This window comes from Hordeum vulgare, chromosome 2H, assembly GCF_904849725.1.
Source record: "Hordeum vulgare subsp. vulgare chromosome 2H, MorexV3_pseudomolecules_assembly, whole genome shotgun sequence".
Taxonomy (NCBI): Eukaryota; Viridiplantae; Streptophyta; class Magnoliopsida; order Poales; family Poaceae; genus Hordeum; species Hordeum vulgare.
The window spans coordinates 619,586,212-619,649,677 of NC_058519.1; the positions used below are offsets into that span (position 1 = coordinate 619,586,212).

General features: G+C 46.4%; 7 protein-coding genes and 1 long non-coding RNA gene across 11 annotated transcripts in view; 4 read left to right on the forward strand and 4 right to left on the reverse strand.

Moving 5' to 3' along the window:
• The window catches only part of LOC123427906 (homoserine kinase-like), a 5,753-nt gene extending 2,527 nt beyond the window's left edge, over positions 1–3,226 (reverse strand). For 2 of the 4 annotated variants that reach the window (XM_045112046.1, XM_045112045.1), the window contains exon 1: positions 1,992–3,226. In XM_045112046.1, the coding sequence (XP_044967981.1) occupies positions 1,996–3,129 (1,134 nt within the window). In that variant the 5' untranslated portion in view covers positions 3,130–3,226 and the 3' untranslated portion in view covers positions 1,992–1,995. Of the gene's footprint in view, positions 1–870 lie in introns of all 4 variants that reach the window. The other 2 variants (XR_006622453.1, XR_006622452.1) reach the window with 1 other exon arrangement.
• Positions 3,227–3,257: 31 nt separating this feature from the next.
• On the forward strand, positions 3,258–4,946 carry LOC123427907 (probable phospholipase A2 homolog 1). The gene is made up of 3 exons (XM_045112047.1): positions 3,258–3,410; positions 3,516–3,635; positions 4,504–4,946. Exons 1-3 carry the CDS (start codon positions 3,290–3,292, stop codon positions 4,680–4,682), a joined length of 420 nt encoding a protein of 139 aa, XP_044967982.1. The 5' UTR covers positions 3,258–3,289; the 3' UTR covers positions 4,683–4,946.
• Positions 4,947–9,470: 4,524 nt separating this feature from the next.
• Positions 9,471–10,607, forward strand: LOC123430876 (BTB/POZ and MATH domain-containing protein 2-like). Its single transcript, XM_045114710.1, has 2 exons — positions 9,471–9,673; positions 9,875–10,607. The coding sequence occupies exons 1-2, from the start codon at positions 9,471–9,473 to the stop codon at positions 10,605–10,607; spliced, it is 936 nt and encodes a 311-aa protein (XP_044970645.1).
• Positions 10,608–21,924: 11,317 nt separating this feature from the next.
• On the forward strand, positions 21,925–24,243 carry LOC123430878 (IMPACT family member in pol 5'region). The gene is made up of 6 exons (XM_045114711.1): positions 21,925–22,223; positions 22,561–22,602; positions 22,699–22,814; positions 23,042–23,147; positions 23,255–23,308; positions 23,664–24,243. Exons 1-6 carry the CDS (start codon positions 21,951–21,953, stop codon positions 23,817–23,819), a joined length of 747 nt encoding a protein of 248 aa, XP_044970646.1. The 5' UTR covers positions 21,925–21,950; the 3' UTR covers positions 23,820–24,243.
• A 576-nt stretch (positions 24,244–24,819) lies between these two features.
• On the reverse strand, positions 24,820–25,555 carry LOC123430879 (protein PELPK1). Its single transcript, XM_045114712.1, has one exon. The coding sequence runs from the start codon at positions 25,494–25,496 to the stop codon at positions 24,999–25,001; it is 498 nt and encodes a 165-aa protein (XP_044970647.1). The 5' UTR covers positions 25,497–25,555; the 3' UTR covers positions 24,820–24,998.
• A 2,592-nt stretch (positions 25,556–28,147) lies between these two features.
• Positions 28,148–29,502, reverse strand: LOC123430880 (transcription factor bHLH106-like). The gene is made up of 2 exons (XM_045114713.1): positions 29,305–29,502; positions 28,148–29,176 (listed from the first exon to the last, which is right to left on the reverse strand). Exons 1-2 carry the CDS (start codon positions 29,449–29,451, stop codon positions 28,664–28,666), a joined length of 660 nt encoding a protein of 219 aa, XP_044970648.1. The 5' UTR covers positions 29,452–29,502; the 3' UTR covers positions 28,148–28,663.
• Positions 29,503–44,706: 15,204 nt separating this feature from the next.
• LOC123430881 (TD and POZ domain-containing protein 5-like) lies at positions 44,707–46,141 on the forward strand. The gene is made up of 2 exons (XM_045114714.1): positions 44,707–45,438; positions 45,546–46,141. Exons 1-2 carry the CDS (start codon positions 44,797–44,799, stop codon positions 45,882–45,884), a joined length of 981 nt encoding a protein of 326 aa, XP_044970649.1. The 5' UTR covers positions 44,707–44,796; the 3' UTR covers positions 45,885–46,141.
• A 5,970-nt stretch (positions 46,142–52,111) lies between these two features.
• On the reverse strand, positions 52,112–53,371 carry LOC123430882. Its single transcript, XR_006622989.1, has 2 exons — positions 52,688–53,371; positions 52,112–52,403 (listed from the first exon to the last, which is right to left on the reverse strand). It is a non-coding gene; the product is annotated as an uncharacterized LOC123430882 (long non-coding RNA).
• Positions 53,372–63,466: the final 10,095 nt, after the last annotated feature.

Genomic DNA, 63,466 nt, shown 5'->3' on the forward strand with positions numbered 1-63,466 from the left:
GAATGTATCTAGTCACGCTTTAGTATTTAGATACACTCATTTCTAGACAAAACTAAGACAAGAATTTTGGGACGGAGGGAGTATTTCTTAAAAAAGGAGAGCTATGGTTATTACACCAAGTAAAACAACCACCTGCAATCTCGACCTCCTTAAACTCACAATGCTCAATAATAGTAAAAACAAAAGATTGGACCATTTATTTAATCTCCTAGCCCGACTACCATCACTAATTTTCCTAATCAACTTAAAGTCTCCTCCAACTAACAGAGGGAGCTCATTACAAAAATATGGACTAGCTCAATCAAACAGGCTTCCTTGTCTTTACAATGCGCAGCCCCATACACAGTAGCAAAATTCCATTTGTTATTAGAGCTTCCCTCTCAAACTGTCATTCTAGCATGAAAATCACCCGATTCAGCTTCCATTACTTCAAAACAATCACTATCTACTCCTAACATAATACCACCACTCAGTCCTACTGATGGAACACATACCAAGGAAAAATTATTTCTACCACTAATATTATTTAACCAATCAGCACCATAACTAGTTGGCTTTGTTTCCTGCACACCTACAGATAAAATGGTATCCTCTACAGTAGTTTCTTTAAAAAACTTTACTTTATCAGCCTCCCCCATACCTCTAGCTACATTAAGACTTTTTTTTCTTAGAGCCACTACAAAACAAATCTTTACTGTTCTTACCAGAACTAGCTTCAAACAAATTGCGCCTAGCTTCTTCTAGTTTCTTTAAAACTTCTACAGATTCCTTAATTTCCACCTAATTTAACACCTGTAGTAGCAGCTACACTTACTAGTTTTTCATGTGCAGTATTTAAAACTGTAGGAAAATTGAAGGAAGTAGACTCACCAATTGGAACTTCCAAATTCTTCACCTTAGCCCTGTCCATTGCTTTCTCCATTACATGCTGGTCTGGCACATTCCTGCTAGTCCTCCTCCTATTCTCATCTACTATATTATCCTTTTCCTTGCTGACATTTCTAATACACCTCCAAGCTCCACTTTTTTTTGCTTGTAAGATCTGGTCTCTATTTGAATTTCCTCCCCCAAATCACCTCCAACCAGTTGTTATCCTATAGCCTCCTGCTCCTCATCAAGTCCTCTGTTTACCTCTGCAATCACCTGTGTACTAAGCCCCAGTCCTCTTGCAAAGCTGTCCGGACCATCCTGCATATCCTGAGAGAGCCCCTGGTTATTAGCACTATGAGGCACTACTTCCACTGTCAGTATCTGAGCATTCCACACCATCCAACATTCTGCACCTTTTGCAGATTGTTTATTTATTTCCTTGACTCCAGTTACCTGCTACTGTCCCAACATTTTTTGTCTTAAAATCCAATTCCACGGTGAATACAAAACAGGACAGTTTTACACCTATCTGACTGTGACAAAACAGGACAGTTTTACACTCTTTCACTACATTCCTGGGTTGAGCACAGCGAAAACATCCAGCCTTCTGCCCCTCTTCCTTACCAGTACCCCCTGATCCTTATGGTTCATACAGAACCTATCACCTAACTAGTGCATCCTTAGTTATTGCCTCCTTGGACTGACCACAGCTAGCAACAGAAATCTAAAATATCACTAATAAATATGTTGAAATGGTTACGGTAGACACAGGGGAACCAACAAATCGCACAGGTTTATAGATTCATAAAAGTTTAAACCATCCATGAAACAAAACAAAAATGTTAACAGAGGGAATGATACATCGCCATGTTGCTTTGAGGCTGCTGTCCAACAAGTTGAGCAACTCGGTCAGGGATGGATAATATGATTACAATTTCACATTAAATGATAAATCGATTCACAGATCTTACTTTCACTCATTCAGAATTTTTAACAAACAATTAGGACCAACAACTGAGTGGTAATAGACTAATTTGGGAGAACCTCCAAACATCTACCGCACCGAATCACGGACAAAAATGTTCAATCAGAGTAATAGACACACAAACAAGACAATGTACCTTCCTACTCAAAACTTGAGGTGGAGATAACCCTGGCGCCATCTCTATCAAGCTGTGCGATGGTGGCGGTGGCTTTCAGCTTCCCCGCTGAAAGGAAGGCCTCAACCATCCTCTGGGCGATCTCCTCCCCCTTCTCCTCTCCCTCGATTACAGCCACAGCGGTTGGGCCCGCTCCGCTGATGGTGCATCCCAGTGCTCCGGCTTCCAGAGCGGCGGCCTTCACCGCGGCCATGCCGGGAATCAGCGGTGCCCTGGTGGGCTCGACGATGAAGTCAGAGGACATTGCGGAACCGATGAGTGCGGCGTCACCCTGCAGCACGGCAGCGACGAGCGCAGCGGCCTGGCTGGAATTGCGGACATGGTGGCCGAGGGCGACATTCTTGGGCAGGGCAGCTCGCATCTTGCTGGTGGGCGCCTCGAACTCAGGGGTGACGAGGACGAAGCAGAGGTCGAGTGCGGGCGGGCAGGGGAGCTGGACAAGGCGGAAAGGCTCATAGCTCCGCACGAGGACGAAGCCCCCGAGGATGGCCGGGGAGATGTTGTCGGCGTGGAATCCGCTGACGGCCTTCTCGGACTCAAGACCGGCGAGGACGAGGTTGTCGCGGGGGAGCAGCGAGCCGAAGAGCGCGTCCACGGCCTTGGCTGCGGCGGCTGCGGAGGCGGCCGAGGAGCCGAGGCCGGAGCCGAGCGGCAAGCCCTTGGCGAGGCTGAGCGAGACGCCGTGCGAGCGGACGCCGAGAGCGCGGAGCGCGGCGACGGCGGCGATGCCCGCGCAGTTGCGGAGCGGGTCGCGGGAGAGGCGGTGGGCGAGGCGCGGGCGGGACGGGGAGGTGATGCCGGAGATGGCGACCGTGCCGGCGGGCAGCGTGGGGTCGAGCGTGGCGGTCACGGTGTCGCCGAGGGAGAGCGAGGCGTCGGAGACGGCGCAGCCCAGGAAGTCGAAGCCCGGGCCGAGGTTCGCCACCGTGGCCGGCGCGAACGTCGTGACGGACCTGAAGGCCGGGGGCGGGTCGGCCGATGCCGCCGCGGCGGAGGCTCTGAGCTTGCTCGGGACGCGAACGGAGAGCAGCGCTGCCTTGCGGGTGGAGGGGAAGGAGGACGGAGCGGTGGCCGGAGACGCCGCCGCCGCCGCCGCCATTGTGGGGGGTGGACTGGCCGGTGCGCGCGTGGGTGGGTGGGGTTCGGGGAAAAGGTCTGGGCTTGGGCTTTGGGAACAACCAGAAGTCTGAAGAGTGACCGACAGGCGTGGCCCGCCACCACCGTGGCTCCAAGAAAACAATCTCCACCACCAACCGGCGATGGCGATGGCGATGGCGATGGCCGTCCTGCTCGTCCTCCTCCTCCTGGCCGGGGGCTCCGCGGCCGCGTCGCCGCCGCCGCCGCCGTGCAGCCGGTCGTGCGCGACGCTCAATTGCGACTGTGAGCCTCCTCGTCCTCCCCTGATTCGGTCAATCGAGTGTAACGATTTCTTTCTGATCTGATCTGAGGATGCTCTGACCATGGATGGGATTGGATGGGTGGCAGCGGTGGGGATCCGGTACGGCAAGTTCTGCGGCGTGGGGTGGAGCGGGTGCGAGGGGGAAGAGCCCTGCGACGACCTCGACGCCTGCTGCCGCGACCACGACCACTGCGTCGACAAGAAAGGTACTACTATGCATACATACATACATCATCCTGCTTCAGAAAGAAACAATGGCATCTGGATTGCACAAACCCTGGCCGCCATGAACAACGATACGCTGTAATGTATTGTTTGGACATGTGAATTCGAATGGTACTGACAGTTGATAAGATGAGCAATGGCTACACAGTTTCAGAATTCAGACTTTCAATTGTTGCTGGCTCTACTCTGCTCTGTCATTTAGTAATGGCAAATGCAGCGGCAGTTTGGTTCACAATTGCATATATGAACTGATGTTTTCGCCCATCTGTCGCTCAGTGAAAAATTGTGTGTGGTTTAGGTAAACTGCACGGCTCTGTAGCATCCACACCCAGTGGATGTTCAACATTGCACCAGGTTGCCATGGGTCACACTACTTTACCTCCAAACGACGGACAGCACCCGCCATATCGATTAATGCCATCTCCACATTCCTATAATTATATGGCATTGGGACAAGTGACAAGTCACAGTTTTTAGTCAATCATTTTATTTTATACGGAGTATTTGCTGATCTGTGGCTGTGTCTTCACGGCTTTGCAGTTCCCTGTTAAATTACATGTGTCATAGTATTGTACAGATGGCACCTCTTTTTACCTTCAGGTGAAAGATGACACCCGCCAGATCAATCGGTGCATTCCTCACATTCATATAAATCTATAATTATGTTGCTTTCTTTTTCTTGCACCATGGATAACCAGTTTCTCTGTAACATGCATGCATGAAACACAATGGAAATATGATGCTTGTGATGCGAAAGAAAGTTTGCACTCAAGCTGTTTATCTGAAGATCTGTACTCTGAATCCGCAGTCTCATGGTTCTTTTTCTTTGCATAAATGCAAATTTATCAGGCCTGATGAGTATCAAATGCCATGAGAAGTTCAAAAACTGCATGAGGAAAGTGAAGAAGGCTGGCAAGGTCGGCTTCTCCAAGAAATGCCCGTATGAATTGGCTATGGCGACGATGACTCAGGGTATGGACATGGCGATCATGCTCAGCCAGTTGGGCAGCCAGAAGTTAGAACTGTAGCTTTGGCCTTGAAGAGGTACTCGGTGCATTGCTTGGTTGATTGAAGATTGACTTCCTTTGATGACTATACTGTAGTTTTACTTCTGTTAGTTATATCACATTGTTTTGGGCAGCCAGATATAATTTTAGGTTGCTGCGCTGTTTGCAGCATATAGTATCAGATCTTCTGCCTGGGCATTTTTGTATACAGAGTTGCCATATAATTGTCGAAATCTCATCACTCTCCAATTTGAGAATAACTCTTTCTTCATGGTATTCCTCTAACTGTGGTCTGCTTCGATTATTGTTCTTCTAGTTATCTTTGCTCCATGGGTCATTGAAATACTGGAGGAATGTATTGATAACATAAATACAAGAATTGCTAAAATAGCCAGGTTGGAGATACAATGATAAATTGATATCAAGGAGGTGTTCATAGATCATACATTTATTGTTAGTCCCCTAATTTGGAATGGACAGATAATTAAAAATGACAGACCCAATGCATAGAAGATTCCACACAAGGTGGGGTCTGGGAACGGAACGGGCAGATAAATATTGCATCAAAATAAGGCCCTGTTTGGAACCACAATAGATTATAATAAAAATAATCTAGGTGGGCATGTTTGGAGGCCAGATTATATAAACTGTAATCCAGATTTTACATTGCATAATGATCTGTCTGCCCTTTTTTTAAGAAAGAGGAGGGTGGCGGTGACAGGAATGTAATTATCTCCAACTTTACAAGGGTAATGGGTCATTAGCAATTCATAATCTGATTTTAGCTGGGGTAGAGTAGATTGTGAGTTTTTAATAATTTATCCATCTAATTTTATAATCTACACCATAATCTGTCTTGTTTGGAGACATGACAGATTATAAAAAATGAATTATATAATAGGTTTCAAACAGGGCCTAAATAGATAAAGGAGGCGCTAGTACTCTGAATTAAACTGCACGCATATGATGCCACCAAGAAATATACTACATTTCCCTTAAAAAAAGGAAATACACTAGATTTAGAGGGTAGAGTCTTTCTAGGTCTTTCAGTTGGGGAGGCTGCATGGCGGGAGGTGCCCGTCGAGCCCGACGACGCGATTACCAGGCCTGCCGCCGGTATCGTAAGCGTCGTCGACATGACATACTGGGTTAGGGTCACCGGAGGTGGCGGCGCAAAGATCATGTCGTTCGACCTCAAGGACGAACGCGTCGTCTCCACCACCATACCCTGCCAGTCCGGAGTGATCACTACCGCCTGAGGCCTTGTTCGGTTCCACAGGATTTCAAGGGGTTTGAAGGGGATTGAAAGGGATTAAATCCCCAGCAAGCCAAAATCCACCTCAAACCCCTTCAATCCCTTTGTGGTGGGGATTAACCGAACAAGCTCTGACGAAGGTGCATGGAAGGCTCGCATTTATCACCTGCCCTAATGTATGGGTTCTGGAGGAAGGGCAACGGTGGAGCGTGCGCTTCAACTTCGGGCAAGATATCCCCTGGTGGCACTTTGTATTCGGTGAGTACGTTCTGGCATGTGAAGGGCTTTCGTATTATAGGCACAGCATGCCGTCTTTTGGACGGACACCGACGAGCAATGAGGTGGTGCGTGTTGGCCATCGGGGTAAGGGGACACTCATTGCAAACATGGCACCGCGTGAAGACACCTCCTACAGATGCTATGAGACGTTTCCCTATGTGGTAATGTGGAGGCCATAGAACCACTTAGACTAGCCATAGTGGGAAGTAACTAAGGGCATCTCCAACAGTTTGTTGGTTAGCTTGTTGGTAAAATATGTCATGTCATCAGCCAACACCTTAACATACAACTACTCCAATGGGTTGTATCTAGTTTGCCCAATAAGATGTGAGGTAATAAATAAGGTGCTCTCTCATTCTACATTGGAGCTTGTGCAAGGGTGTTGGTTAATTTACATACAACCTTGTTCTCTTTCCTCATTTATTGCAATGACACATCATCAAAAATCCTATGTGTCAAAATTACCAACAACTATCTTACAACCATTGAAGATGCCCTAAGTAGTAACATCAACGTCACGTAGGTAAAAAATCTGACGTGGCAAGTAATTAATGCGGAGAGAGATGGTGGTAGTAACATAGCTAGTTACCATCACATCACATATTTCAATGCATTATGTGTCTATAACCTAATAAATGCTAGTTTGCATGACACCACATGTATGTTACTCCCCACTATGGAGGTAGTAACATAGAGTAGTAACAACATTATGTTACTACTCCTAGTTACTCCCCATTATGAGCAGCCTTAGGTGATGTTTCTTTTTAAGGGACTAGATTTTTTTTTAGTCCTAGGGTCTAAAAAAAAGACGCCGTTACGACCCTATTTGTTTGAGAAGTCCCGGGACTTTTTTTTAGTCCCAACTTAAAAGTCTTTTTTAAGACTTTTTTTAGTCCCTACACCAAAAAGTCCCTGGAAACAAACACCTTCCTACATAGGGCGCTTGCTGTGCAGCAGGATCTAGCGGCCACCCCATTTTAGAAAACTGCCTCACGTGCAGTCCCCCTTCCCAAAAAATAGGAAGTTTCATTCCCTCCATGATTACCAGTTTACCACGTCCTGCCCAAAAAAACACACAGCACCACCCGCACAGATCCTTGCAACTCTTCATCCCCCTCCCCTCACTATTTCTAACAGTCGCCGCTGCTGCACGCTATGGCCTAGGCAACAGGGAACTACTGCAGAGCAAAACACAAAAAATTCAGGCCAGCAACACGAATTTGCCCGCAACAATGTTTTGGATCAGGCAAAACTATGAAAAATATTATGCAATAAATTACCATGCATTAAACCATTCTCCCCATAAATACATCAGGCCAGATAAGGACCCTATTTTGGCAAAAAGAAAAGAGCATCATCTAGTTTCACACATTCAATTTGGAGTTTTGGAACTCTCCCTCTGTACTTCCTATGCGATATACTTCAATTTGCAAAAATTCTTCTGTAGCCCCACGTGTTTGCAACTGAATTTTGATCTTTGCAATATTTCTGTCTGTTCTTGGTCCCCCGTTGAACTTGAATGCTAGAGAAGTTTCTGAGTTCTTGTTTTGTATTGTTTATTGTCTTGAACCCTGCCTCTGCAAGGATAAAAGCATAGTAGTTGGTTACAAAAAATCTGCAGAAAACCTAAGAAAAGTAGTGCAGTTGCTCAGGGGAAATAGAACTGGGAAGAGTTGTTGAAAAAAATACCCTTATGCATATATCCTTGATGAGAAGTGATGAACTGAAAAAGTGACGAACTGAAAAAAGAAAAGTTCCATATAAAAATTTAAACAGAAGTTGCTCAAAATAATACTCTTGTAAAAGTTGAAAATGCCTCGCTCTCCTGTTTGCTAACTCGTCAGCTAGTTGGTTTGCGAAGTGGCGGGGCGACTATGTATTGGGGCTTAGGGGACCCCATCCTGGGATTTGGTGTGGGCGACTTTGTGTGTCGGATTGGTCGAGTTGTTCCTTGGGTCCAGTAACTATATGCTAGTCGGTGGGCGACTCCGTGCATTCGATAGCCATAGGCGACTTTGTTCACTCCCCCCCCCCCCTCCCCGGTTAGTTGGTCTGTGGGGCGGCGGGCGCATCAATGTATTTTGGTTTAGACGAGCCCGTCGAGGCATTAGGTGTGGGCAACTTTGTGTGTTTGATTGGTCGAGTTGTTGCTTTGGTCTGACGAATATATGTTGGGCGGTAGGGTGTAGCTGATGGCCGTAGGCGGCTTGGTTTCCCCCACCCTCGTTTAGTTGGTTTGCGGAGCGACAAGCGACTATGTATTGGGGCTTAGGGAAACCCTCATGGCGATTAGGTATGCGCGACTGTGTTTTTGATCGGTTGAGTTGTTGCTTGGGTCCACGACTATATGTTGGGCGATAGGCATGGGTGCACCTCCGGTCATGGGTGGAATGTCTTTCGATGTGCCTCACACACATACCCATGAAGATGTCGTTGAAAATCTTGCCAAGACCGTCGGAGCTACACGTGATGCGGTGCGTGATGAGGTTAGGGAGGAAGATTCATCTTCGAAGGCGGAAGAATCATCTTCGGAAGAAGAGGAAGAAGACGAGGAAGATGATTGATGTGTATATGTCTTGAACTTTGTTGGATGAACTTGTATTTTGAACTTGGTTTGCATTTTGAACTTGGTTGGATGAACTTGTGGGCATGACTTTTATTCATCAACTTGTTTGTGTTAAATTTCACATGTTCATTGCATTTTGATGAATGTTTCAAACTTATTTTGTGTCCAAATGCTATATATTTGCGCGCTGCTGGGGCCAGCGCTGCGCGACGCGCCAAACCAGGCGATGGACGCGCGGCAAATATGTTTTTTGGGCGCGGCGCGAAGCGCGGCTGTTGGAGATGCTCTTATTAGTTCTCATTGCTTCTATTTGTCTCAGCATGCACACGTCCCATGTCACCTCATATAAGGTCCACCACAACATATATTAGCCTGTTTTAACCAAAACACATTATAAATAAAGTTTTATAAACAGAGAAAAGGAAACGAAAAACAGAGGTTTTGCCACTGGGCCCGACCCATGTGAAGGCCCGTGTGGGTCTCCCCACTCAGACACAGCGCCCGTCTCCGTCAACAACAACAAAAAGCGTCCGTGTTCTTCTGCCGCTCTGTTCCGATTCGAGTTCGGTATGCCAGCAGCTATCGGATTCCTTATTACTTTGGGCACAACCGACGTGTGTGTATAAAGAACAACGACCAAGTCTCACACATACGATATACGAGGCCAACGACCCTGAGTTCGTGAGGCGTCGCGCTTGAGTCGACAAAAATGTCTAGCAGCTCGGCCTCGTCGGCTAATCACGACGACGACGAGCACCCGTCGGAGACGACGTCGTCGAGATCGCTGGCGGACACCGTCACCGTGGCACACAACTTCGAGATCACCAGTTACTCGCTGCTCGACGGCTTTCGTCCCGGCGAGTACATTTGCTCGAGAAGGTTCAACGCCGGCGGTTACGAATGGTGTATCAGGTTCTACCCCGACGGACAAACCGAGGACGATGCTTTCTACACCTCGGCCTACTTGTGTCTATGCACAGGAGAACCATGTCCGCCGGGCGTGAGAGCCAAATACACTTTGAGTTTACTGGATAAAAACGGGAACACAAGCATACAAAGAAGCGCCTTAAGACATATCTTTGTGTTGCCGGGTTGCTACTATGGCTACACCAGGTTCTTCTCCAAGAAGCATACCAACGATGACCGCTTCACGATCAGGTGCGTCTTGACCGTCATCACGCCCCGCACGGAGGAACGAAGCGCCGTCGTGGTGCCCCGGTCGAACCTGCACGGCCACTTGATCGAAATGCTGGAGGACGGGGAAGGCAAGGACGTGACGTTCAGCGTGGGCGGCCAGTTGTTCCACGCCCACAGATGCATGCTCGCGGCACGATCGCCGGTGTTCAAGGTGGAGCTCTTCAATGGAATGGAGGAGAAGGATGATACTCGGCACATCAAGGTCGACGACGACATGGAGCCCGCCATCTTCCAGGCGCTTCTTCACTTCATCTACACGGATGCCTTCCCATATCAGTACTGTGGCGTGGACAAGAATGTGCCGTTGCAACACTTGTTCGTTGCCGCCGATCGGTATCGGCTGGATAGGCTCAAGGCGATGTGTGAGCAGAAGCTATGCCAGAGCATCGACGTGCACACAGTTGCCACCACGCTTGCCCTAGCGGAGCAGCACCAGTGCGTGCAGCTCAAGAAAGCATGCCTTGGGTTCCTGTCCTCTCATGGTGTGCTCGGTGACATCCAGGAGACCGATGGATTCAAGCAACTCGTATCCAGCTGCCCTTCGGTTGTAGCGGACATCGTAAACCACGTTGCCATCGCTAGTGGTAGTGGTAGGGCTGCCAAAAGAGCTCGAGTCGAAGCCACTCACAGCGACTCGTCTTCTAGCTAGCTACACCGGAGATTGACTCCAAAACAAATTAGTACAACACGCTAGTCTGTTTAATTTGTAGCTCAGGTTCAAAATGAGCCGAGTTTGCACCAATGCTAGCACTCGCTTGATTTTGGTCGACATAGCAGCTAGCATACATTTACGTAGCGGAACATATACGACCTATGCTTTGCAATATATTGATATTTCGTTGTTGTTGAGAATTTCACTATATTGATGCAACTATTGTTCCATAATTTAATTTTATCAAGCTTATACATGTTTAGAACACACGCCGTAATTTGGTTACATAAATTATATCCTTTTAACTTGAGCCTTTGATTATAGTGATGTGACTTAATGCCCACTCCTCCCCCTGTCCCGGATCCGCCCTCGTGTCGCCTCCCCGGGAGGTGGCCGGGGCGACGCTAGAGTTCCTCCCCGCGGGCGTCCTCATCCTTCGTCTAGTCGCCGCCGGTGGGTGCCCCCAGCACAGGCCCGGGTGGTGTCGGCGGCTGTAGGTCGTCCTTTCCTTACGCGTGTGTTCCCACTTCCCGGGACGGGGGATGGTGGCGGTGTAGCTCAGCCTGGCTGCGGTCCAGTGACCCGGCGGCGGGTGAGGTGGCGGCGACGTTCCTTGGTGACAGAGCGGCGTCGTGGTGCGGGGTGGCCGACGACGCCCCTCGACCCAGATCTGGCCCCGCGGGCTCCATATGGATCCTAGCAGGTCGGCACCCGGCGTGGCTACGTTGTCTTCTGCGTGGTGGTGAGGAGGAGCAGCTTGGACGGGGGGCGGTGTCGCCGACGGCGTGCCTGTTGCAGCGCGATGGCGGGAGCTTTAAAGGGGGTGGTCCCGGCTGAGCCAATGGGCCCACGGGCATGGTATGCTCCTGCTATTTCGTCCGATCGACTACCGTCATTGACGGTGGAGGTTGAGCCCTCCCGCGTGCCGACGGTGCTGCTGCTCCTAGTCCCAGCTCATTTTCATCGCCGTGCAGGTCTCTCCTTACGGTGCCGTGGTGAGATGGCACAGGGGCCTCAAGACCGTGTTGGTGCAGGGTGTGGGTCGGTTTGGTGGCAGGCTTCGGAGCGTCAGAGGTGCGGGTTGGGATCGGGAAAACCCCTGTCGGCCCGGCCGACACTGATGCGGTGACGCCTATGGGTGTCGTCGAACCTTCTTGGAGGACGTCGGGGCTACCCTTCCTCGTGCCTCCCCGCGTACCGGGGGAAACCCTTGACAACAACGTCGTCATCGTCGCATTCCTTCTTGGAGGTGTTGATGGGTACCGATGCTTTGGAGACCTGGAGCATGGTGGGAGACTCTTGGTGGGCGCAGCGATCGCGAGTCTTTTGCGTTTTTTGTTGATCTGCCGGTGTCGGCATTTGTTTCTTTTGTATTTTCCTTTTCATTTCTTTTGGGCGTGACTGTGTTGTTTCTACCCCAACACCTATCGTCGGATGTAATGGTTGATTGCTTTGTAATACAAAGCGGGAGAAACTCTTTTTCGTCGCCATTATAGTGATGTAGGTCAAGCCTTTCTCGAAAGTGAATATGGTATTTTTATTTTCATTGGCCAAAAAATCACTCAAAACCCTTACGGTTATATATGAGCTAACTCGCATGACCTCTTATTCTAGTCAAATAGAACTTACTTGTTTTTTTACATGAAAACTTACTTTATTAATCAAAGGATAGATACATCGTCAGCCAATTGTATTACAATAAAATCAGGCGGAGCATCAACCCAACCCATCTATATGGACTATTAGCATGACCCCATCTAGCCAGCTCATGAGCTACAGAATTTGACTCCTTAATACAACGCTCAACAGTAAACTTCCTGAAATCTTCTAGGAAACTATGACATTCATCAAGGATTGGCGTTGCTACCATGGAATATCCTTCATTCCGCCTGATTGCATCCACCACAGTAATATTGTCTGATCTCACCACCAAGTTTTGGCATCCTGTATCTCTTGCTAGCTTCAGACCTTCAAGCAGAGCCGCCGCTTCTGCCGAGAAGACATCTGTGACATGTTCCAGTCTTGCCGTGTATGCCGACATTATAGATCGGCGATGACCACGCATGACAGCACCACAAGGCCCAGTATAATCTCCCAAGCCTCAGTCACAATTTGCATTACATTCTCCTTTTGAAGTCACCTGGACTCGAAGCATCTATAGTGGGTTTGTTGATGACCCCCTTGGTATCTCCCTCCGTATCCATGAAAATCGATCAATGATCAGACTTTGTATGTGTAGTGTTAGTGACTCTCACGTTAGAGAATAGCCCATGGAATTGACAATTACAAACCACTCTATCCAGGCGCTCTCTTAGCCTCCTTCTTCTCCAAGTATATAGATCTTCACTACACACATATCTTCGAACTCACAATCAACAAGAGTATCCTTGAAGTTTTGCATCATTTGCATCAGTCTAGCTGCACCACCCTCCTTCTCATGAGAGTATAAAATCTCATTAAAGTCCCCCGCTACCTGCTACCTCTTGAGCTTGCGTTGGTTTTTCCCTTGAAGAGAAAAGGATGATGCAGCACAGTAGCAGTAAGTATTTTCCTCAGTTTGAGAACCAAGGTATCAATCCAGTAGGTGTATCAAGGCAAGTCTCTAAAGTACCTGCGCAAAAACAGAAAACATGCACCCAACGCTACAAAGGGGTTGTCAATCCCTTCACGATTGATTGCAAGGTGAGATATGAAGGTGGAAAGTGCAACAAAGTAAGAGTGTAGAGCTGAAATATGATGTGAAGTAGACCCGAGGGCCATATGTTCACTAGAGGCTTCTCTCATGATAGCAAATATTACGGTGGGTGAACGAATTACTGTCGAGCAATTGATAGAACCGCGCAAAGTCATGACGATATCTAAGGCAATGATCATACATATAGGCATCACGTCCGAGACAAGTAGACCGATACTTTCTGCATCTACTACTATTACTCCACACATCGACTGCTATCCAGCATGCATCTAGTGTATTGAGTTCATAATCAACAGAGTAACGCCTTAAGCAAGATGACATGATGTAGAGGGATAAATTCATGCAATAGATATAAACCCCATCTTTTTACCCTTGATGGCAACAACACGATGCGTGCCGCACTACCTCTTCTATCACTCTGTGAGGTCACCGCACGGTATGAACCCAAAACCAAGCACTTCTCCCATTGCAAGAATTATAGATCCAGTTGGCCAAACGAAACCCACAACTCGAAGAGAATTACAAGGATATGAAATCATGCATATAAGAGATGAGAGGAAACCCAAATAAGATTCATACATAATCTGATCATAAATCCACAATTCATCGGATCTCGACAAACACACCGCAAAAGAAGATTACATCCGATAGATCTCCATGAAGATCATGGAGAACTTTGTATTGAAGATCCAAGAGAGAGAAGAAGCCATCTAGCTACTAGCTATGGACCCGAAGGTCTGTGGTGAACTACTCATGCATCATCGGAGAGGCAATGGTGTTGATGAAGAAGCCCTCCGTGTCCGAATCCCCCCTCCGGCAAGGCACCAGAACGTGCCTAGATGGGATCTTGCGGAGACAGAACCTTGCGGCGGCGGAAAAGTATATTCGTGGCTCCCCTCCGTGGTTTCAGAATTTTCGCGGATTTATAGGCGGAAGAAGTAGGGCAAAGGAGCCACGGGGGGCCCACAAGCCTGCTTGGCGCCCCCCAGGCCGCGGCTAGGGGGCTTGTGGCCTCCCCCGGGAGCCTTTGCCTTGGTTCTCAAGCTCCCTGCGTATCTTGTGTTCCGGAAAAAATCTTTCCGAAGGTTTTATTCCGTTTGGACTCCGTTTAATATTCTCCTCTTAAAAAGGTCAAAAACACGGAAAAAACAGGAACTGGCACTTGGCACTGAGTTAATAGATTAGTCCCAAAAAAGATATAAAATGCATACAAAACATCCAAAGTTGACAAGATAATAGCATGGAACCATAAAAAATTATAGATACGTTGGAGACGTATCAAGCATCCCCAAGCTTAAATCCTCCTCGTCCTCGAGTAGGGAAGTGATAAAGACTGAAATTTTGATGTGGAATGGTACCTACCATATTTGTCCTTTGCAACTTCTTTCATGTGACATGAATGCTCAGATCCGTAAGATTCAAAACAATAGTTTGCTATTGACATGAAAACAATAATACTTCAAGCAAACTAGCATGGTAATCATGAACTTTTGAAAAAACAAGGCCAAATAAAGTTATCCCTCCAAAATCATATAGTCTGGCTATGCTCCATCATCCCCACACAACGAATTTAAATCATGCACAACCCCGGTATTGGCCAAGTAATTGTTTTCGCACTCTTACTTTCTCAAACCTTTTTCAACTCCCACGCAATGTATGAGCATGAGCCATGGATATAGCACTATAGGTGGAATAGAGTGTGGTGGAGGTTGTGAGGCAAAAAGGAGGAGATGGTCACATGGACTCGGCGTATCAAAGGGCTATGGAGATGCCCATCAATAGATATAAATGTGAATGAGTAGGGATTACCATGCAACGGATGCACGTAGAGCTATAAGTGTGTGAAAGCTCAAAAGGAAAACTAGTGGGTGTGCACCCAACTTGCTTGCTCACGTAGACGTAGGGCAATTTTGAGGAAGCCCATCATTGGAATATACAAGCCAGGTTATATAATGATAATTCCCACTAGCATAAGGAAGTGTCAAAACAAGAGACTCTCTATCATGAAGAACATGGTGCTTATTGTTGAAGCACAAGTGTGGAAAAAGATAGTAGCATTGTCCCTTCTCTCTTTTTCTCTCTTTTTTTTGTTTGGGATCTTTGGTCTCTTTCCATTTTTTTTATTTCCTCACATGGGACAATGCTCTAATAATGATGATCATCACACTTTTATTTACTCGGAGCTCACTGCTTAGAGCAATGATGACTCTATAGGAAATGCCTCCGGCAGTGTACCGGGATGTGCAACGATCTAGCTTAGCGTATGACGTTGAAACATCTCGCTATCTATCTTACGATCATGCAATGGAAATATGAAAGTGACGGCACAAGTCATGAGACGGAACGGTGGGAGTTGCATGGCAATATATCTCGGAATGGCTATGAAAACGCCATAGTAGGTAGGTATGGTGACTGTTTTGAGGAAGGTATATGGTGGGTTTGTGCACCGGTAAAAGTTGCGCGGCACTAGAGAGGCTAGCAATGGTGGAAGGTGAAAGTGCATCTATACCATGGACTCACATTAGTCATGAAGAACTCATATACTTATTGCGAAAGTTTTAATTAGTAATCAAAACAAAGTGCTAAACACATACTCCTAGGGGAAGGGTTGGTAGGTATTAACCATCGCGCGATCCCAACTGGAACACAAAGGATGACAATCAATAAATCAATTATGCTCCGACTTCCTAACATAGCGGTTCATCATATGTGCATGTTACAGGAATCACTAACTTCAACACAAGTATTTCTAGATTCACAACACCCTACTAACATAACTCTAATATCACCAAATCCATGTCTCAAAACTAATTGAGAGGAATCAAACTTCTCTTTACTAATCAATGCACATAAATATGGAAGTTTTTATTATATCATCTTTGAATGCCTATCATCTTTAGGACTACTTTCATAGCACAAGCCAATTACCAAGTTTCTCATAGAGAGCACTCTCAAAAATATATAAGTGAAGATCGAGAGTTCTTATTTCTCCAAAATATGACACCGTTGTGCTCTAAAAAAGATCTAAGTGAAGCATTTAGAGCAAAGTTATCTAGCTCAAAAGATATAAGTGAAGCACATGCGAGCTAAATTGCCTAACTCAAAAGATATAAGCGAAGCTCAATGAGTATTCTAGAAAATTCACGATGAGTGCATGTCTATCTCAAAAGGTGTGCAGCAAGGATGCTTGTGACAAAACAAAAAGAAAAGACTCCTATAATACACGACGCTCCAAGCAAAACACATATCATGTGGTGAATAAAAATATAGCTTCAAGTAACGTTACCGATGGATTGAAGACGAAAGAGGGGATGCCTTCCCGGGGCATCCCCAAGCTTAGGCTTTTTGGTGTCCTTGAATTTGTCTTGGGATACCTTGGGCATCCCCAAGCTTGAGCTCTTTCCACTCTTCATCCCATTGTCCATGAGAACACCACCCAAAACTTGAAAACTTCACAACACAAAACTTAAACAGAAACTCGTGATATCATTAGCACAAGAAAACAAGCTACCAACTCTTTAGGTACTGTAGCAAACTTGATTTCTATTTATATTGGTGTTTTATTATTGTATTCTCACTTTTCCATGGCTAGTACCCCCGATACTATCCATAATTTCATCAAAATAAGCAATCAACACAACAAAAACAGAATCTGTCAAAAACAGACCAGTTTGTAGCAATCTGTATACTTCGTATACTTATGGTATCTCAAAAATTCTGAAAACTTACAACAATTTGGGAAATTGGCATATCAACCATCAGCAAAAAGAATCAACTCAAAAGCTCTTTCTGGATAAGAATGAAAAATAATTTCGTGAGCAAAACGTTTCTGTCTTTTTCAGCACGATCAAACAACCATCACCAAAACTTAGTCATAAAGGTTTTACTTGGCTCAAACACAAAAAACAATCATAACATAATTATGATGGTGTGGACGCAACAAAACAGAAAGCAAAAAAGCAAAGATAAATTCGTTGGGTTGCCTTCCAACAAGCGCTATTGTTTAACGCCCTTAGCTAGGCATAAGGCGATATAATCACGTATCGTCGTCTTTGGTGCTCAAACCATAAGTAGGGTGAACACTCATCATCTTAAGATCTTCATCTCTCTTACTAGATGGTTCACCATTATTTTTAGGAACAAAAACAGACTTTGTGGCCTTATTGTGGGCAAAATTTGGAGTGTTCTGCAGAGCAGCAAAAGCGGAACCCAAGTTGGTTATAATATCCTCTAGTTTGCCAATCCTAGCGGAATCATGACCTAGTTTTTCGTTAACTGTGGGTTCCCTCTCTTTTAAATTTTTCAAAGTCATTCCCACCTTGGATCCATACTGAGTGATTTGATTGTGGATCTTTTTATCCAAATTTTCAATGAGTTCAATCGTAGCAACTTTATTTTCAATGATATCCAGCCTACGCATCACATGATCCAAAGTTAAGGTAGTTCCATTAACCATGAGTGGGGGTGAGCCTACCAAATTTATTAAAGCACCGTAAGAATCAACGGTATGGCTACCCAAGAAATTTCCGCCTACGATGGTGTCAAGAACATACCTATTCCAAGGGGAAATACCCACATAAAAGTTGCGAAGTAGGACGGTAGTAGATTGCTTACGAGTAGATCTACTCTGAGCATTGCAAATCCTATACCAAGCATCCTTTAAGTTTTCTCCCTCATTTTGTTTGAAATTGAGAACTTCGCCCTCGGGAGTATCGTTCGAAGCGGTAGGTCTAGCCATGAGGACAGGTAGACTATTCCACACAGGCAAGCAGAAAGCAAGCGAAAGAAAAGGGCAAACGAAAAAGGCAAATATTTTTGTAAATTTTTGTTTTTCAGAAGTGGAGAGAGGAAAACGAGAGGCAAAAAAAATGCAAGAGATGAGTTTGCGACAGTTACTTGGATGAGCTTAACTTCGAACAGTCCCCGGTGCCAGAAATTGACACGTTGAAGGAAGACTATTCTTGACTTGATACTCCCCGGCAAGGGCGCCAGAAATTCTTCTTGCCACCTCTTGAGCTTGCGTTGGTTTTTCCCTTGAAAAGGAAAGGGTGATGCAACACAATAGCAATAAGTATTTCCCTCAGTTTGAGAACCAAGGTATCAATCCAGTAGGAGTATCAAGGCAAGTCTCCAAAGTACCTGCGCAAAAACAGCAAACTTGCACCCAACGCTACAAAGGGGTTGTAAATCCCTTCACAATTTATTGCAAGGTGAGATTTGAAGGTGGAAAGTGCAACAAAGTAAGAGTGTAGAGCTGAAATATGATGTGAAGTAGACCCGAGGACCATAGTGTTCACTAGAGGCTTCTCTCATGATAGCAAATATTACGGTGGGTGAACGAATTACTATCGAGCAATTGATAGAACGGGACGGGATATGATTGCTTTCTTAAACAAACCTTTTAGAGCGTTGTCATCTTACCAGCACACGACTCAATAGTAAGGACTGTCACTGCATTGATATCGCTCATGGATCGTGCGCAAAGTCATGACGATATCTAAGGCAATGATCATACATATAGGCATCACGTCCGAGACAAGTAGACCGATACTTTCTGCATCTACTACTATTACTCCACACATCGACCGCTATCCAGCATGCATCTAGTGTATTGAGTTCATAACAAACAGAGTAACGCCTTAAGCAAGATGACATGATGTAGAGGGATCAATTCATGCAATAGATATAAACCCCATCTTTTTACCCTTGATGGCAACAACACGATGCGTGCCTTGCTACCCCTTCTGTCACTGAGTGAGGTCACCGCACGGTATGAACCCAAAACCAAGCACTTCTCCCATTGCAAGAATTATAGATCAAGTTGGCCAAACGAAACCCACAACTCGAAGAGAATTACAAGGATATGAAATCATGCATATAAGAGATCAGAGGAAACTCAAATAAGATTCATAGATAATCTGACCATAAATCCACAATTCATCGGATCTCGACAAACACACCGTAAAAGAAGATTACATCGGATAGATCTCCATGAAGATCATGGAGAACTTTGTATTGAAGATCCAAGAGAGAGAAGAAGCCATCTAGCTACTAGCTATGGACCCGAAGGTCTGTGGTGAACTACTCACGCATCATCGGAGAGGCAATGGTGTTGATGAAGAAGCCCTTCGTGTCTGAATCCCCCCTCCGGCAGGGCAGCAAAACGTGCCCAGATGGGATCTTGCGAAGACAGAAGCTTGCGGCGGCGGAAAAGTATTTTTGTGGCTCCCCTCCGTGGTTTCAGAATTTTCAAGGATTTATAGGCGGAAGAAGTAGGGTAAAGGAGCCACGGGGGGCCCACCAGCCTGCTAGGCGCCCCCCCCCCCCCCGGCCGCGGCTAGGGGGCTTGTGGCCTCCCCCGGGAGCCTTTGCCTTGGTTCTCAAGCTCCCTGCGTATCTTCTGTTCCGAAAAAAATTCCGGAGGTTTTATTCCGTTTGGACTCCGTTTAATATTCTTGTCTCAAAAAGGTCAAAAACACGAAAAAAACAGGAACTGGCACTTGGCACTGAGTTAATAGATTAGTCCCAAAAAAGATATAAAATGCATACAAAATATCCAAAGTTGACAAGATAATAGCATGGAACCATAAAAAATTATAGATCCGTTAGAGACGTATCACTACCATCCAAGGGAGATTTATCCACTGATGCAGATCACGCAAACAAGAGCATGAGCAGTGCTTGTCCTCCCATTTCGATTCACCATAGAACCCTGTAAACCTTCAGGCCTCATCCATGTCGTCCCCAACAGTAACATCTATAAAGTTCTTGTCTTAGTCTCTCCGTTGTATTACCATCGGTGTGTGCCAATACAACAATAAGCGACCACTCGCCCCGATGCTTCCATGAACCTCCATACTGTCCATCTTCAACTTTTTTCGGAGTTTTTTTGCCTTAACCGTGTTCAGATGCGTCTCAGACAGGAAGACGACATCCGACAAATATGTCTGATCATTTGCACGTGATTGTGGAGAAGAAAAAAGAGAAAGAAAATAATGAATAAAGAAAAAAAAAAGGTAATGCGGGTGGGGTCGCGTCCTACATGGCGAATTGGCGCGTCCGCAAGCCTTCATATCCTGCCTATATTTGTCTAAAATTTCACAAAAATAAAATTACACTTTGACTTTGTTTCATAAAATAATAATTTTTAATTAAAATAATGTGAATAGTGATCTATAATAGCAAATAAATTGTCTTTTTTACCCAGAAGTCAATGTTGGTTTTTTTTGTGAAAATTTATATACTAGCTCAAAAGAAAATCAAGTTTAATCTAAAAATACTTTAAAACTATTTTAATTTTTTAATTAATTATTAAATATAAATCTTCAGGATGCATATACAACCAAGAACCAAAGTGTATTTTTCTCTAAAACACCCATATATATACTCCTAGTATCCCATACTTGTTGGCTCTCTATTGCAATCAAGTGGTGCGGGCCGATCCGCGTAGGACACCAAGATGGCTCAAGCGGCAGCAGCGTGAACCGCAGGTCCGCCGTGCAGTTCTTGTCTCGGCGGTCCGCTTGCGTTTTGGTGCCGTCGGTGGCGGTCTCTTGTCGACTGTCCATGTGGCGCCACTAGTCAGGTCGGCTGGTTAGTTCGTTAATTTGAGCTGAAAGGGTGCATGATCGACATGTGAACAAATCGAAAAAAGATTATTCTCACACTCAGTCAGTAACCACAAATTGGTAGAATGAATGTTCAGGCTATGAGTTTATTTTGTAATTTACAGTTATTTTATGCATAACAGCTTCTTTTCGCCAGCATTACTCACTGTACAATATAACCTTGGGGGTTTGCTTTTGGCATCGATCGTGCTTGTTTTCTCCTTTGGTCACATACGGTACAAAACCTAACCCCAATGCCTACCTGTCAGGAGCTGGGCCTGAATCTGTTGAAGTGTCTCATTTCTTCAGCTAAGTACCGCTTCAATTCACTTTTTGAGTTCTCGCCGTTGATCTTCGATCCAACGACGCATGCCTTACTTAGGCCGCTTCAGGCCAATAAGATGACACAAGCAGAAGCAGTGACTTTAAAAATTTATAAAGATTGGGTATCCAATCAAGTAATCCTCCAAACCAACTAAACTAGAGAATAAAGGTTGAAATGTCCACGAACTTCATGGAGTTTCCGTTACCGAGCGCTTCTCGGGGTTTGAGTTTTTTTTGCAAATTTCATTTAGACTTTTATTTTTATTTTTTAGTCGACTTTCTTCCTGTTCTTTTTCTTCCTAATACATGATATACATAATATTTAAAAACTATATGATGTATATTATGAAAATACACAATGAACATTATTTAAATAACTAAATAATTTTCAAATAGACGATGAAGTTTTTTTTAATACACATTAACCCTTTTTAGATATGCATTAAACAATTTTAAATGCATGGCTACCATTGGTTAAATACGTTTGTCTCGATAATTCGTAATGATATTTTGATATTTAATTTGTAAAAATATATTTTTAGAATATATTAGTTTTTTTGAGCGGTTTAAGAAAATTTACTAATCTTTTATATTTGAATAAAAAACTAAGCTCCTTCAGCGGTTCAGCCGCGCGCCCGCGCCTATGGCCGGCCCAGTTGGTCCGATTCCATACCACCACCAACGATTTTCCACTCGCCCACGGCGCCGAGAGACATGGCGGCCGTCCGCCTATCCCCACGCCTCCGCTCCATTCCCCTCCTGCTCCCCGGACTCGACCCCGCGGCCGCAGTCCACCGCAGCTCGGCCACCGCCGCCGCCGCGCGCGCCATGTCCTCCACCTCTTCCTCCTCCGCGTCCTCGGCCCCCACCCCCTACACGACGCTCGTGGGCCGCGTCCGCTGCGAGCGCGAGATCAAGCGCAGCAAGTTCATCGCAGTCGCCGCCTCCGTCCCCGACGAGCGCTCCGCCATGTCCTTCCTCAACGAGGTGCGCCTCCTCGTTCCCACTCGATTCGTTTTCCAGCGAGGTCTTTGACCCGCCCCTAATCTCCAGTTGCAGCGGGCAGGCTCGTGTAGTCCTGATTGCCTGGTTATCCTTGTCATGCTGACGCATTGCTCAAGGGTTTCGCTCACGATCTATTGCTTCCAATTGTATAATTTTTGGCTCGGATTTATAAGCACTCTGCGGGCTAGCCTTGCAGTTGTATACACATCCGTGTTAGTATTTGCATTTCGACCATACTAGCAAACTTATGACTTGTCCGTCCGGAAACCAGAACTTCTGTGTACTCTGTTGACTAGATCTACACGGTTTTGTGTTGTAGGTCAAGGATCCTCGTGCCACCCATAATTGCTGGGCGTACAAGGTTCGTGGTTTTATATAAAGCCTGCTACTCATATAGTCATATGCCATGTCTATGATTGTTAATGGTGAGTTTGTCTTTGCATTCACGTGTATTTAGGTGGGAGAGCAATTCCGTTATAACGATGACGGCGAACCTTCAAGCACAGCTGGAAAGCCAATATACTCTGCTATCATTTCATCTGGCATAGATATGGTCATGGTGGTTGTAATCAGGTATCCATTTTGTCAGATAATGCCCTTCATTTTCATGAATTTTTGTCATGACCAATAATTTTACCAATTTGTTGGTATTTAATTTTGTATAAGTTAATCGAATTGTTGAAATGAAACTATAGATAAGTGGTGTTGAACTTACATTTCACTACTTTTTGTGGGACACATGGTTAATGTGATTACCTCTTTACAGCTTGCACTAATTTTCTCCTTTAAACATTGTAAAGATATTTTGGAGGCATAAAACTTGGAACCGGCGGGCTGGTGAGAGCTTATGGTGGGGTTGCTTCTGAGTGCCTTAAAGATGCTCCTACTTGTCTTGTGAAACCCAAGGTGATCAAGCTCAATTATGTTCCATCTGCTCTTGCCTCATTCATGCAATAGTTTGAAGATGCAGGAAGTTGTGTGTAATTCTGACTTGGTGGGTATTTTCATTTCAGGCTCGTGTGGGAATGGAAGTACCATTTGATCTCTTGGGTACAGTCTATAACCAGGTATAGTGAGCATATAAACAAAATATTTGTACTGGAGACACCAATACTTATTTTCAGACGATTAATTAAAGAACAAATATAGAGTTGCTATTATAAACATTTGTGGGGTATATCATGTTGCATGTATGATGTCTGCTCAATAGATCCAATTTTGTTGAAAAAACGGAACATTCTTTATCTAGTTTGAGTACATCGAATTTTTATGTTGATTTTATAGCCTAATGTAACTGGTAATTGATTCCAAGCAATACTTGTGTGTCTTCTGGAGGTTATTCATGTACTTTTAACATAGTTATTTTGGTGAGTGTTTATGATTTGCTGAAGCCTAAGCATGAATGTTTGAATCTTTGAACAGCTGCAACATTTCCATGCCGAAGATATTAAACAGGACTATGACACTGGCAAAGATGGTACAGTTGTCGTCATGTTCAAAGTAGAATATGAAAAAATTGAGAGTCTTGGAAGTGCAGTGAATTCAGCTTGCAGCAGGAAAATTGAATTATTACAATAAGCAGAGGGGACAAGATTGATTGTTCTGTTTCAATGTTTAACTAGCAGCTAGTACAGCTTCAGTTTGTTGAGTGTAAGTATTTGTAGAATCGAATCCCACTATGTTTTTTCGGCTCCATGACTTAATGGAAATTTCGCATGGGCTTAGATCAACCCATTGACCTCTCCAATTTTTTTTATCATATGTACTTCCAAGCCTTTGATTCTACTGTTTTATACTTGACTCAACGGCATGTAGGCACCAAAAGTATTTACTCCCTAGCCTCACTGTAATTTCAACTCCATACTGGAGTGCCTTTGATAAACCCTACATTCACCTCCAAGGAGGTGACTGTTCACTCCCAACAGTATATATTAGCTTCAGTTCACATGATGTATCTTTCTTAAGTTACAATCACTGGAATTTAGTGTTGTCCATTTTTAAATTTTGTTATCGTGTGTTGGTGCTGTCTTATGCTATGAAAAATTATGATGATAATATATCCATGTTCGTTATCATCATGTTAGCATCAAATTGACATCTCTTGCTTGAATGTGCCAGTTTCATGGATAAATCTTCTCTTGCATCTATAACTCAATGTTTTTTTTCCTTTCCTTTTTCTGTTCTCATTGTTTGGAAGTCCAGGAGTATCTTGTTGCATTGTTGCATGTTTGGTGTTTATTATTTGTCCTACGAGTCGGAGATAGCCATGGGATTTGTTCGGATACACTGAAGCTGACATCTAGCCAATACTTGTCATATAGCATGTCTTGGTAAATTATCATGCCTGCTTCTTGTTGGTGTTTATTTTGTTAATGCCATGCTGCCTTTGTTTATTTTGTTGAAAGGAAAATGCTATATTTCCTTTCTGTCAAACAAAAGATGAGCATGGTAGGTGGCATCATTCTTTTCTGTCAAACAAGATAAGAGTATTTTAGATGTCATCATTCTTTCCTGTTAACAGTTGACACCATGATATCATTCCAAAAAGGAATTCAGGATTCTTATCCTTTGCAATAACTTAAACAAGCCACGCAATGCTTTATTAACAAACAGGACAGTACAAAACTTATCTGCATTTACAATCAACACCAAACACAAGCCAGTAAACATCCAACAGAACAAACATTACAAACACACTGATAACAACTATGCATATGAATCAAATTCCTGACTAGCAGTCTTATGCTATGACGACCTTCATGGGCTGGTGGTTTGTGGAGGTCGGGACATGAATGGAATAGGTGGCATCTGGAACCCAGGAATGGTAGGGATTGTTGTTGGTATCATGATCGGAATGGACGGAATAGTGGTTGGGATTGAGGGCATTGGTGGCATGGTAGCAGGCAAAGTAGGAATGGTCGGCATGGTGGTTGGGATCGCCGGAATTGGAAGTGATGGAACCGTGCCAGGGGCTGTCGGTGCCATGGCGACCTTCGGGATAGGAATGAATGGTATCGGCGGCATTGTCAGCTTCGGAACTGCAGGAATGGAAGGAATTGGAGGCAATGTAGTTGGAACTGCCGCAATTGTAGGCATCGGAGGCAGTGTCATTGGAGCCTCAGGTGTAGAAGGCTGGGCTGGTGTGGCCTCTGGTGCAGCTGCCGTGTCCAAAAGGCGACGAGCCGCCGCGGAGCTGCCATTGAAGGCTGTGAAGGCCAGGAACAAAACCAGGAGATGGTGGACACTGGGAGCCATGGTAAGTGACTATGTGCGTACGCTAGGCAGGCTTGCTATATTTATTTTGCTCTGTGATGTTATCTGTGAGTACTGGGGCTATTTGTACCTAGCTAGATGTGATCGTTGGATAAAGAGCTCTGGTCTCCCTGGTGGTTGATCTGAAACCCTTGGTCTGGTTGTTCTACCGCCCAGTGTACTTCGGTGGTGCAGATGAGGGAGTTGGGAAGTTTTTGGCCAAGCGGTTGAGCTGATGGGCGGCAGAGTTCTGCTTATTAAAAATTCCAAAACGAGACAGTCTGCAGAGTATGAAACCAGAAGACTACAAAATGGAAATACTGTGCTGCGATAAGAGAAAGATTAATGGTATATAGCCAACAAAAGGTTGTATATATTTTCATGCGCCTAAATTTGTGGGGTGACATGAATTGAACACAGTGTTGCTAAATCTCATAAACCTCAGTTGACCGCTTGCACGAAGATTCGTTAAAAAAAATCATTTTCACATACGGAATGTCATTTTGATTGACCACACCCAATGAAATATGTCCGAATCGCATTGCCCGTCCCAGGCAACACCTCCGTCGTGCCTTCACACCCGCATAAGAGCAACTCTAGTAGAACCCGCAAAACGGTCGGCCCGCAAAAAATCCGACAAAAAATCCGGTGACTATACGGGTTTGGTTTCATTTTTCTGCCAGAGCAGACACTGCAAACGCGGGCGACTATACGGGTTTGGATTCATTTTTCTGTCAGAGCATACACTGCAAACACGGCCCGACCTAGAATTTTTTTGCGGTGGCCCGTAAACGCGACCCCTCGACCGGTATAACTGCGGGTTCGACCGCTGGATGCGGGTCGAAACCCTATCCCGCCGACGACGCGAAAAGCCCCCCACCTCACCGCCGACACCTCCAATCCGCCGCCGCGAAAAGCCCCCCACCTCACCGTCGGCGCCTCCAATCCGTCGCCGTGCGCCTCCATTACGCCGCGTAGCCGCTCCAATCCACCGTCGCGCATGTCCAGCTTCGGTAGCCGTAGGGACGACGACCCCGAGAGGGCTCGTCGCGTCAGATCCGACGCCGCCCGCCGGTACACGCGCTGGGGCCTGACGCCGCCGCCGTCGCTCCTCCATCGCGAGACAAAGGAGTACGACCGCGCGCGCGGCCGCCTCTTCTCCGGCAGCAGCTCAATCGAGGCGTCGAGCTCCCACTCGTCCTCCTCCGTCCCACCGATGAAGAGGGAGCTCGAAGAGCTCCCGTCGGTGAAGATGGAGCCGGAGGCCGAGGCGGTGCCGGAGCGATGTGCCGGGGCCGTCGTCGGACCGGAGGACTTCCTCCCTCCAGCGGAGGCGGATGGCCTCCTGCCCGTGCTGCTGGCGCGTAGTGCACGAGAGGCCGAAGAGGACCAGCAGCGCCGTCGGAGGGAGGAGGAGATCGATGCCGTGCTCTACGAGCAGGGTGTCGCGTCGGCCATCGCCTTCGGCCACAAGGTGGAGGAGTGGCGCCACGAAGCTACTGCGCAGAAGCGCATCTCCGTCGATCTTTCCTCCGACGAGGACGACGACTGAATGTAGGCTATCTACTACTGCACGAGCTCGACTCCGGTGAGCTCCATTTTGCGTAATGCGGTAGTATAGGTAGTAGCTCCAGTAGGTGATGCCCCCCTCTAGTACTGAATGCATTCTTGTATGATCATGAACGTAGTGTTGTATGATCATGACTGTGGTTCTGAACATGCCCGCGAATGTTTATTTTTCAAATTATGCAGTTTCATTATGTGGGTTCTGTTCTGCAGCGCAACTTTTTGTCCCGTAAAACCCCACTTCGACGAACTGCAAAACACGTTTGCAGGTCGTGAATATACAGGATCTGCTAGAGTTGCTCTAAGCCCACCCTTCTCTAGTGAGGCTGACCTGCGTCCCACACTCGAATTCAACAACCTTTGGACTGGCTCCCGCCGATGACGCAGCGGCTGATGCGTTCCCGTCTCCCGCTTGTTCTGCTTCTCCCTTGCCGTGGAGGCCGTAGCCTTCCCATCTCGGGCCCGGGGCTTTAGTAGTCCTTGCTCCCTCGTCTCTATTTACGATAGTTTTATCAATAGGTTTCATTAAATGATATCATGTACAAATAGGTCGCTATAGCAAGGGTAGCGTTTCGGTACCCAGGCTTATTTGCATTCGTCAGAAAACAAATTAGAATAAATACTAAAAGAATTCAAAAAAATTCTATTTCTTGGTTGGTAGATAATTTGATGGTGAGGTTTGCTCAATTTTTGTACCATTTGAACATCTGACCAACTATCGGAAAAAAGATAAATCGGATCAAAACAGTGCATGAATAGTAAACTTTTTTAGAAACCGCTAAATTTGTCTTTTTTACCGAAAGCTGCTTAGATGTTCAAATGTTTTAAAAATTAAAGCGGATCTCACGCATCCAATTGTCTACCACCCAAAATAAATAGATTTTTTTGAATTTTTTTAGTATTTGTTTTTTTCTTTGTATTCAGCACGGGTGCAGATGAGCCCGGGCTCATAAATGAATTTTCAAGCTATAGTTCATTATAGCTCCGCTATAAGTGATTTAGAGGCCCGCCATTATTTATCATTTTGTTGTTTTGCTGCCCGCTATAGCTCTTTACACAAAGGGAGAATCGACAGATGGTAAATCTACTTTTTAGCTGCCTGACAAATAGCAAAACCTGGTTTTTAGACATAATTGAGTGCATTTCGCAGTTTATTGATCTACAAAGCTCTCATCTCAAACTGGTGTTCACAAAAAGTTGAATGTAATTTGAGCAACTTTCATGGAAGCACTAGGTCTGTGCTACGTACGGGGGTATGGGCCAGGCCAATAGAAGCGACAGTTGTGAAGACAAAACAGTTGTGGTGATCTGCAGTAGGAACGATCGGTTCTTGCTCAGCCTGTTCTGAACTACAGATGGACGGAACGCGACACGACACAACAGTGCAGCACGCGAGGCAGGCTGCAGAATTCAACCGCTGCCACAGTGTATACCTGACGGGTCTCCTACTGCTGGTTGCAAGCAAGCACGTACGGCAACCGACCATGGCAGGCGATACGACACGTACGTACATACACAGGTTCGCCTGCCTGCCCGCAGCAACACGAAACCGGCAACCATGGCGCTGTCGTATACGTACTGCATGGGTGCTAGAGCCAGCCAGGCTAGCTGAGCTGCTGCACCGGCGAGAGGCGCGGCCGCTTGTATCCGTCCGCGGCGGCGGCGGCGGCGAGGAGCTCCTCCCGGTTGAGCAGCACGGTGCGGAGCGCGGCGCGCAGGGTGGAGAGCGCCACCGCCCTGTCGCTGGCTGGCTCGGCCCCGTGGCAGACGTGGTCCAGCTCCAGGACGCTCCGGGTCCTCCCGCCGACGGTGGCGATCTCGGCGCGCACGGGGCGCGCGCTGCCGACGGAGCGCACGGCGCGGCCCAGGTCCGACATGAGCCCCGGGCGGTCGGCGCAGCACACCCATGCCCGGACGCGCCGCCGCCACCGGGCGTCGTCATCGTCGTCGTCGTGCGTCGGGGCGGCGTTGAGGAGGTAGTCGCCCTCCTCCTCCACGCCCACCTCGTCGGTCTCCCCGGGGACGACGCCCGCCACGCCCTCCGTCGCGTCGTTGGCCCTGCCCTGCAGCTCCCGCACGTGCCGCACCACCTCGCCCAGCAGCGCCGCCTTGTCCATCTGCGCCAACCATGTCACCAAATGCGTCCGTGTCTGTGCCAATGCCAATACAAGTGGAGCTACTGCTGCTAGCCTCGCGCGTGCGTGGCCATGGCGCCATGGCGGCGCGTAGACGTAGGTATACGTACCCGGGAAGCCGAGGGGACGAGCGTGCGGAGCGTGGCGAGATGGGCGTTGATGCGCTGCCTCCGCTTGCGCTCCGCCTCGCTGTGGCTCCGGCCCGTCGCCCCCTTCCGCGGCGCCGCCGGCGTGGAGCACTCCCCGTCCGTCGCCATCGATCCTCCTCACTCGCGGTACCGGCAGCGGAGGCGTTCCGTGGAAGCGTCGTGCCCTGCTGGCTGCTGCCACCATTGGAGGGAGGGAGGGAGAGGGGGTTTAAGAGGGAAACCCGAAGGGTCGGTGGTAGCAGCACTCCAACAAGCGCGTTAAAAAAAATCACAGCAGTGAAATGCATTTTTTTTACACGCGGCAAGGTGCCCGCTTCAACAGAAGCCGTAAAATGGGACGCGACCCTGCCACTTCAGCAGACGTTGCAAAATGAAACGCGCGCAGACATCTGTATGGTGAAACGCGCGGGCAGCCAACCACATTATATAATATTTTAAAAGTATATTTATTTTTTGCATTCGAACAACGTAGCATAGTTGAATTGCATGATATAGTTTAAAATCATCTTGCGAAGATCATGACGAGTATAAAGCTCACCCACAAACAAATGGCATATGAACAATCATGCCTCATCTTCTTTCTTCTCTTCTTCTTCATTCGAGTCTTCGTCCAAGGATGAAGACGTTCCGTTGTCCTCGTTGTTAGTCATGTGGCCATGAGACCAAAACTACACCCCTCCCTACACCCGAAAGCCATCCCCTTCACCCCTCCCTACACCCGAAAGCCATGCGTGCACCCATGTTATACGGAGAAGTTTTCATGCCTCCCATGAAAGACCAAAACTCATGCCGCCCGCGTCGACCGTTGCCGTGCCACGCGACGGTGGGGAAGGGGTTATCGGGATGTCGCAACAGCACGTGATGACGTTTTGCTCCGCGCACGCAACCGACTATCTAGCGCGTGCGACTTCAACGTCTCTGCTGAAGCGGCTTTTGTACGCGCGTAAAAACACGATTTATGATTAGATAACGCGTCTGGTGGAGTTGCTCTTATTGACATACCGTACCGTGTGTGTGTGTTCAACCAACCGAGGAGAGCCCGTCGTGGTGCTGGATCGGGCCGGACGCCGACACGCGGATCGTGGATGGCGTCAGCGCGCGCCGCCGACGACGGCTGTTTTGGCGCCTGGCGGTAGCTTAGGGGGTGGGGGACAGGGCAGGGACATGGCGTATGCTTGGATCGCTGCGCGGTGGCAGCCTTTGCGATTGGCGATCTCATCATGCCGCCGATTCCAGCTCCTCCCTTTTATCGGAGGAGTAATTCGGGTTCAGAGCGTCGGCGGCGCCGCACGCATTCGGCTCCTCCTCCTCCTCCTCCTCCACCGTCCTCTCGCCCGCCCATCAACCTGTCCTGCTCCATGACCCACCGCCTAGGGTTAATGTTCCTACAGTAGTACTAGTAGTGCTCTGCTTCTTCCATGGCAGCGGGCGAATCAATGACAATGAAGTTCAGAGTTGGCCACTGTGCTGGATCTGGGGTCAAGTCGTGGGTGGAGACAGGCGTCGCAGGGAGGGCCCGCCCGGCGAAAGAGAGTGGCTTTTGTCGATGTTGGACGCTGTGGAGTGTGGACTGTGGTGCTGCTGCTAAAAGGGCGCGCTGTGTTGTGTGTGTGTGTATACTGCCCAACAGTGGTCAAAATTCCTCGGGCTTTTCGGTGCAGTAAAAAACGCTGGTTGGGGCGGTGCCGTGGCTTTTCTCGCACTCCACCGATGAACCGAGAGGAGGGACAAGTCGCCGAGATGTGTGTGGCGTGTCCCCTCGCTATGTGGCAGGAGAGGAGACTCCGGCAGAGAAGGGATGGAAAGATGAGAGCAGTGGCCCGGACATGTCATTGGTACGCTCGCTGTTTGGCATAGGACCCTCGCCTATTCTTTTTTCTGGTGCATCCCATCAGGTTAAAAAGTTCAACTGAATTTCAGTAAAATTTCAGAAATTTCACATATTTTGACATTGGTACGCTGGCTGCTTGACATAGGACCCTCTCTTCTTTTTCTAGTGCATGCCATCAGGGTTAAAAAGTTCAACGAAATTCCAGTAAAAATTCAGAAATTTCACATATTTTAATGGGGTCCGGTCTTTTTCCTTTTCCCCTAAAAAAATAAAATTTAATGGGGTCCGAAGTATTTGAAATCCCGAAATTTCGATTCAGACATATTTCAACATAAATTAAAATATGTTAGAATTCATTGAAACTAGGTGGAATTTTAAATCTGAAAATCTGAAATAATTTTTGAAATATGCAAATATTCCAATTTTTCCACATATTTCAATGAGGTCCGAAATTATTCTGTCTTTGAAATAGAAAACCTTCACATGACTTAGCACAACTAGGAAAATAATATAAGAAAAGATAAAGATAATCAAGACTAAAAAATATTCCTTGGAATAGTGGAATAAAAGGTAAAGAAACAAAAATGAAATAAAGGGGAACCTAATCTCACCCCCTTCCGTATTATAAGGAAAAGATATATTTTAAAACTTCTCTAAAAAGAAAAAGAAGCGCCTCTATATTTATATCTCCCCTTGTGGTATTTTTACAAAAACACCCCTCGCGTTTTCGCTATTCAACCCGCAGTACGTTTCTAAGTTATTAACGTTTCGGATTTACATAAGCCCCCCTCCCCGGCTTATCCATTCCCGTTGGAGGGGCCTTCTCGCCGGCGACGGGCGAGGAGGCGATGGGTCGTCGACTGCCCCGGCGACGGCGCTTGGAGGCGACGGGCCGGAGACGTACTGGCGACGGCGCGCTGAGGTGGAGAGGGTTGCGGCGATGCTGTCTCCTCTCCCATTCCCTGTCTTCTCCGGCGACCCCAGTTCCACCTCCAGCCGAAGAAATTCACCATGGCGACAGGCCCATCTCCTCCCGCGACTGCAGCGACCGCCGCCTCCTCTCCGCGAAGCCGGGGACCGCATCCTCCTCTTCCGCCTCCTCTTATTCCACATGGCGGAGCCTCACTGCAGTCGTACCCCCCGCCGGATCTGGCTTCACCTGGCTCATTCCCGTCCAGCAACCTCCCCGGCTACCTCCTGCGGCGGCCCGGCTTCAGTACGTTCTCTCTCTGGCCGCCGCCGCCTGCTCTCCATCCACTACCCCATATCGTCCCTGCGGTACGCCCGTGCACCCCGCACGTGCTCGTAGATGTGGCCCAAGCTGGTGGCCGAAGCCAAGGGCGACGGCGCCGACTGCATCGAGACCTACTTCTTCTTAAAATTGGACAAGGTGGTTTTGGTGCTGTCTATTATGCTGAGCTTAGAGGCGATATGAAGAAGCTGCACCTCAGGTGTGTTCATTGCTTCTGATATGCCCATTTCAGGAGATATGGTTAATTGAGCCTGAATTTCTGGATCCTAATCTTGCTCACTTTTTTTACAGGGTATAGTTTCAGGAATCAATGCAGCTAGACATTCTGATGGAAAGCCACTAATTGTTCTTGAAAGGGAAAGCAGGTTCATTGGGACTCTGATTGATGATCTTGTTACAAAATATCTTAGGGAGCCTTATCCCTATATAGACTAACTTTTTTGCTGATCACTGTATATTTGTTTGTTGCAGATTGTAAGGTTCAAAGATAAAGAATCTCATCAGGTGTTTCTTGAACCGGAGGGTAGAGATGTCCGTGAGCTATATCTACAGGTCCCTCTCTGTCCCTCAATTCTGCAAATTTCCCCTTTTTCACCAATTGTTTTCAGTCTGAGATTTGGTATCACTTGTTCTTATCTATGTAATTTTTGTGTAAAAACGATATTTTCTGCATCATTGTGTTACTCAAAATCTACAACTTAGACCATTTATACACCTCATACATGGCTTTTCCACTGGTCTTCCTGAGAGATTGCAATTACCACTTGTGAGAACACTACCAGGACTGGAGAACTGTGTGATGCTAAGGCCAACTTATGTTGTTGAATATGATTACTTGCCTGCTTATTAGTGCTCAAGATCGCTTATGACAAAAAAGGTTTGAGGGCTTATTCTTTGGTCAGATTAATGGAACAACAGGATATTACATGGCTTTTCCACTGGTCTTCCTGAGAGATTGCAACTACCACTTGTGAGAACACTACCAGGACTAGAGAACTGTGTGATGCTAAGGCCAGTTTATGCTGTTGAATATGATTACTTGCCTGCTTATTAGTGCTCAAGATCGCTTATGACAAAAAAGGTTTGAGGGCTTATTCTTTGGTCAGATTAATGGAACAACAGGATATGAAGAAGCTGCAGCTCAGGTGTGTCCATTGCTTCTGATATGCCCATTTCAGGACATATGGTTAATTGAACCTGATTTTTTGATCCTAATCTTGCTTCTGATATGCCCATTTCAGGACATATGGTTAATTGAGTCTGATTTCAGCGATACAAATTTGATCTGCTTCTGATACATTTCGATGATGCATATGCAGGTAAGTCCGCAAACCTTAGGCCAGGCTGGCAGGATCGGCGGCGTGAGCCCGGCTGACATGACGGTTCTCCTGATCTGGTTTGAAGAACCTCGGTAGGCGGCGCGCGAGCTTCGGAGCCGTTGATCCTGATGCGCGCGTAGACCCGCAGGTTCCCATGGAAGAAGCCAACGATCTGCTCCAGCGCAGAGACGAAGCCGACTGGAAAGAGTCGCCGAGGCCGCAAGGTGGACATGCTATGTCTGCGTGAGGGACGGGCTATTCTATCTCTTGTGTGGAACTGCTACAAACATGTTTACCATTCTACCCTTTTAACAAAAAAAAATAATTAACTCATTTTCCAGATATGACGGTCAGAAAAAATCAGAGAGGGAGTTACACGAAATTACAACTCGTAACTCGCCAATCACCCTAAAAGAGCTCATTAGAAATATATGCATTTTAAGTCAATCATAGCCTTTCGCATGTAGAAATGCACGTGGCATTGTACTAGCTACTTTTTAAAATAAATTTATCTACTAAGTTCAAACAGATTCACTAAATCTCAGTCGATTGAGATATACTGGAGTCTTAGTTGTCTTTCCAAGTCGTTGGATATAGGCACACTACGATTCTCTGCTAGAAAACACATATATTTTATTTTGATGTGGGAACGGTAGGAGATGCGTGCATGCAGTTCTGGTCTCTCCAAATTATATGTGTTTAATAGAGAAAGAGCATGAGCCACTAAAAACATGCGATGATTTTTTCCTTCATGTGCATTTGCAAATATATTAAATTGTTTCATGCAAAGGTTTAAGATAGTCTTCTTTTGAAAAGAAAAACACAGTACAAACGCAAACTCACAAACACATACATACACTAAACCCTAGAAGAACTCATCCGACAGGTCTTGAGATCGATGAAATCATCACAAACGTCTTTCATCATTTATTTAAATAATACTCCCTGCGTTTCAGTTTATAAGTCCGGCACGTGTATCTAGGTCGTCAATTTAACCAAGTTAATGAGAGACATATATTACAAAAAATATATCATTAGAAACTTTAGATGTTCTATTTTTTAATGATATAAATTTTATGTTAAACAATATATTTTATATAAGTCAAATTGACGACCTAAGTACACATGCATGCCTTATAAACTGTGACGGAGGGAGTATCTCACCTTTGTGAGACATCAAAGCGTCAAAGCTGGATTTTAATTAGTGTTGGTTTTAAGATACCAATGTCCTTCAAACCATCCAACAAGAATTTAGTTTTCAGGGTTAAAACAAAATTGACAAATTTATATATGGCACGCATACATGCAGTGCGATAATGGACATTAAAGCAAGATATGCATTTCTTCTATACCTCGGCATGCGTCTTCCTGCCCCCGCCATGCTACACTATTGTGTGTTTTGGTTCACAGGACACATCAATTTTCGTTCATCTTGTAACCCACGTGTATATATGCTATTAAAAAAAATAAACTCTTCCAAACCAAATAAACAATTATCTCTAAACAAATCCAACATAATAATAATTCATTTGCATTCAAACGTTTTAAAAAGTAAAAAGTCTTTTGGATTAATTATTTAACTTTTGGATAATATTGAACATTCCAACATCTGTATGTCCCACTAAAAATAAATACATCACTCCACGTTCATCCTGTGATAGCGCTAAGCTGAAGGAGGCGCCATCAAAGGACACCGGCCACTACAACTTTCTAAACTCTATACTCCATGGTCCATACACCAAGCATCATTGTTTAATTACTGGTATCGAGCATGTGTTTTTAAAGATAATTAACATTACTAATTGATATTGGTTTCAAAAATATATTCATATTTTAAATATTTTCACTCTTTTTAAGCCCAAAAATTGTTCCAAATAAAAAAATGTTAAATTTGTTCACAAAATCATGAAAAAATTATAAAAAAAACATGTCCTCATAAAATATCCGGCACCAAAACATGTTCCAATTCTAATTAAAGAATAGTTTCTCAAAAAAATTATGTTTTCCCGAAAAAAAAACATAAAACCGATTCACGTACTATTTCATGAACCACTACTCTTCCAACAAATGTAGGAAGTTAGACTGGTTTCTTCATGTCCACACTTGATGCTCCGAACAAGAATTAGAGGGTAACCTTATTACCAATGTTTATCAAAATTGGATGTGAGATATAGAACGTGATGGCACACAGAGTAGGTTATGTAATGTTTTTGCCAGAGTAGGTTATGTAATGTTTTTGCCAGAGTAGGTTATGTAATGTTTTCGCCTGTTGTAACGCACGGGCATTTGTACTACTCCCTCCATCACAGTATATTGGGCGTATCTCACAGGGCTCTCGGACCTAGATGTTTTTCTATTGGTAGGAAAAACCGAGCTGGCGAGCTGCAAAAGCGCCTAATTAATCGCAAAACTGACGCATTAGTACTCCCCCGTCCACTAAACGAGCGACTTCCTCGCATGCATTGGTGGAGACGGTTTTCAAAACACCCTAATTAATAGGCTAATTAATACAATGCGCCTTATTTCCTTCTAATTGTGAAAAAATATCGTTTTGGAGATACGCCCAATATACTGTGATGGAGGGAGTAGTTATAGATTTATCCACTTAGATGAATAAATCATACTCTATCTATATAATATATTACTCCCTCCGATTCTTTTTTGTCTGCCCGCATAAGGCTTCCTCCAATGCAAAGGTGCTAAGTGAGGTGCAAAGAGCATTAAATATATTAAGCAGCCATAATCTCTAATGCATTGGTGCTTAGTTTGTTGTTGTTAAGGTTGTCTCATTTAATTATTTAGCAACTAAAGTCTTGCATACATAGGCTAGTTTTCTTTATTTTTAATGTTTTGCATAGGTTCCCGTAACTAGCACCGTTTCCTCCTCAGAACACCAAACTCCTCTCTCTCTTCTTAATTATATTGCCACATAGGATTTTTTGCCTTGTTGTCATGCTTAGCACCCATTCAAAGTGAAGCATTGGGGGCAGCCTAAGAGCAAACTCGAATAGCAATGCATGGCTCACGACATGTTTTTATTAACACAAATGCCCCGCATGCATGGATGGGAGGGGTAGCAGCTATAAATGCCCATGCAGCTCATTGGCTCTAGGCCCACGTTCTTCTCTTCTTGTCTCTCTGCATTCTGCATGCCCATCTTTCTTAGGATTTTTTCATTGTTTTAACCTTTCTTTCAAACATGAGCACAAAATGAATCCGGTTTGAAAAGATTTCACAATCTGACCCTTTTAGAAACGCCACAAGCCGTGGCGTTGCTGTCCCGCTACGCAACGCCAGTCTACCATGGCGTTGCTACCCTACTGTGACACGCCAGTCTCTCGTGGCGTTTATCCTTCTTTGCAACGCCAGTCTAATGTGGCGTTGCTACCCCACTGTGAAACGCCAACAACACTGGCGTTGCTGTCTATGGGTGAAACACTAATAACACTGGCGTGCATGCATGCATCATTGTCACACCAAAAAGCAGGGCATATGCAGTTGCTGCCATCTCTCGCGCTCGGTGTACCAGGCTCAGAAACACCAGCGTCAATGGCGTTGGCATATAGTCCAGAAACGCGAGGTAGATTGGCGTTTGAACATGGAGCCGAAACGCCACGTTAGACTGGCGTTTCTACGTGTAGTATCAACGCCACGGGCTGTGGCGTTTCTAAAAGGGTCAGATTGTGAAATGCTTTCAGATTGAGTTCATTCTGTGAATTTTTTTCGTCTCGTGGGTCAAAACAGTGAAAACTCTCTCTCTCTCACACCGCTGCGATAGCCTATGAGAAGCTTAGCAATCTTCTCTCCTTGTCTCTATGCATTCTGCATGCCCATTTCTCCGCATCGCCACAAACTTGCAATGGATTACCTCGACCTCAACTCCGCCATTAAGTCAAATGAGGTTGAAGAACACTATGATGGCAACGCTGAAGACATGAGTTACGTGTATGTGTTCGAGGGCAGCAATGACGGTATGAAATGATATTTTTCCTTTAGATCTTATGCCATTTTTATCTTCCCTCGTTGATCTGTTATCCACGTTTGAATTTCAAAAGACTGATGCTGACCTCACTTCCGAGCCTCGTCACTTTCAGGCGGCCCTTCGGGTTCCTCATTGGCGCAATGCCATGGAACAGGAGTTTCAGGCACTAAAGAGGAACGATACTTGGCACTTGGTTCCTGTTGTTTGTGATGTCAACATCATTGATTTCAAGTGGGTCTTCAAGGTAAAAAGGCATGCCAATGGTGCTATAGAGCCTTCAAGGCGCAGTTGGTGGTCAAAGGGTTTAAACAACGGTATGGTCTTGATTATGAGGATACTTTCAGCCCAGTTGTTAAACCTACCACTATCCGTCTGCTTCTGTCCTTGGCTATTGCCAAAGGGTGGTCTCTGTGTCACGCCCAAGATGCGACCCTATCCTCCATTTGGCACGAAGGCCTCGTCAGGGATAGAAGCGCATCTCGTCGTGTCGCAAGAATGGATATCGTTACAAGTACATGTACTGAAAAGAAGAGATATATATACAGAGTTGGCTTACACTCGCCACAAGCTACATCAGAGTCACAACAGTACATTACATAAACATCAAGGGTAAGAGCAGGGTCCGACTACGGACGAAAACAAACGACAAAAGAAGAACGACGTCCATCCTTGCTATCCCAGGCTGCCGGCCTGGAACCCATCCTAGATCGATGAAGAAGAAGAAGAAGAAGCAACTCCAAATGAACAATCAACGCGCTCGCGTCACGTAACCTTTACCTGTACCTGCAACTGGTGTTGTAGTAGTCTGTGAGCCACAGGGGACTCAGCAATCTCATTTCCAAAGGTATCAAGACTAGCAAAGCTTGTTAGGTGAGGCATGGTTAAGTGGTGAGGTTGCAACAACGGCTAAGCTTATATTTGGTGGCTAACTTACGAGTACAAGAAATAAGAGGGGGAAGATCTACGCATAGCGGACGTGAACTGCAGATGATCAACTGAATGATCCTGAACACCTACCTACGTCAGACATAACCCCACCGTGTCCTCGATCGGAGAAGGAACTCACGAAAGAGATAGTCACGGTTACGCACACGGTTGGCATATTTTAATTAAGTTCACTTCAAGTTATCTAGAACCAGTGTTAAACAAAGTATCCACGTTGCCACATAACCGCGGGCACGGCTTTTCGAAAAGATTTAACCCTGCAGGGGTGCTCCAACTAGTCCATCACAAATTACCACAAGCCGCATAAAAATCCTCAATCACGAAGCTCGCGACCTCGTCGAATTCCCTAGTGGAAAACCTCAACTCTGAGATTACCCAAAGCATCACCGGAATCCCGATGCACAAGATATTTCGTCAAAGGTAAAACTAATCCAGCAAGGCCGCCCGACGTGTCGACGATCCCGATAGGAGTCGCATACCTCGTTCTCAGGACACGACGGATAAGCATAGCGTACGGTGGCCTGATAGAAATCTCCCGAGTTGCCCCGGGTTGGCCCCGCAAACGGCTCTAGTTTGGACCAACACTCATGAGGAGCACTGGCCCGGGGGTTGATTAAATTTCCTCGGGTTAATTACTCCCTATGCAGTTTATTAGTTATTAGGCAAATGTAGTACCAAAGTTGGGCCCTGCCAGACCAGCTTTAATCTAAAACGAATTATCAAGGGGGTCCCCATAACAACCCCGATCGTGTTAGGAGCGCTCAATTATGGAACATAACACTGGTAGCCGGTAACTAAAGGGGGCAAAGGTGGAACAAAATACCAGGCTAGAAAGGCCGAGCCTTCCACCTTTACCAGGTATATAGGTGCATTAAATTAAATAGCATTCAGATAAGGTGATATAACAAGGAACCCGTGCTTTCACATGGAAGCAACGGCACCTGCAACTAGCAACACTAACAACAGGGTTAAGCAAGCGGTAACATAGCCATTGAGTGGTTTGCTAGGTCGAACAGGTTGAAGGTGATCATGGCATTGTTGAGAGGCTGATATTTAACATGTGGTAGGCAACGAGACATAATCGATAGCAGCGATAAAACTAGCATGGCAATGATATTAATGGTATCTGGGGAAATGATCATCTTGCCTGAGATCCCGCTTGGAAGAAGATCAACTCGGTGAAGTCAGCGAACCGACGTAGTCGAACGGTCCTCACATTCCGACACGCTTGCGAAACTCTTCGAGACGGAGGAAACCGGAACAAACATCAACACAAGTACTCACCACCACAAAGCAAGACATGATGCAACCCTAATATGATGCATGAACAGGTCATCGATGCACGGGATGGCACGGCAAAACACCTCACACATACACTACACATTAAATGAAGCTCGATATGCAACGGGTTGCATATCGACGAAACTCCACGTTTAAATATTTAATTAACTCCCGTTAATTATCACGGCAATATTAAATGTTGTTAACATGGCAAGGGGTGAGCGATGAACCTACATGACAACCTAGTCGACAGCACGTCGGACTTTAAACGGAGCTACGACACAAGAACAAGCAACACAAAATAAATATGCCATGGATGCATTATGCATGCGAGTTCAACACATCACGACTAGGAGGGAAATAAGCATGGTGTCGCCATGGCGAGCGAGAGAGAACCATGGCGGCAAATCGGAAACGATGCCACGGCAACGTTCCTATCCCGATACTCAACGAGATATCGGTGACAACGGATAGGGAGCGCGTGCGGGAACGGTAAATAAAGGTGGGGTGATCCCGTATCTCGGGTTCCCATGTGTCGAGGGCTCGACGAAAAGGAAGACGACGTGCACGGCAAATAAACGGTGCAAACAAACGGTGCATAAATACGGTGCATACATGCATTCGACTTGTACAACACATACATCCGTACATCACTAGCACACGGTACACGACATGTCCCATCGGTATACCTTCGACGCGTGCGAATCAGAGGGGTTCGGTCGAAGCGGACGTCGTGGTCGTCGTGGAAGTAGTCGTTCACGCGCCGGTAGTTGAGGTAGTGGTACACGGTCTCGTCGACGGTAGTCGTTCGCTCGGCGTCGTGGTTCCCAGGTCTTCGGCGTCGGTAGTCGATCACGGGTCTTCGACGACGTCGAGGAAGTCGAACTCGCCTCCGGGGGTCATCGAGAGCGTTGTGGAAGTCGGTCTTGTCGGTTCCATGAAGAAGGGGTTGGTGCACGCGGCGACGGCAAGCGATGCAACAGCAACATCAAACGTGCATCGGCGGCACAACGAAAAGCGGCAACATCTAGCACCAGCAGGCTTCGACTAGCATCGGCAGCAAGCTAGCTAGCAAGCATCAACTGCAGCTAGCAACTATCAACTACCTTGCTTACTACAGCAGAAGTCGGCAACAAGCAAGCTAGCTTTATCTAGCCTCGGCTAGCAGCAAAGCAGCCAACAACTAGCCATACGCAAGCAGCGGCGGCGAGCCACAACAGCATAGCAAGCAGGCACGCAACAACAGCGCATCGGCGACAGCAATAGCAGCAGCTCGTAGCAGGTAAACGCAACAGCTCCAACTCCTACGAGCAGTAGCAAAACGGCAAGCAGGCTAGCAGGGCAGCATATCTACTACCGGCAGCCGGAGTAGCAGCTTAGCAACGCAACATCGGCCTAGCAGCAAGCAAAAACGGCACAGCAGCTTCATGAACAGCAACAGCAAAACAAGCAAGGCATGCCAGCGGCGTAGGCGACGCGGCAACAGCAGCGGTGACGGCAGCAGCGTACACGGCAGCAACAGCTAGCGACACGCCCAGCAACAGCAACATCTCGGCAACACGGAGCAACAGCGGCAGCACACTACCTCACGCGACAGTAACAGCAAGCCAACGACAGCTATCGCGGCGCCGGCGAGCAGCAAGCAGGAGGCCGGGCTTGGAAGGGCGGCTCGACACGCGGCAACAGGGCGAGGCCGAGGCGAGGGGCGGCGCTCGGGGAGGCGCAGCACCTCAGCCGACGGGGCCAGATCTGGCAGGGCGGCGCAGGGGCGACGGTAGGAGCTCTCCTCGCAGCAGACGACTGGCGGCGGCGCGCTCGGGAGGAAGATGCCGGCAAGGATGGCGCGAGGAGGACGAGGCCCTGGCGGCGGGCACGGCACCGGCGGCAGCAGAGAGGCGGCTCGCTAACGGCGCGGCCATGACGGCGACGGGGTCGAGGCGCGGGTGACGACGGCGCTGCAGGGCGAGGGCGGCGGCTCGAACTCGGGGAAGAGGAGCAGAGGGGCGAGGCGACCGGCTCGCGAGCACGACGGGGCGTCGCCGCGGAGGCGGAGCGCGGGGCTGCTGGAGGCGCGGAACTCGGGGGCGACGGCGAGCGAAGGCGGCGGGTCTCGTGCAGGTGGGCGGCGCGCTCGGGAGGAGGAGGAGGCGGCAGGAGGGGCTTGGCGGCGACCGGCGGGAGGCTCGGGGCTGCTGGCACGGGGCTGACGGCGCGGCGCTCGAGCAGGGGAGGCCAGGTCGCGGGGCGCTGGGCGGCGGCACGGGGGAGATGGGGGTCTGGGGGTGTCGGCACTAGGTCAGGGAGGAGGCTTGGGCCTGGCCGGTTGGGCTGGGCTCCCTCCCCCTGATGCACTTTGGTTTTTTTTCCTTTTGAAAAAAAACCCCTTAAAACAGAAACCTGTTAATAAGAAAGGTCTTTTCCAACGAAATAAAAACAAACTAAAGATAGTGTCTTTTACCCCTTTAAAACAAACCCCAACTATAAATAGTTTGGGCTTTTTCTTAAACAAATAAAATGAAATCCTTTTAAGATTTAAAATAAAAACCCTTCTTAAAAGAATTAAAAAAAACCAAATCCTTTTTTAAAAGAATTAAAAATCAACACCCTTTTGAAGAATTACATTAAAACTCTTTTAACAAGAAAAATGAAATAACCCCTTTTAAAGGATTAAGACCACTTTATTCAAAAAATAAATAAAAGCCTTTTAAAAGAGAAAATAAAATGGGAGGGTTTTACAATAAACAAACGGAGAGTTAAAATAAAACTTAAGGGTTGCCCCTACCTTTAATAAAAGGACTTCTAAAAAGAAGACGAATATTTTGGAAGAGGGGTAAAGTTAGAAATCTTTAGCAAAACCACAAAACAACTTAGGAGGGGAGAAGGTTTAGGTCGGCGGTGCAACGGGGTTTAGCGGTGGCTCTCACGCTCCCTCTCTCATCACTCCAACAAAACAACGCCACTCACGAAGCACTAACGCCTAACATCATGGAGCAACAAGCAACACCGACAAACACCGATGACATGAAGCCATGCATGATGCGATGATGCAACTACATGACGATGCAACAAATAAAACTAAACACACGACGAAAGCGGAAAAGAAGGGAGAATCTTCTGGGCGTCGGTCTCGGGCTGTCACACTCTGCGCGAGCTTGATGTCCAGAATGCTTTTCTCCATGGGGTCTTGGAGGAAGAAGTTTATACGCGGCAACCTGCAGGTTTTGTTGATCCATCTCGTCCACATCATTTGTGTCGTCTTGTTAAGGCGCTTTATGGACTCAAGCAGGTTCCTCGTGCATGGCATGCCCGACTCGGCTCGATTCTTCGACAGCTTGGGTTTACTCCGTCCACTGCTGACACATCTCTCTTCCTGTTTCATCATCCTGAGGTGACTATGTACCTGATGGTCTATGTTGCTGACATTGTTCTTATTAGCTCTTCCGTGTCTGCCGCGGATCGTCTTCTCTATGCTCTGAGTGGTCACTTTGCCGTCAAGGATCTGGGGGCTCTCCATTACTTTCTTGGCTTGGGGGTTTCACGGTCTTCTGCTGGCGTGACTCTCACTCAGCAGAAGTACTCTCTGGATCTGCTATGTCGTGCAGGTATGTTGCGCTGCAAGCATGCCACCACCCCTATGTTTGCGACAGATCGGTTATCAGCCTTGGATGGTGACTTACTTCCTTCAGATGATGCTAGTGAGTATTGCAACGTTGTTGGAGCTTTGCGGTACTTGACCATTACACGGATTGACATCTCCTATGCGGTTAACCGTGTGTGCGAGTATCTTCATGCTCCTCGGACTTCATACTGGTTAGTTGTGAAGCGCATCTTGCGTTATCTCTCTCATACTGTCTCCTACGGCTTGCATCTTCGGTCTACCTCTTTGTCTGCCCTCTCAACCTTCTCTGATACTGATTGGGCTGGATGCCCGGATGACCACCGATCAACGGGGGGCTATGATGTCTTTTATGGGGATCACTTGATCGCTTGGAGTGCGTGCAAGCATGCCACAGTATCTCGGAGTAGCACTGAAGCAGAGTACAAGGCGGTTGTCAATGCCACGACTGAGCTCATTTGGGTATAATCTCTCTTGACAGAGTTAGGTATCTCTCAACAACAGCCATCCGTTCTTTGATGTGATAATATTTGTGCGACATATCTCTCATCTAATCCAGCTTTTCATGCTCGTACCAAGAACATCAAAGTTGACTTATCACTTTGTAAGGGAACGCATTGCACATAAGTTTGTTCATATTAAGTTCATCTCTTCAAAGGATCAACTTGCTGACATCTTCACGAAGCCGCTTTCACAATCTCAGTTTTAGGGTTGCAGGTGCAATCTTAACTTGCTTTGTACTTCAGAACATAGTTAAGATTGAGAAAGGGTGTTAGACTATGTATTTTGTATATCTTTCATATATACCCATGTACTCTGTACGTATACCTCTTATATATATGAGATAGCTACACCCGTATTAGGTGTCGTGCAGTTTCTCACAACATATCGTTTAACAGACAGACCTCACACATTTAACAGATTTGAGCAGCTTTCGAGCTAAAAAAAAAAGAATCTGCCTTTAACTTCTATTTTTCCCGATCGACTTGAGCTACAAGTTTACTCAAACAAGTCAAAGGTACAATAAGGTACTCCCGTGAGAACCATAACTGATGTATGTATGCATGTATGTTTTTTTATTTTGAACGAATTCTATCTTATCTACTTGTACAACAAGAAAGTAACCGGAGGATATATAACAGCAGATGCATGGAAATCTCTTTTATAGTTGCAGATTTATAGCTGAAACACCAACGTCCTCTGCCCTCGTGCCTCGCGATCTCCGCCATGGAGAACTTCCCATTGCTGTCCCGCCTTTCCGCCATGGAGAACATCGATCTCTCCTCGCTGAGGAAACGGCTGAACGCCGATCTCTCCTCGGCGAAGCGGTACCTGCGCTGGAAGTGGCTGGGGCTGTCGAGGAGGCGGTTCCTGGCGCGCAGCGTCGATGGCGCGCCGCCGGGTCTGAAGGCGGACTTCGTCAGCATGCTGGAGGACGAGGAGGGCGCGGACGTGACGTTCGTCGTGGGCGGCCGTCAGTTCCGCGCCTACAGGCGCGTGCTGGCCGCTGGGTCGCCGGCGTTCGAGGCGGAGCTCCTCGGCGAGACGAAGGAGACCGCCGCGGAGCTCGTCAAGATCGACGGCATGGAGCCGGCCATCTTCGAGGCGCTCCTCCACTACGCGGCCACGGGCGCGCTCCCGGATAACGTGGACGGCAGCGAGCCGCTGCAGCGCCTGCTGGCCGCGGCCGACCGGTACGGGATGCACAGCCTGATGGCGATGTGCGAGTGGAGGCTTTGCAGGAGCATCGACGCGCAGACCGTCCCGACGACGCTGGCATTGGCCGAGCAGCACCACCGCGAGAAGCTGAAGGATGCTTGCGTCAGATTCGAGGCCTCCAGGTGCGTGCTCGGCGCCATCAGGGAAGAGGTACGCGCGACCAATCTCTCCCATCCCATGCATGTATATATACCGTGTCTGATTCCGGTAGGTCGATGTATCGATCTCATCGTTTCCTCTGCTCGCGATGGATGCAGGTGGGAGCAGGGATCATGTCCCGGCTGGGGACGCGCGTCCAAGGGAGGCTGGCGCTGTTGGGGACGAAGGCGACCTCGTTGTTCCGCCATGCGAGGGGCAGCCAGGCCTGCCGTAACGTGGGCGCCCTCGTGCTGTTCTTCTCCTGGTGTGGCATTGCCATCTACCTAGCCGAAAAACCCGAGCCCGAGCAGAGCCAACGGGAGCTAGCGTCTTTGCTCGAGAATGTCCGAGAGCTCGACTCTTGCCGCTCCAGCCTCAGCTGGAGCTCCCGACTCGCTCTGCTTGAGCATACGCTGCAACGGTTCCAAGAATCGGCTTGGCTCAACTCGGACATATGAATGGGCCACCTCTGCTCCTCTGCGGTAACTGGAAACAATTTCCTTAGTTTCGTAGCACAAGTGCACAACTCGGTATCCAGGAGGGGTCGTGTGATTATAGTTTCTTTTTTTTTTTGAGGGAATCGTGTGATTTTCGTTTCAGGATTTATAACTATTGTGTTTTAAGCACGCCGCTGGCCATTCAATGGTCATTTTTTTTTATTTTCATTTTTATATTCTTGGGCATGCTTGTGTTGTCTTCCCGACACACCTTCTATTTTTTTTGTATGAACTGATAGTATGCTTTGTTTATACTTCATCCGTCACATTTTAGAAGCCATATACGTGTATCTACATCATCAATTTGATTTATATAAAATATATTGTTTAACATAAAAATTTATCATTAGAAAGTAAAACATCTACAGTTTTAATAATATATTTATTGTTATATATGCATTCCATTAAGTTGGACAAATTGACCACCTAAATACATGTGCCGGACTTGTAAATAGAGACGAAGGGAGTACATAAAATGGGGTAAAAGTTTATTTCAAGAGAGTACAGAAATGCAGGGACCTAAGTGCTTGGCCTGAATCAACGCAGAACATACTTGCTTTGCACGCCATGCTTAGTAACAGATGACACAAAATTTAATCTTTCGCCTGACAAAATTGTGCTAGTGTATGGCGGTAGAACATACTCCTTACGTCCCAAAATAAGTGTCGCAAACTTAACACTAAATTAGTACAAATTTTATACAAGACCAACGACACTTATTTTGGAACGGAGGAAGTATTTGCTATTACAAAAGAGAATACAGGAAGAATGACAAGACTAATATCCAAAAAGGACCCATGAGGTATTTGTCGTCGGCCAACCTATATCAATCCAGTGGGGTATTTTTCATGATGCGAAGGCAAAGATTTTCTCATCTATTAAATAAATAGAAGATAATTGTTCAGTTAGTTACAAAAAATCATGCAAAAACCAAAACAAGGGCCGAGCCCACTTCCACAGATTGAAACACTCGACCAAACAGCGCAACTCCGACTCACACAGCCGGCGTCACATGAGATCCTTGAACGGGCCACCTACAACCAGTCATCGTACACCACAAACGGGCCACCTACAACCAGTCATCGTACACCACAAGGCACCGCTGCCGCAGTTTCAACTTCACAGCAACTAACTATCCGAAGCAATACCGTGGACACATCGAAGAGAAGCCGACTATCGCAATCATTGACACGTCGCCAACCTCGCTCCTACCATCATCATTATCATAGAAGTCTGGACGCCATAGAGATTCTCTCGAGGCCGCTGCCCCGACATCCATCGCGCCGTCGTTCCCAGCGCAATCAACCGGCAGAGCCCCGGCGCCTCGACATACCACATCTCCACATCACCCAAAAACCCTTGGAATTGCCAGTCCACCAAAGTGACCAATCGAGCTTCAACAGGGACGTGCATTCAGATGTCCATTCTTAGTCGTAATCATCAGGCAGCTAGACCAGAAAGCTCAAAGGACAAAGCCAATATATTCAACTGTAAACATCAACGCAAAACGAGAAAAAAGTACTATTTCAAAGAAGTTGTGCATTTCAGATAGCGAACACAGAACCCAAATAACTTTCTCAACTAGAATAATACTCCCTCCGTTTCTTTTTAGTCTGCATATAAGATTTTGTCAAAGTCAAACTTCGTAAACTTTGACTAAATTTATAGAATAAAATATCAACATTTATAATATTAAATTAATATTAGTAGATGCATCATGATACTAATATACGTTTCAGCTACCTAAGCGTAGCATAGGAGGATACACTTAGGTAGCTGGAACGTAGGGTCCCTGGCGGGTAAGTTACGGGAGCTAGTTGATACGGAGTGAGGAGGCGTGTTGATGTCCTATGTGTCCAAGAGACCAAATGAAAGGGACAAAAGGCGAAGGAGGTGAAGGATATCGGCTTCAAGTTGTGGTACATGGGGACAACTTCAAACAAGAATGGAGTAGGCATCTTGGTCAACAAGAGCCTTAGGGATGGAATTGTGGACGTTAAGAGGCAAGGGGACCGGATGATCCTTGTCAAGCTGGTAGTTGGGGACTTAGTCCTTAATGTTATCAGCGCGTATGCCCCACAAGTAGGCCACAATGAGAGCAGCAAGAGGGAGTTCTGGGAAGGCCTGGAGGACTTGGTTAGGAGTGTACCTATTGGAGAGAAGCTCTTCATAGGAGGAGAACTCAATGGCCATGTGGGTACATCTAACACAGGTTTTGAAAGGGTGCATGGGGGCTTTGGCTATGGCATCAGGAACCAAGAAGGAGAAGATGTCCTGAGCTTCGCTCTAGCCTACGACATGGTTGTAGCTAACACCCTCTTTAGGAAGAGAGAATCCCATCTAGTGACGTTCAGTAGTGGTCTACACTCTAGCCAGATTGATTTTGTCCTCTCTAGAAGAGAAGATAGACGCGCTTGCATTGATTGTAAAGCGATACCTGGAGAGAGTGTTGTCCCTCAACATAAACTTGTGGTTGCTGACTTCCGCTTTAGGATTCGTGTCCAACGGGATAAGCGCGCCAAAGTCGCTAGAACGAAGTGGCGGAAGCTCAAGGGGGAGGCATCCCAGGCTTTCAGGGAGAGGGTCATTAAGGAGGGCCCTTGGGAGGAAGGAGGCGATGCAAACTTGATGTGGACGAGTATGGCGACCTTCTTGCGGAAGGTCGCTGTAGAGGAGTTTGGGGTGACCAAGGGAAGTAGAAGGGAAGCTAAGGACACCTGGTGGTGGAACGATGAGGTCCAGAAGGTTATTAGGGAGAAGAAGGACTGTTTCAGATGCCTATATCTCGACAGGAGTGCAGCTAACATGGAGAAGTATAAGGTGGCGAAGAAGGCTGCAAAGCGGGCGGTGAGTGAAGCGAGAGGTCGGGCGTATGAGGACCTCTACCAACGTTTAAACACTAAGGAAGGCGAAAGGGACATCTATAAGATGGCCAAGATTAGGGAGAGGAAGACGAGGGATGTCGGTGAAGTCAAATGCATCAAGGACGGAGATGATCAGCTTCTTGTGAAGGATGAGGCGATCAAGCGTAGATGGCGGGAGTACTTTGACAACCTTTACAATGGAGAGGTTGACAGCTCTACCATTGAGCTAGACAACTCCTTTGATGATACCAGCATGTGCTTTGTGCGACGTATCCAGGAGTGTGAGGTTAAGGAGGCGTTAAAAAGGATGAAAGTAGGCAAGGCAATGGGTCCTGATGGTATCCCCATCGAGGTGTGGAGAGGCCTTGGAGACATAGCGATAGTATGGCTAACTAAGCTTTTCAACCTCATTTTTCGGTCAAACAAGATGCCCGAAGAATGGAGGCGGAGTATTTTAGTACCAATCTTTAAGAACAAGGGGGATGTTCAAAGTTGTACTAATTACCGCGGAATCAAGCTGACGAGCCATACTATGAAGCTATGGGAGAGAGTCATTTAACACTGCTTAAGAAGGTTGACAAGCGTGACCAAAAACCAATTTGGTTTCATGCCTGGGAGGTCTACCATGGAAGCCATCTTCTTGGTACGACAGCTGATGGAGAGATACAGGGACCAAAAGAAGGACCTTCATATGGCGTTCATTGATTTGGAGAAGGTCTATGATAAGATACCTCGAAATGTCATGTGGTGGGCCTTGGAGAAACACAAAGTCCCAATAAAGTACATTACCCTCATCAAGGATATGTATGATAATGTTGTGACAAGTGTTCGAACAAGTGATGGCGACACCGATGACTTTCCAATTAGAATAGGGCTACATCAAGGGTCAGCTTTGAGCCCTTATCTTTTTGATTTGGTGATGGATGAGGTCACAAGGGATATACAAGGAGATATCCCATGGTGTATGCTCTTTGCGGATGATGTGGTGCTAGTTGATGATAGTCGAACGGGGGTTAATAGAAAGTTAGAGTTATGGAGGCGGACTCTAGAATCGAAAGGTTTTAGGCTTAGTAGAACTAAAACTGAATACATGAGGTGCAGTTTTACTGCTACTAGGCACGAGGATGAAGAGGTTAGCCTTGGTGGGCAGGTGGTACCGGAGAGAGACACGTTTCGATATTTGGGGTCCATGTTGCAGAAGGATGGCGATATCGATGAAGACGTGGGCCACCGAATCAAGGCTGGGTGGATGAAGTGACGCCAAGCTTCTGGCGTACTCTGTGACAAGAGAGTGCCACAAAAGCTAAAAGGCAGGTTTTATAGTACCGCTATCCGACCTGTGATGTTGTATGGCGCGGAGTGTTGGCCAACCAAGAGACGACATATCCAACAGTTAGGTGTAGCAGAGATGCGCATGTTGAGATGGATATGTGGCCACACAAGGAAGGGTCGGGTACGGAATGACGATATACGAGAGAGACTTGGGGTAGCACCAATTGAAGAAAAGTTGGTCCAGCATCGTCTTAGATGGTTTGGACATATTTAACGGAGGCCACTGGAAGCGCCGGTGCATAGCGGACGGATAAAGCATGCTGAGAATGTTAAGAGGGGTCGTGGTAGACCAAACTTGACATGGGAGGAGTCCGTTAAGAGAGACCTGAAGGTTTGAAATATCGACAAAGACTTAGCCATGGACAGGGATGCGTGGAAGTTAGCTATCCACGTTCCAGAGCCATGACTTGGCTTCGAGATCTTATGGGTTTCAACTCTAGCCTACCCCAACTTGTTTGGGACTGAAAGGCTTGGTTGTTGTTGTATAGGTTTAGTATTATAGATGTTCATATCTTTTGATATATATTTAGTCAATTTTTTTATCACTTGACTATGACCAAATCTTATATACAGACTAAAAAAACGGAGGGAGTACTATTACAGAACTGCTGAACTTCATACTTTTTGTATCTCCAAACACTCACTGGAACCATGAGGTATTTGTCGTCGGCCAACCTAATTCAATCCAGTGGGGAATTTTTTCGAAACCGAGTCCACTCCCACAGGCAAAGCCCACCCTAAGCGACGACATGTCGACTAACGACCAAACAGCGCAACTCCGACTCTAACGGAGAACTCAAAAGAACAAAACTAGACACAGCTGGCGTCATAGGAGATCGCCGAACGGGCCATCTACAACCAGTCATTGTACACCACAAGGCACCGCTGCCGCAGCTTCGACTTCACAGCAACAAACTATCCAAAGCAATACCGTGGACATGCTGAAGAAAAGCCAACTGACGCAACCATTGCCACGTCGCCGACCTCGCTCCTACCATCATCATTGCCATAGAAGTCTGGACGCCATAGAGGTTCTCTCGAGGCCGCTGCCCTGACATCCATCGCTCCGTCGTTCCCAGCGCAATCAACCGGCGCCGCCCTGACATACCACATCTCCACATCACCCAAAAACCCTTGGAATTGCCAGTCCACCAAAGTGGCCAAGCGAGCTTCAACAGGGAAGTGCATTCAGATGTCCATTCTTAGTCGTAATCATCAGGCAGCTAGACCAGAAAGCTCAAAGGACAAAGCCAATATATTCAACTGTAAACATCAACGCAAAACGAGAAAAAAGTACTATTTCAAAGAAGTTGTGCATTTCAGATAGCAAACACAGAACCCAAATAACTTTCTCAACTAGAATAATACTATTACAGAACTGCTGAATTGGGCATTCTGTGCATTTGCCAAAGCCTTCATACTTTTTGTATCTCCAAACACTCACTGGAGCTTCGACGGAGCTGAGAAGAGAATTCAGATCTCAATTCTTTATGCATACGTAATCATCAGGATGGCCAAGCACAAAATGTTATGTAACTAACAAATACTAATTAGATATCTTTGCCTTGATTCTCGTATCTGCTAATCTTGCTCACGCCCAAACAAAAAATTCAGATCCAAACAAATCTTTCCATGATGATTTCTACAGAAAAACGCAGGCACTAAATCATGGAAGGTGGGCAGCCTGAAACCAAAATAAGATACTACTCTGTACTCCTGAAACAAGCATATCATGAATCTAATGTCATCCAATATGCCAAAGCCTTCATAACTTTTGCTTCTACAGATCCATTCCCGGAGCCCATTTAGCCTGCTGTGCGTGGGTGAGCAAGCAAGCATGGATGCACGCATGTTGGGGGCTTTGTAATTTATTCCTGAGGGAACCCCAGCCAAGAAAGAAAGAAAGATACGCATCAAGCACAGCAGCCAAGCGGGCTTCGACGGAGAAATGGATTCAGATCTCCGTTCTTAGGCTAATCATCAGGATGGCAGTTGAATCAACAGCGTACCTCAACAACAAAATGCCTCAAAAGACTGAGCATTTTCCGTTGTGAAATGCTTAATAAAACTGTATTCAAACAGGCACCCAAATAAAAATAAGAAAAGTGAAAAGATGTATCATTCGCGCCCCCGGTTTGAATCCAGGAGCATTGCGGAGTCTCTGTCTTGCTTGTTGTCATGTGCTAGCTATGGTCATACTGGTCTTGTTGCAACACAAGTAAGAAACTGAACATACGAAGTGGTCTTGTTGCAACACAAATAAGAAACTGAACTTAGGAAGCGCCTGCGACATGAACACTCACCCGTCAGGATTCCTTTTCTATTCATAAAAACTGGAAAACAGAGGAGCTACAAGAAGATTAATCACCAGCTATACTATTATATGGCCACACAAACACACACATCGTTCACTGATTTATCATTTTTCAAATCAAAAGAAGAAAAGCACAGATTGTCACATACTCCTACTTCAGTACGTACATGGCTAGGATAATTTGTCTAATTTCTGCACGCGGGCGTGTGTCGAATCGAAACGAGCAGAAGGGAGAGCGGGAGGAGAAGAGGGACCTGTCATGACGAAGAGGGGAAGAGGGATGCTGTGGTGTCGGACCTCCATGGAGAAAAGAAGCACACGAACCGGACCAAGGCCGCTGGCCTTCCATGGCTGCCGGTGCCGTGGTTGTGGAGGCGGATCCGGCGCCGTGCTGGGAACAGAGGAAGGGAGGCATGCAGAGAGAGAAGGTGGCCGCCCCCTCACTCCCAATCTCCAGGGGCAGCTCGACGACGCGCGCCAGGGGAAGGATGGATATGGGCGCGCCATGGCGACCGCCTGAGCTGCTCGGTCGCGGTCGATCTCCTTCCCTCCCTCTTGTTTTCTCTTCTATTGTCTTCTCTGCTGAAGAGGGGAGGGGAGGGTGGAAGAGGACATGGCCGGCGGAGAGGTCCTTGTGAGCGGTGGGTGGCGGCGCCGCTGGGGAGCGCGAGATGGATGCTGGGTGTGATCCGTGGGGTGGGATGGGTTGGATTTCGTTTATTTTCTTTGGCTTTTTATTATTTTTTTTCCTGCACTTTTTATTGTGTGTAGCAGTACCTCGTGTTCAAAAATTCACTAGTTTTTCATAAATATAGTACAGTGCCTCTTGTTCAGTAGCTAGGAGCAGCTGCATGTATGACACGGGCCCTTGTTGTGACATGGTGTTAACCTGCATTTTCATCATTTTTTGTCCAAAGTTAGTAATGATGATCCTTTATTTTCGGCCCTAAGAGCATTTTCCTGTTGTTTTAAAATTTACAGGGTGTTGGAGTGTAGAAGATATTTTATTGGACCTGCAATTCAAAGTGTCTGATTTCAGGTTTGTAGGCAAGCTCAGCTAAACAAAATAGACAAAAAATAATATATGATGCACTTTCGTTCAACAAGAGCAGGTTCTTACTTTATTTACTTTCTTATATGAAGTTGTTGAAATATCTGGTAAAGCATAGCCGAAGTCATATTTTCATTTATTTATTTTTAGCAACAATTTACCTCTTAGCTGTCAAAAGTATTGTAGCTAGCAAAAGAAGTTATTGGCATTGCGTTCTTTTCAGCATTTCCATGCATTGAATTGCCACCATCAGTATCATACACTGGGTGTTATATCTAGGAATTTTTATGGTATAAGACTTATTGATTTGAAGCACCAGAAGATAACCATTGTTGTTGGTGGCTTATTTCGACCCCCTGCTTTTTAAATTTTCAGATTTTTAGTAGGCAAAAAATTTTGAGTGAGAAGAGGAGTAGAATAAATTATTACGTCAAGACTCCTCACCAGAGCATAGAAGAGGAGAAAAAAGAATCCTACTCTCCGATATATAACTAGACTCAAAGCAGTTTTTCACTAGACTCGACTCGGCCAAGTTCGATCAATCAAAGGGGCTCTTAGGTCGGTACTGCTCTGATACCAACTTGTCACGTCCAAGATGCGACCCTATCCTCAATTTGGCACGAAGGCCTCGTCAGGGATAGAAGCGCATCTCGTCGTGTCGCAAGAATGGATATCGTTACAAGTACATGTACTAAAAGAAAGAGATATATAATAGAATTGGCTTACACTCGCCACAAGCTACATCAGAGTCACATCAGTACATTACATAATCATCAAGAGTAAGAGCAGGGTCCGACTACGGACGAAAACAAACGAGAAAAATAAGAACGACGTCCATCCTTGCTATCCCAGGCTGTCGGCCTGGAACCCATCCTAGATCGATGAAGAAGAAGAAGAAGCAACTCCAAATGAACAATCAACGCGCTCGCGTCAAGTAACCTTTACCTGTACCTGCAACTGGTGTTGTAGTAATCTGTGAGCCACAGGGGACTCAGCAATCTCATTTCCAAAGGTATCAAGACTAGCAAAGCTTAATGGGTGAGGCATGGTTAAGTGGTGAGGTTGCAGCAGCGGTTAAGCATTTATGAGGTGGCTAACTTACGAGTACAAGAAATAAGAGGAGGAAGATCTACGCATAGCGGACGTAAACTACGGATGATCAAATGAATGATCCTGAACACCTACCTACGTCAGACATAACCCCACCGCATCCTCGATCGGAGAAGGAACTCACGAAAGAGACAGTCACGGTTACGCACACAGTTGGCATATTTTAATTAAGTTAACTTCAAGTTATCTAGAACCAGTGTTAAACAAAGTTTCCACGTTGCCACATAACCGCGGGCACGACTTTCCGAAAAGATTTAACCCTGCAAGGGTGCTCCAACTAGTCCATCACAAATTACCACAAGCCACATAGAAATCCTCAATCACGAAGCTCGCGATCTCGTCGGATTCCCTAGTGGAAAACCTCTACTCTGGGATTACCCAAAGCATCACCGGAATCCCGATGCACAAGATATTTCGTCAAAGGTAAAACTAATCCAGCAAGGCCACCCGACGTGTCGACGATCCCGATAGGAGTCGCGTACCTCGTTCTCAGGACACGACGGATGGGTCACACTAGGAGATGCCAAACCTCGGGTTGCCCCACGGTGGCCCCGTAGTCTGCCAATTTGGACCAACACTCATGAGGAGCACTGGCCCGGGGGTTGATTAAATTATCCTCGGGTTAATTACTCCCTATGCAGTTCATTAGTGATTAGGCAAATGTAGTACCAAAGTTGGGCCCTGCCAAACCAGCTTTAATCTAAAACGAATTATCGAGGGGGTCCCCGTAACAACCCCGATCGTGTTAGGAGCGCTCATTTATGGAACATAACACCGGTAGCCGAAACTAAGGGGGCAAAGGTGGAACAAAACACAAGGCTAGAAAAAGGGCCGAGCCTTCCACCTCTTACCAAGTATATAGGTCCATTAAATTAAATAGCATTAATAGGGTGATATGATAAGGAACCCATGTTATCACATGGAAGCAACTACACCTGCAACTAGCAACGCTAACAACAGGGTTAAGCAAGCAGTAACATAGCCAATCGGTGGTTTGCTAGGTCAAACAGGTTGAAGGTTATCATGGCATTGTTGAGAGGCTGATATTTAACATGTGGTAGGCAACGAGACATAATCGATAGAATCGATAAAACTAGCATGGCAATGATAGTAATGGTATCTGGGGAAATGGTCATCTTGCCTGAGATCCCAATTGGAAGAAGAACAACTCCGAGAAGTCGGCGAACCCACGTAGTCGAACGGGTCCTCACATTCCGACACGCTTGCGGAACTCTATCGAGACGGAACAAACCGGAAACAAACATCAACACAGATATTCACCCCACAATGCACAACATGATGCACAACCTAATATGATGCATGATCAGTTCAATGATGCAAGGGATGACATGGCAATTCACCTCACACAAACTCTACACATTAAGTGAAGCTCGATATGCAACGAGTTACATATCGACGAAACTCCACGATTAATTCTTAGTTCACTCCCATTAATTTAACACGCAATATTAAATGTTGTTAACATGGCAAGGGTGTAGCGAGTGATTCTACCTGACATCCTAGTCGGTTAACACGCGGAGCATAGGTCAGAGCTACGGCACAAGAACATGCAACACAAGATTATATGCCATGAATGCGTCATGCATGGTGGTTACAACATCACGACAAGAAGAGAAAGAAACAGGTGTCGCCACGCGAGCGAGAGGGAACCATGGCGGCAAAACGGAAACGAAGCCACGGCACGTTCCTATCCCAATAACTCGTCAAGATATCGTGCCAACGAATAGGGAGCGTGTGCGGGAACGCTAAATAAAGAATGGGGTGATCCCGTATATCGGGTTCCCATGTGTAGGGCACAACTAAAGTGATACAACGTGCTACGGCAACATACGACGCAAAACATACTTTCATCCCATACAACACAAGCATTCGTTACACGACACGTCTCATCGGTATACCTTCGAAGCGTGCGAATCGGAGGGGTTCGGTCGAAGGGGATGCCGTGGAGGTCGAGGTACTCGGGTCTCGTCGACGGTAGTCGTTCGCTCGGCGTCGTGGTTCACGGTCTTCGGCGACGGTAGTCGAACTCGTACCGGGGGTCGTCGTGGAAGTCGTGAACTCGTAGAATCCACGGCGGCGGGGATGGTGCATGCGGCGACGGCAAGCGGCAGCACAAGCAAGCGACACGACAAGCAGGGCAAGCAAGCAACTAAATCTATCTGGCGGCTATAGATAGCAAGCGCAACAAAAATCTACCTAGCAACAGCAACCTACAACAGCGGCTACCATCTAGCTAGCAACAAACAACTACGGCAGCTACTAACAGCAACTGACAATCTAGCCTAATCAACTACAGTTAGCAGCAAGCAAACGGCAGCAGCTCTATGCATCCTAGCAGCAAGCATCAATAAACATAAACTAGCATTTGCAGGCAACAGGCAAGGCAGCAGCAAAACAACATCTACAACAACTAGCAACAGCATGCAGCAACCTACATCTAGCTGGCAGCTACATGTAGCAAGCTAGCAACATCAAACGCAAGCAAGCAAGCAAGCAGCAAGCACGCAACGCAACCAATCGGCAACGGCTAGCGGGCCACAGCAACAGCAAGCACGCAGCAACAACAGCAAGCAACCTAGCAGCAGCAGCAACACATGCAGGCAAGCATCAGCAGCGAGACAGCAACAACAAGCTAGCATGGCACAGCAATAGCTACAGCAAGCATCGACACCAACTAGCTAGCAGCAAGCAACGCAGGCACAACAGCTAGCAGGACAGCGGCAAGCAACTAGCAGGCCACGCAAGCAGCATGCACCTGCGACATGGCAACAACAGCAACAAACGGCATGGCCGCAGCAGACAACAACAACACACAGCAACAGCAGCATGCAACCCGCAGCATCGGCGGCAAGATGGCAGCAAGATGAAGAGGCCCAAGCGGCTGGGCAGCTACTGGTCCCAGAGGCGGCGGCCGGCGGAGGCCTCGGGCCGGTCGGGAACGAGACGGCGGCGAGCGAGCATCCGGCGAGAGGGTAACGAGGTCGAGGGCCCTGGCACAGGAGCTTGGCAGCGGGCGACCATGGCGGCGGCCGCGCGGGGGCGCTTCTCTAGCGAGCACGGCAGGGCGGTGCGGGAGGCGAGCACGGCGGGCAGGGGAACTGCGGCGGGGCAGCGCGAGCACGGGCTCCGGCAGGGATCGAGTGCGAGGGAGAACAGGGAGAGGGGAGACGGCGCAGTCGGCGAGGGCCTGGCGAGCGGCGACCGGAGGCGAGGGATCGAGCCTGGGGAGGTTGCACGCGCGGGCCATTGGGGAGGAGGCGGCGCTGCGGGAGTAGAGGGAGGAGGGATCGAGGCTCGGGATCAGGCAGAGGGGTTGGACTAGGGCTAGCGGGGGTTCTTGGGCCGGCTGGAGGCCCAAGTGGCCGGTTGGGCTGCACTCTGCTAACAGGCCTGCAACAACAGCTGGTTTTTAAAAGAATAAAATTCCACAACCAAAAGAAAAGGAATTTTTTAGCTAAAACAAAATACTTTTGGGCTCCTTAAAACATGCTCCAACTATAAGAAATAGATTGGGCCTTTTTTTAACGAATAAAACTAAAACCTTTTAAAGAATTAAAAATTAAAACCCTTTTGAAGAATAAAACAAAACCTCTTTTACTTAGAGAGTAAAATAAAAGCCTTTAAAAGAGAAAAGAAAATGAGACGGTTTTAAAATAAACAAAAGGAGAAAATAAAGAAAGCCCAAGGGGTTGCCCCCACATTTAATAAAAGGATCTTTTTAAAAGAAGACGCTTTTTTAAAAGGGGATAAAACGGAAACTTTAGCAAAAAACACAAAAATGAAAAGAGAGGGGAGAGAAAGTTTTAGATCCGCGATGCAACAGGGTTTGAAGCGGCTCTGTTGCACCCACTCTCGTCACGCCAACGAACAACGCCACACTCACAAAGCACTCACAAGCATTAACATCCAACAACACGGAGCAACAAGCAACACCGACAAAACATAGTTGACATGATGCCATGCATGATGCCATGATGCAAACTACATGATGATGCCACAAAATAAAATAACCACACGATGGAAACGGAAATAAAGGGGAATCTTCTGGGGCGTCGGCATCGGGCTGTCACAACCTTCCTACACTACAAGAGGATCTCGCCCCGAGATCCAAGAATGAAAGGGGGGAGAGGATGAGAAAGAACAAGAGGTAAAAACTTAGTCGCTTCTTTGACAAACGAGTGAAATCAACGATCTTTGAAGGTTGCAAAGCGATGAAGAATGATATGAGAAACAAGCAAGAATTCACAGAAAATTTCGGCAGCACTTCGGTAGGAAAATGGGACAAAAAATGGATAAGAAGAGAGAATTACACAATATTCATAACAAACAACTAAATAGAGCAAGGGACCCCATGATCTTGATAGAACAACAAGATTGACCCAAATGAGCAACATCACAATGCCTCCGGAACAATAGAATAGGAACCAGCTCAAGCGAAGAAGAGAATGAAGAAAGGAATGACAACTATCATCATGATAGAATTGAAGAGCCTCCGGATAGAAGAATAGACGGAGTAGTTGGAAAACCAACAACGAAAAGAACAAGATAGTAGTGGGCTTATGAAAATAAACTCAACAAATATGAGGTGACAAACAACCACTAAAAGAAACAAGGATAGATTGGGAGCAACAAGAATCAAAACTTCTTACACCAAGAGGGTGCATGAGAACTGGGATTAATGACAAGCACCATGATAGCACAATCCATAGGAAAAGCTTTAGGTGAAATCCAAACCAAGATAGCTCAATGAAGAACTCATGGGTTGAAGATATCCCATGAACATAGAATTGGTGGGTTTAATTATCTTATTCTTGAAAGGAAAACTCTTCGAGGCTCCTACACTAACAAGAATGCTATAATACCACCTCAAAGGATAAATGAAGAACAATGCACTCAAAATGGAAGAGAAAGAATACTTGAGGTATTCCAACAGGAATCTTGAAGAACACTTCAGAATGAATGAAATCTTGATGAACCACCAAGAAGGACCTCCGTATACGAATGAATGATGAAAAGATATCAAGGTAGAAAAGAATAAGATTATGACCTTGCCAGGATTTAGATGAAGCCTCACAAGGAGATACTTGAGAAAACTTGGAACTCTGGAAAAGAAAAGATAAGAACACTTGAGAAAAAGGAATTGATATCATGAGGCACTTCGGAAGAAGAATTTAGTTTACTCTGACCAAGAATAAGAATTATGTTATGCTCACCCTTCACCAAATTAAATTGATGACAAGCAACGGATCTAGCATACAACTTATTCTTCATGAAAGAATCTTGAAGAGATAGAGAGATAAGCACCACTTGAGGCAAAATTGAAGGAAGCACCGGTAAGAACTCACAAATAAATGGGAACACCACGAATTAATGGAGATACATGAGAATGAAGAGATCATGAGCCACCTGAGAGAAAACTAGAACAAGGCACCGGATAAACGAGAGACGAACGAAGAGACAACAATTGAGAAGAATTGAGGATGAAAGCTGAAAGCTGAGAACGAAGAATCTTCTAAAATGATGGCCTTCGGAGGATCGAGAATAAAAACAACTCAGAAATGCACCGGATAGCCATAAAGGGATTACTCATGATTGACAAAATTCAAGATGATGCCACCAAGCTGAAATGATGAATTTCCAAGAGAATGAACCAAGATTGAGAGAAACACTCCTTCGGATAGCAAGCTGAGAATGAGGAGGATAACACCACCAAGAATTAATGAGACACTCCGGAATAAAGAAGGATGCAAGGTTGGGCCAAATAAGAGAATTAATTCAAATTTATCTTGAAGAAGGACTATGACTGATGAAAATCATACTTACGTCATAGTTGAAATAATTAGAGAACTCCGGAAAAAAATTAAAAGAGCCAGGACAGATCGTGGGAAAGAACCTGTGGTTTATGGGCCCACTCAAAGAAACCACCGTTGAAAAGATTGCTAGAAGGATTGATATAGCACCGGTAAAAAGAAAAACTAGATGAGGTTGAGCACCTCGAAATAATTAAAAGATTGGAAACAAGAACTTCTAAGATAGCTTCAACGCTCCGGATAGAAAAGAGAGGAATGAATAATAAGATAGGCTCATAAGAATTCCCAGCATAGGAAAGAATTACAAGGATGAATGGATAAGATGACACGGACAACTAAATTGAATTCACCGGAAAAATAACAAGACTGAATAAGGATGAACATGAAGCTCCTGAGAATCTTCACAATGAATCACCGGGTAAGAGAGAAAAGAACTGACAGTGGAAGCACCATGAAAAGAAAACTCTTGGATGAAAATCCAATCACTGAAGAAAAGGGTGGGAGGGTGGGGAAAAACAAAGACGACTTGGAACAGATGAGATGAACTCCGGCATAAAAGAGAGAATGATCTTGCAAAATTAGATAAGATTGAATTCAGTTGAAGAGAAGCACACCGGTTGAATGGAATTGGTACGATGACTCCGGTTGAAAGGAATTGATAAGACAATTGATAGAGCAAAAGAATTAATACTCTCATAAAAATATGAGAACACCTCTTAGAAAAGATCTGAAATCACCACTTGACATCGAAGCAACACGAATTTGTTGGAAGATCGTCCTATAAGTAACTACTTGAATTCCCACCTAAGAATTCCCGAAATATCTGGTCATGCAATCTGGTACACGGATACACGGAGTAATATCACACAACTCCTATACTAACCTGTCACCTGTATCACATCCGTCAACACACAACCAGAATCTCGGACCTTCATCTACTACAGACCCTCGTGATCACAACGATACGAAGTATGGCAGTACTCCCGAACAATCTGCACCAGTACTGGGAACATCGGGGTTATCTCGCCACTACTAGTATTGAAGCAATTACGAACATCCTTCGTTCTGAGATACTAAGAAATCTGAATGATAACGATGTGCTCGAGTATCCCCTGGAGCACAACTCCCCTGAAACTCAAAGCAGATAGGAGGCACCAAGACAGAACTCCGTCACATCGGCATCATATAGATTCCAAAAATATCCGCGTGATCCTAAAAATTTTTGAGTGAGAAGAGGAGTAGAATAAATTATTACGTCAAGACTCCTCACCAAAGCATAGAAGAGGAGAAAAAAGAATCCTACTCTCCGATATATAACTAGACTCAAAACAGTTTTTCACTAGACTCGACTCGGCCAAGTTCGACCAATCAAGAGGGCTCTTAGGTCGGTACTGCTCTGATACCAACTTGTCACGTCCAAGATGCGACCCTATCCTCAATTTGGCACGAAGGCCTCGTCAGGGATAGAAGCGCATCTCGTCGTGTCGCAAGAATGGATATCGTTACAAGTACATGTACTAAAAGGAAGAGATATATAATAGAATTGGCTTACACTCGCCACAAGCTACATCAGAGTCACATCAGTACATTACATAATCATCAAGAGTAAGAGCAGGGTCCGACTACGGACGAAAACAAACGAGAAAAATAAGAACGACGTCCATCCTTGCTATCCCAGGCTGTCGGCCTGGAACCCATCCTAGATCGATGAAGAGGAAGAAGAAGAAGCAACTCCAAATGAACAATCAACGCGCTCGCGTCAAGTAACCTTTACCTGTACCTGCAACTGGTGTTGTAGTAATCTGTGAGCCACAGGGGACTCAGCAATCTCATTTCCAAAGGTATCAAGACTAGCAAAGCTTAATGGGTGAGGCATGGTTAAGTGGTGAGGTTGCAGCAGCGGCTAAGCATTTATGAGGTGGCTAACTTACGAGTACAAGAAATAAGAGGGGGAAGATCTACGCATAGCGGACGTAAACTACGGATGATCAAATGAATGATCCTGAACACCTACCTACGTCAGACATAACCCCACCGCGTCCTCGATCGGAGAAGGAACTCACGAAAGAGACAGTCACGGTTACGCACACAGTTGGCATATTTTAATTAAGTTAACTTCAAGTTATCTAGAACCAGTGTTAAACAAAGTTTCCACGTTGCCACATAACCGCGGGCACGACTTTCCGAAAAGATTTAACCCTGTAAGGGTGCTCCAACTAGTCCATCACAAATTACCACAAGCCACATAGAAATCCTCAATCACGAAGCTCGCGATCTCGTCGGATTCCCTAGTGGAAAACCTCTACTCTGGGATTACCCAAAGCATCACCGGAATCCCGATGCACAAGATATTTCGTCAAAGGTAAAACTAATCCAGCAAAGCCGCCCGACGTGTCGACGATCCCGATAGGAGTCGTGTACCTCGTTCTCAGGACACGACGGATGGGTCACACTAGGAGATGCCAAACCTCGGGTTGCCCCGCGGTGGCCCCGTAGTCTGCCAATTTGGACCAACACTCATGAGGAGCACTGGCCCGGGGGTTGATTAAATTATCCTCGGGTTAATTACTCCCTATGCAGTTCATTAGTGATTAGGCAAATGTAGAACCAAAGTTGGGCCTTGCCAGACCAGCTTTAATCTAAAACGAATTATCAAGGGGGTCCCCATAACAACCCCGATCGTGTTAGGAGCGCTCATTTATGGAACATAACACCGGTAGCCGAAACTAAGGGGGCAAAGGTGGAACAAAACACCAGGCTAGAAAAAGGGCCGAGCCTTCCACCTTTTACCAAGTATATAGGTCCATTAAATTAAATAGCATTAATAGGGTGATATGACAAGGAACCCATGTTATCACATGGAAGCAACTACACCTGCAACTAGCAACGCTAACAATAGGGTTAAGCAAGCAGTAACATAGCCAATCAGTGGTTTGCTAGGTCGAACAGGTTGAAGGTTATCATGGCATTGTTGAGAGGCTGATATTTAACATGTGGTAGGCTACGAGACATAATCGATAGAAGCTATAAAACTAGCATGG

Bases quoted from the DNA above. Each gene is read 5' to 3' on its own strand.
- LOC123427907 (XM_045112047.1), top strand. From the start codon at position 3,290: ATGGCGATGGCGATGGCGATGGCCGTCCTGCTCGTCCTCCTCCTCCTG. The intron at 3,411-3,515 runs GTGAGCCTCCTC...GATGGGTGGCAG, and splicing joins CGCGACGCTCAATTGCGACT to CGGTGGGGATCCGGTACGGC. The intron at 3,636-4,503 runs GTACTACTATGC...CAAATTTATCAG, and splicing joins CCACTGCGTCGACAAGAAAG to GCCTGATGAGTATCAAATGC.
- LOC123430878 (XM_045114711.1), top strand. From the start codon at position 21,951: ATGGCGGCCGTCCGCCTATCCCCACGCCTCCGCTCCATTCCCCTCCTG. The intron at 22,815-23,041 runs GTATCCATTTTG...AACATTGTAAAG, and splicing joins GTCATGGTGGTTGTAATCAG to ATATTTTGGAGGCATAAAAC. The intron at 23,148-23,254 runs GTGATCAAGCTC...TTTTCATTTCAG, and splicing joins CTTGTCTTGTGAAACCCAAG to GCTCGTGTGGGAATGGAAGT.
- LOC123430880 (XM_045114713.1), bottom strand. From the start codon at position 29,451: ATGGCGACGGACGGGGAGTGCTCCACGCCGGCGGCGCCGCGGAAGGGG. The intron at 29,177-29,304 runs GTACGTATACCT...TGGTTGGCGCAG, and splicing joins TCGTCCCCTCGGCTTCCCGG to ATGGACAAGGCGGCGCTGCT.
- LOC123430881 (XM_045114714.1), top strand. From the start codon at position 44,797: ATGGAGAACTTCCCATTGCTGTCCCGCCTTTCCGCCATGGAGAACATC. The intron at 45,439-45,545 runs GTACGCGCGACC...CGATGGATGCAG, and splicing joins TCGGCGCCATCAGGGAAGAG to GTGGGAGCAGGGATCATGTC.
- LOC123430879 (XM_045114712.1), bottom strand. From the start codon at position 25,496: ATGGCTCCCAGTGTCCACCATCTCCTGGTTTTGTTCCTGGCCTTCACA.
- LOC123430876 (XM_045114710.1), top strand. From the start codon at position 9,471: ATGTCTAGCAGCTCGGCCTCGTCGGCTAATCACGACGACGACGAGCAC. The intron at 9,674-9,874 runs GTTCTACCCCGA...TGGCTACACCAG, and splicing joins GGTTACGAATGGTGTATCAG to GTTCTTCTCCAAGAAGCATA.